The 72,089-nt window shown below is 40.4% G+C and overlaps 2 protein-coding genes, 1 long non-coding RNA gene and 1 pseudogene across 8 annotated transcripts; 1 reads left to right on the forward strand and 3 right to left on the reverse strand.

Annotated features, from left to right (window-relative positions):
• Positions 1 to 12,330: 12,330 nt before the first annotated feature.
• Positions 12,331 to 18,895, reverse strand: LOC137837339 (putative oxidoreductase At4g09670). Its single transcript, XM_068646320.1, has 2 exons — positions 18,331 to 18,895; positions 12,331 to 13,188 (listed from the first exon to the last, which is right to left on the reverse strand). The coding sequence occupies exons 1-2, from the start codon at positions 18,793 to 18,795 to the stop codon at positions 12,568 to 12,570; spliced, it is 1,086 nt and encodes a 361-aa protein (XP_068502421.1). The 5' UTR covers positions 18,796 to 18,895; the 3' UTR covers positions 12,331 to 12,567.
• Positions 18,896 to 43,853: 24,958 nt separating this feature from the next.
• Positions 43,854 to 51,643, forward strand: LOC137837341 (uncharacterized). Of its 6 annotated transcripts, none has more exons than XR_011085431.1 (6): positions 43,854 to 44,375; positions 45,462 to 45,620; positions 49,356 to 49,498; positions 49,908 to 50,059; positions 51,095 to 51,245; positions 51,325 to 51,643. It is a non-coding gene; the product is annotated as an uncharacterized LOC137837341 (long non-coding RNA). The 6 variants fall into 6 exon arrangements; XR_011085433.1 differs by having other exon boundaries at positions 43,904 to 44,375; positions 51,328 to 51,643; XR_011085430.1 differs by lacking the exon at positions 49,356 to 49,498.
• An 8,780-nt stretch (positions 51,644 to 60,423) lies between these two features.
• LOC150027962 (uncharacterized) lies at positions 60,424 to 63,174 on the reverse strand (annotated as a pseudogene).
• A 7,282-nt stretch (positions 63,175 to 70,456) lies between these two features.
• LOC137838323 (uncharacterized) lies at positions 70,457 to 71,717 on the reverse strand. The gene is made up of 2 exons (XM_068647571.1): positions 71,325 to 71,717; positions 70,457 to 71,173 (listed from the first exon to the last, which is right to left on the reverse strand). Exons 1-2 carry the CDS (start codon positions 71,715 to 71,717, stop codon positions 70,457 to 70,459), a joined length of 1,110 nt encoding a protein of 369 aa, XP_068503672.1.
• Positions 71,718 to 72,089: the final 372 nt, after the last annotated feature.

Here is a 72,089-nt window from a genome sequence, read left to right on the forward strand (position 1 = left end):
ATGCCAAAATACATAAGTGTCAAGCTGATTAGGAGGAATATAGGGATTGAGTTGCCTTTGAAATTTTCATTTTATTTTTTATTTTACTTTTTGAAAATCGCTCGCTTGAGCAAGATTCCCTGTAGGGAACACATTTGTTTCGTCGTAGAACTCGCTTGAGCGAGATTCCCTGCAGGAAACTCAAAATTTGTGTCGTAGAACTCGCTTGAGGGAGATGACTCCAGAGAGCACCCCTTTTTCGGTGTCCAACTCGCCCTGGCGAGATTGAGAATCCCTGCAAGAAAACATTGTTTTTGAAAGGTAAAATCAAAACAAAGATAAGAAATCAATATAAAACTTAAGTTTGTACTGGGTTGCCACCCAGTAAACTTGATGACTTTTTACGGCAAGTGTACCACGTTGTCATAAGTAATAATGTGTCCCTAAGAACGGATATCAAACCCACAAGAAACAATTGAATAATCAAGTAAAATATTCGCTACATATAAAACAGAGTAAGAAACGTGTGTTGAAAGTTGTTGTGATGGCAATGATTAATAAGAAAATAAGTTAAATAATTTGTTGCCTCAATTGGAAAAATAGGGATTGGGTTTCATCTTTCTCACTCTTTTGTATTTTTATTAGCATGGTAATATTGTACCCTTTTATTGATATTAATATCCGTATAAAAATCCTTTATATCGATTTCTCGCATATAAAATTATTAAAATGCTTCCTAAATATTGATTCCTTGCATATTTATAAAAACAACTTATTATTAAGATCAGACGTTGATAGCAATTAACGTTTCAAGTCTAATCCTAGAACTCAAATATGTTAAGTATTATTGATTAGGTCAGAACTCTAAAATTACTTTCCAAACAAATTTAAGATTCTAGATTAAGAATTAGAAGCAAAACAATAATATCAATAATCAATTAAGAACAAAATATTATATTCAGATATCACCTCAATACATAAGAGTTTGAACAGATTACTCCCAATCCCAAAGGGTTGAATTAACCACTAATGATGACTATTACACGCAAGGATAGCATGAAAAAAAGATCCAGGAGGTTTCTCCTTGACGACTAATGTTTTTCACACCTCATATTCCCCCAACTAGGTTACAAGTCACTCAATGGTATTTTTCTCTCAATCCTGCACACTAGGGTTGTTCCTCCAACCCATTATTTAACCTCATTAGATTGGGCTTGAGTGGACTCTCAGTGGGTCCAATGACCCTACTTTGTGTTTAGAATGGGAAGCTAAATTTGAGCATCTCTTTAATGTGTATAAGGTCACTGAGGACCAAAAGGTTAGGTTAGCTTCCCTAGTTTCTTTAGACTATGTCATCCAATGGGGGCAACAAACTCTAATGGATATTAAGCTAAAGAAGAGGCCATTTGTGGTCTCTTGGAGTGATTTAAAGTTATGCATGCGCGTACGACTTGTTCCTCCTCGTAGAAAGGAACACTTGTTGAAGCTCCAACAACTTCATCAAGGACCTAGGACGGTACAGGAATATTTTGTTGATTTAGAAACAACTTTGACTAAAATTAATATAGGCTGAAAGTAGCTTCACTCTTAAAAACTACGTACCTTACTAGGATTCTTGGCACCCTTTATATAGGTTGAAACTAGGGTTTACCTTTGCGTCGTTGCCCTTGACTAGGGTTCCTTGAAGAATGTCCTTGCGCCACTATTCAAAGAATCTTAGCGCATCTGGCACATGAACTTCCCTTAACTGGAGTGCAACGAATGACAGAGTGGTCGCTTGGGTACCAACTTGTGCACCTATTCTCTGGCGCCATCTGTTTCGTGGTTGCCCTAAGTATTCACGTGCCATGCATGCAGCTTCCTTGGAAACCCTAACTCTAATGGGCCTTAACGTCCCCTAGAATTATCCACACGTGTTGCACCTTCATACGTCATACACACCACGTGCATGGATCCCTCGTGACTTAGGCTTCCCACACATCTCTTGTCTTTAACTGTTATCTTGAAAAAACTCTAAGGCCCACCTTTCGTGGCCCTTTACAACGTCCTGACGATCGATGTCCAATCTTCTCCTTCCACTGGTGAGGTTCGATATCGATCTCCAACATCGGGCCTAGGATAACAATCTCAAAGACTAACCAAAACCCCTGGTAGGTGTGTCTGGGCCCACCTCACGTGGCCCTCTCCCATTACCAAGCATCAATGCGCGATATTTGAGGTCAGCTTTTGAGTCGATGACCGAGGACTGGTCGGGACACTTACCATCTTTCTTAAAGAATTTTAGGGATGATTTTCAAACACCTCCTAAAGATTTCCACCTTTTAAGAGGATTTTCATCACAAAGATTTGTCATTCCCAAACATTCTCTTAAAACTTGGTCTGTAAATAAAACCCCGTTTTATGCACTCCCAACACTTAAAGAACATAAGTTGAGTTCACATCCCAATCCTTGCATTATCTTATATGTGAACAAAATAACTATGTTATCTGCAGGTGTTCTAAATTCGAGGTCAAATTCTCTCAAACCTAAGGGGCATGATACAAACCAAGACAACAAGAAGATGACCAAGGATGCACACTATGAAAGGTCATCTCAACATTCAAGTGAAAACCTCAGCAGAGGGAGAAATGGACAAAGACCAGAGCATCTCAAGTTCTTTTTGCTGGTCTTCTTAAGAATAAAACAAGTTGTGAATAATTTGGGCGCACATTGGGGGTCCAAATAGCAAATATAGGCTAGAATAAGGTACCTTTAGCATAATAGCGGGTGTGGGTAGCATTTTAGCTTGTTCCTAGCCCTTTTGGAAGGCATTTTGACCTAGATTCTAGAAGGACAAGCCTAGCATGCGGGTTTGACTTAGTCAAACCCTAAGGCTACCCATTTTTCCCTTTTCTCATCCTACCCCTTTACCTTGTTCTCCAAGGTTCCTTCACCTATAAATAGGAGACCTATCTAGTGTATTTTTCAAGTTAAAATTAATAGAAAAAGAGTTACTCTGCACAATTTTTGTGAGGTGTTAGTGAGGTTTGAATTCCTCTTAGCATTTAGGTCTTATATTGTGAGTATTGAGAGCTCTCAAGTGGCGGCTATCATCACTTATCTTGGAGGCCAATCACACTCCAAGTGGCGTGCTCCACTTCTCAAATCCATCACATAAGCTTTCTCCTTCCTTCATCTACTCTTCCATTGTCATTTCATTTTTACTCTTTGTATCATGTTCTTGTTTTCATTCGGCAATTCTATTTGGTATCCTTTACTTGTTCTTTAATTCCGCACATTCTAGCATCATTTTCACCTTATAATTGTCTTTTCCTTTTTCTCTTGTGAAGTGAACCTTTACACTTACTTAACCACTTGGTTATGTTCGTGTCCAATGGGGATCTTCTTAAAGTTCTCACCATTTTTATTGCTTGAAATCCCAATCTAAGTAAAGTGCCACACCAAAAATGAACAATCCTAAAATCAACTCACATCAAGATATAGGATTAGGTTGGATAACGTGGAATTCAGAGCCCTATCGGATTCAGATAACTGGTTGCTGATTGAACCTTTAAAGGAGAAAAAAAAATCAAGGAAGCTATCTGGGATTGCGAAATTAGTAAGAGCCCTAGGCCAGACGGAATCTCTTTCAGTTTTATTAAGAAGCATTAGGTTCTACTAGAAAAGGATGTGTTCGGAGCAATTAATTACTTCCACAGAGAAGAGAAGATACTGAAGGGTTGTAATGCTTCATTCATAACGTTGATTCCAAAATCGAAGAACCGTCAATCTCTAGAAAAGTATAGGCCCATCTCACTTTTCGGATGCTTATACAAGACTTTAGCTAAAGTATTGTCTAATAGCTTTAAAATAGTTATTGAGAAGATCATCGCAATCGACTTTTTTTTTCTAATAGAGGGTTAGTTGACAGTGTCCTTGTTGTGAACGAGGTCATGGATGAATTGAAAAGAAGAAAGGGAAGTTGGGTGATTGTTAAGCTAGACTTCGAAAAAGCATATGACTCGGTAAATTGGGAATTCTTATTCTACATGTTGGGAAAATTAGGGTTTTGTGGAAAATGGATATAGTGGATCAGAGCTTGTCGTGAATCTGCTACTATCTATGTCCTGGTAAATGGTAGCCAACAAAAGAATTCAACCCTCTAGAGGCCTTCGACAAGGGGACCCAATGGCACCGATTTTGTTCCTGGTTGGGGCGCAAGGTTTATCCGGGTTAGTAAATCAAGCAACAAGGAAAAAAATTGTTTTCGGGAATAAAAGTTAGAAATAAGAATGTAGATGTGAATTTACTGCAGTTTGCCACTGACACTCTTTTCGTCTGTGAATCCAGTTTACGGAATATCATGACTATTAAGGCTATGCTAAGATGTTTCGAATTAAGTTTTGGCCTTAGAGTAAATTTCCACAAGAGTAAAATAGGTGTAATAGGAGTAGATAGGAACCTGGTGAATATGTACTCTGAAATACTCCATTGTAGCCTAATGGAATTACCTTTCTCCTACTTAGGCCTACCTGTTGGCGGTAATCCATCTAGGTGTTCCTTTTGGGAGCCTGTGCTATCTAAGATCAGAAAAAAAAACTTTTAGTGTGGAAAGGGAGGTACCTATCATTCACAAGAAGAGTTTGTCTTATAAAATCGGTTATTGATGTCATACATTTGTTCTTCTTATCTTTTTTCAAAGCCCCTATAGGAGTGCGCAAGGAAATCACAAAATTATAGAGAAAATTTTATGGGGATGGGATGCGGAGGGAAGGAAAATAGCTTGGTCTAGCTGGAGAACATCTATAAACCAAAAGAGGAGGGCAAACTTGGCAATAGGCGTATTGAACTGTTTAATAAGGCATTCTTCGCAAAATGGTTATGGAGAATGGAATCCACTGAGACTGGCCTTTGGAAGGATGTCTTAGAATCGAAGTATGGATTGTGGAGGGAGGTAAATTTTGCTACACATGCTAGGAATAAGTATAAATCTATATGGTGGACTGATTTATCCAAAGTAAGCCTCTCAGATCATGGTAGTAATTGGTTCAATTCAAATGGTGTTTGGCAAGTAGGATCTGGAGCCAAGTTTAAATTCTGGAAAGACGACTGGATAATCAATGGTCAGCTCAAAGAGAGATACCCTATAATTTACAATAACTCCTTGATTAAAGATGAACCTATTGTTAGATTTGGAAGATGGTCTACGGAGGGGTGGGAATAGGCTTTTCGCTGAAGAAGGGAGTGGTTTGAGTGGCAAAAACCTTTAGTAGATGAGTTTATGGCAAGTATTTCACAAGTTTCCCTACATCTAGATAAGGAGGATTTATGACTATGGAATGACCCACCATCATATACATCTTCAATAAAATTCGCTTACAAAAAGTTAGCTAATCATGGAATTGGGGTGTATCACCATTGTTGCATATCTTTGGAATTTAAAGGTTATGCCATCGGCTCAGTTTTATGTATGGAGGGATTTTTCGAATAGGATAGCAACTAAGTAGAACCTGTACAAAAGAGGTGTTATTTTGAGGGATACATTATGTACCCTATGCGGGAGGGAAGAGGAGTCAACTTCACACATTCTAATTTCATGTAAGGTATCTATTGTCATTTGGAATATGTGCAATAGGTGGCTTGGAATTAGTTGGGTGTATCATAATGAGTTAGTTAATCATTTTGAGCAATTCTTTTGCATTTGTTTTAACAAAGAAGGTAATAGATTACGGAAAAGTCTTTGGGTCTTAGTGATTTGGTGTATCTGGAAACATAGAAACATAACTATTTTTAATCCAGCAAAGATAGATGCAGAGGAAATTCTTACCATGGCACAAATTCAATTATGGGCATGGATGAAACACAAAGTAAGTAGAGTTAAGTTCTCTTTCTCTAACTGGATTTTATCTCCCATAACCTGCATCAATGGCAACAACATAACATGTTAGGGATACAAGTTTAACCTGCATTATATTTGATTGTTTACTCATTGTTTGTTGTTGATAGCCTTCAACTTAACCTTGTTGTATAAGATATTGTTGATAAAAATACTAGTTTTTATTTTCCTTTTTTGATGGTTTATGATTTTTGTGCTAACTGAAGAGGCGTGGAAGATTGAGAGTGTTCTTTTTACAGTTATGCTTGATTGTTACTAGAGATCTTGGGGATGATGGAATGTGGAATTACAAAATAAGAAACAATATTTTGATAACGAATAAGTGGTAGAATTGTAGGTAAGACTCTAAACTGTTTGGCCCTTTAAATCTATTAGAATAGTTTTGATGACCTTTGGAATTCTAGCTTAAGCAAAACAACATGGTTTAATTGTCTTTTAAAAACCATCTTTAGCAATTTGTGCAAGTTTGTGCATGCATATTTTTCTTGGAAATGGTACATTTTAACACAGATCTTTGCTAGAAGGATGGTAATGTCTTTATGTTGTAGGGGTATAGAGGTATTACATGTAGGGAGTAGACAAACAAGCGAAAGCAAATATCAAAGGAGGCTGATGAATGTTGGTTCATGGTGCCAAAAGGCTTGTTGATGCTGGAAATCTATACCTCCACAGCAAAACATTAAAACAATGTAGATTTGCAAGTATGCAGGAAAGAGATTTGTACTAGGGGTATCATTGAGCAGAGAATGTTTGTAATTAAGCAAAGATGCATACGATAATAGTGGTTTTAATTGGCTAGTCAATATTGAAGCCAATTTTATGGGTTTTGATAGCTTGAGCTCTTCAACTTGCGGTTTTTGTGGTGGCATTGGCGGAAGCATCCATGGATTGAGGTGGAATAAGGCTCTCCTAGGAGTTGTGTAAGCCTTAGAGGTGCATGAAGAGTGTGAAAGTGAGAGAGATTCGGCCAACTCTCTTTGAGGTGCAGTTTTGGAAGATTAAGACCTAAATCCTAAGAGATTTTAGGCAAGGGAGTAAGAATGACACATTTTGGCAGCATTTCATTACTCAAATTAATCTTACAATTTCAACACCCAAGCTCTCCTTATATAGGACTAGGAGGCTGGAAATGAAGAGCCAAACGAAAGGCAAATGTGCACAAAATGAAATGAAGTTGGCGCCTAAATGAGAGCACACATGTGGAGGTAGGTTCTAGAATCCTTCCATGTGTGGAAAGGCCTAGAACTTACGCTCCATGATGTCTATGTGTGAGCTGGACTTTAGTTTAATTAGGCCTAATTAAACTTAAGATTTAGCCTTCTAGGTGCCTCTTTGCATGTTTCAACACAATTACAAAAAGAAATTAAACTATGCTACTTTAAAAACTATTCTACACTAGAGTTTATGACATGTAAAAATGTGTCCTCTTGGCCCCTCTTTGACCATAACTCTAGTGGTTGCCTTATTTTGATATTTAGGTGGTCTTTCAAAGGATTGGTGTTGGGGCCTCTTCCATCATCCCCTCCCTCTTGAAAAGGATTTGTCCTCAAATCCATTGTTTCTTCTTCTTCATGGCTAGGGGGATGGATGTGGCTGGATGGTGTCCATCATCTCCTCCTTCTCGAGAAGATCTATCCTCAGATCTACAGATTTGATCTCGGATAGCAGCCTCTTGCTTCTTCAACTATGCTTGTCCTCCCGGATCAAACGTCCATCTAGGGGAATTATCAAATAAAGCAAATGAGTTAGTTGAAGCAGTTATATAAAAATCCATTTTATGAAGTTGCCATTTTTGTTTTTCTTTTGTTTTTGGCAACTTTTTACAATATTTCTCTTTTGGTCGTTGTATGTATTCTCTAATCCTCTTATGCATTTTAAAATTTTCAATTTTTGTTACTTTTTCCTTAGGCACAAATCCTTTAGGAAATGGTAACAACTCAAAAAGAGAAAGAGGATTAAGCCCACATACAATCTCAAATGTAGAAATATAAGAAGTTTTGTGAACTACTTTATTGTATGCATGCTCATCTCTAGAGTTGTGTTTGCCTTTTATGATTACTCTAGGCATAGTAGAAAGAGCTATGTTTTCAATTTTATTTTGAGCATTCTTTTGAGGATGATAAGAATTGGAAGAGTACAACTTAGTTCCAAGTTTTTCTAAAAGTATCCTCAAAAAATGGTTTTCAAATTTTGGAGCTCTTTTCAATACTATGCTTGGAGATAAACTAGGAAGTCCTATTACTTCTCTAGAGAAGAGCTTATCCATAAAAATGGAATCAATACCTTTTGTTGTCCAAGGAAGCTCTAATATAAAATCTAGGCTTATATCTTCCCATGGAACATTTGCAAAAGGTGAACGAGTATAGAGTTCATGAGACATTGCCTTAGTTGTAGTTTTAAAACAAGAAATACATCTAGGGTAATGTCTTTGAACATCGTTTCTCATGGGTGACCAAAAGAATTTTCCTTTTAAAAACTCTAGAGTTTTATCAACTCTAAATTGGCCCATGAGTTCTCCTTCATGAAGAATTTCTTTTTTATGTGTGAAGGTAGTCTCGTTGGTACGACCATTGAGCATGGAAAATTTAACACTTTGCAATGGTCGTCTCAATAAGACATGACAAGTTTCTTTAGGCACTGCATCACATAAAACTTTATCTTTGTAGGTGCCTATAGATAACTCGACCTTCACTTGTTGGTTATTTTCTATTTTCATATTTTCTTTACTCTCACTAGTTTCTTTTTCTTGGCTACTATTGTTATCTTTGTTCCTTAAGATCATAGATCTTTCATTGGAACAATGAGATGCTAATTGATCATTACCAAGGTATGTAAAACATGGAATTTTTTCTAGCTTGAGTGTGTGAGATATGCTTGGATAGGTTTTGGGAAAGTTCTAGAGATGTTTCTTTTATATGTTCTTCCCCTCTATGGAACTCATCCTTGTCATAAGATACATAGTATGAACTTTGTTTTCGACTTGATTGTTTTCTCAAAATTTGTTTTTCAACTTTAATGCTAAGTTGAATCAAGTCATTTAAATCTCTATAAGGTAAAAGTTCAACTTTGTTTCTTATCTCAAGTTTGAGACCACTTAAAAACCTAGATATGATGGTATGGTTTTCTTCATTAATCCATGCCCTCTTAATATATGACATCATCTTTTGCCAATATTCTTCTACACTCATATTTCTTTGATGAAGTCTTTGGAGCTTGTCCATCAACTTCCTATTATAAAGTGAGGGAATATGGCGACATCTCAAGGCTCCCCTAAGGTCATTCCAATATGTAATGGGAGTATCCTTGTGGAGATGTCTCTCTCTTTTTAGGGCATTCCACCAATATATAGCATCACCTTGAAAACTTAAGGTAGCTAAGGGTACTTTCTTTTCTTCACTCACATGGTTGCAAGCAAACAATTGCTCTACCTTCATCTCCCAATATAGATATGTTTCTACATCTTCTTTTTCATAGAAATGAGGTAGCTCTATCTTAACCTCCTTTAGGTTTTCGTGTCTCTCTTTTCTAGCTCTCCTAGGGGATGGTTGATGATATTTATTTATCCTAAGACTTTCTTCCCCAAAAGAATCATGAATTTGAGAGCACATATTTTTTTTTATTTTTGAGATTTTTCATCCTTTTCTTTAGTCAACTCATTGATTTTGGCTTCAGCTCCAATTGTCTACATGAAAATGATTGAAAGTCCTTAGATAAATGTTTTAAAAGAGATTTAATGGACTTCATATCACTTTCATTAGATTTAGAGGAGTGAGTTGACATGACTAAAGATTTGTGATTAAAAGTATTTTACTTCAAGAAAGAAGAGGAAAGTAGGGAAGGTAGCTTTCCAAGTAAGAGAGGTGAGTCACTAGGACTTCTTAAGTACTAAGTCTTGCCTTAACCAAAAACTATCCCTCAAAAACTTCACACAATTCTTTTTTTTAAGTAAATTACTTAGACTACAATAAGAAATGAAAAATCAAATTTTATGCAAGGAAAACAATGCAAAGCTATTTAACAAACAAAACAATTAAAATCAAAGCTTAAGCAAAAAATTAACGTAAGCAATTTTAATCAAAGCTAAACAAGGATTAACGTAAAACAAACTAGCTAACACAATTAAAAATTGCTAATCTACAAAACTTTAAACTAGACGTTTCCTAGGTGAGGCTTCTTAGACACTTTGAGCCTTTGAAGACACACTCACCGTCTAAACGTGATTAATCCACTAATTAAGCAAAGGTGAAATGTAATTACAACTCAAAGAAATACAAAGATTGAATTGCACAAATTTAATTTCAGCTTGCTAAACTATGCACTCCTTTGGCTTGTACTTGCTCTTCTTTGTTGTGCCCTTCAAAGTGTATGGTTTGTTTTTGGTATTTGTATTTGATGTTGCTCCTTGCCTTGAACCTCTTATGATTTAAGCAATTAATTTCTCCAAAACAGTACCTACTAAATAGAGGTAGACTCTCCTCAAGTCAATTTCCACTTAACAAGCACCAATTGAAATTTATCCACCAACAATATAGAGGTCAAGAAAAGAAAGCAAGAAACAATTAAATTTTAAAAACAACACTACAGCAATTGGATTTAATTATGTGACACAACTAAAAAGAGTTCAGAATGATATTGGACAAGCAAAATAAAAAAAAATAACACTACTGAAAATTTCAGGTTCAGAAAGCGTGACTTGAAAAATTTATGCTGAGCTGGCTATTTTGAATTTGCTTCTGAAAATTTAAACACAAACGATTCAGTCTCTTAGCAAACTTTTGGCGCTGGAATCACACCAAAGACATGCACCAATTAATTGTGATAATTTTTTTCAAAATCACTTTCCAATTACCGCCAATTTTAGCGCCAGAATGCACACTTTTTTTGTGTGATTTATCTTTTTTTTTCTATTTTTCCTTTTCAACTAATTCTTTTTTTCTTCTTTTTCTAACACATCAAACCACTGAAATCCAGAATCTCAGAATTTTTCTTCAACGTATTTAATTTTATAACACAAAACAGCCAGAACAGAATTTGTAAAAACAGAGAAATCCTAATTCTGGAATTAAAAACAGAAAGAGAAACTTCAAAAACAGAATGGAGTGAATGTTATAGGAATTTGTATGGATCTATCATTCAAATATGAACTTAAATTAAAAGGAAAAATGCACCAAAGGAACAAAACAAGTCAGAATTCAAATTAAACACTCAAATCAAAACAAGAAACAAATTAATCAAGAAAAGTACTACTAAGATTTGTTGACATTCTTGGAATTACATGACTAGACAAAACATATAGATTCAGAAAATAAAATGACTCAAGAACATCATACTGCACCGAACAAAGAATTCAAACAAGACTCAAGTAACCTAAAATCAAAACAGCAACACAATTCACCATAGATTCCTACACAAAAAATGAAAATAAGGTGATCAAGAACAATTTGAACAATTTGTACCGATTGAAATGCTTAGAACAACATCTAAATCAATTTAAAAATGTAAAAACAGCAAGACAACATGAACAAGAGATGAACAACATGAAAATAAGAACTCAAACAAAACAAAAATGAAAAGAGACACTTATCTCTTGAAGACCATGGCTCTAGATACCAAATGATAGCTTGAGCTCTTCAACTTGCGGTTTTTGTGGTGGCATTTGCGGATACATCCATGGATTGAGGTGGAATAAAGCTCTCCTAGGAGTTGTGTAAGCCTTAGAGGTGCATGAAGAGTGTGAAAGTGAGAGAGATTCGGCCAACTCTCTTTGAGGTGCAGTTTTGGAAGATTAAGACCTAAATCCTAAGAGATTTTAGGTAAGGGAGTAAGAATGACACATTTTAGCAGCATTTCATTACTCAAATTAATCTTACAATTTCAGCACCCAAGCTCTAGAATCCTTCCATGGCCTAGAACTTACGCTCCATGATGTCTATGTGTGGGCTGAACTTTAGTTTAATTTGGAAATCCTAATTAAACTTAAGATTTAGCCTTCTAGGTGCCTCTTTGCATGTTTCAACACAATTACAAAATTAAATTAAACTATGCTACTTTAAAAACTATTCTACACTAGAGTTTATGACATGTAAAAATGTGTCCTCTTGGCCCCTCTTTGACCATAACTCTAGTGGTTGCCTTATTTTGATATTTAGGTGGCCTTTCAAAGGATTGGTACTGGGGCCTCTTCCATCAGGTTTATTAGCATATTCTAATTTAAGGTGAGAGGTTTTCCAGTTTTATGTATATGAGTATGGCTTGATGTTTCCTTCTGCAATAATTATAGAAATTGTGTAATAAGAAGGGAATTATGTTAGTTCTTTTGGAATCTTTAAACCCATATTGTAGAACTATCTCTTGGAGATATAGGAATGAAAAATAGGTCTGCTTTGATAGTTTTTGTATAAGGGTTGAAACACCCTTAAAATGTTTCTTTAATTCATTTAATTATTTGCTGAAAAAAAAAGAGAAAATAAAAAAATGAAGAGAAAAATTGATTGTTACAATATATTTGAAAGAAATTATAAATTTGTAAGGGTCCCTGCATGCCTCTTTTAAGGAAACAAACACGGCATACATGAGGTAAAATTGTTTATAAAAGAGTATACAGACCCTGCATACCTCTTTTATATACATCTCAGCGATGAACTGCTCAAAATACATAACAGAAATTGTTTTTGTGATGCATTACAAGAACACAGACCTCGGTTCATACACCTCACTCCTGAATCCGAACAAGCTCAAAACCCCTATCAATTGAAGCCTTCACAGCATCCATTACCAGTTGAGTTTTCCTACTAATTGTTGGCCACTTCTTATCGGGTTTTGCATTGTTGAATTTGATATCTGCCACCAAACGGGCAAACTCATTTACCATAAGAGCCTCCTGAGGTATGTCAGTTTTTATTATGTTCTTGTTTGGCTGTGGAACCCACTTTGTAACACCTTCATCGAAACCTGATTCTGTAGCTGCATAAAATGATGCTTCCTTCTCTTCATAAGGGATAACGAAGTCATGTACATGTAGTGTTCCTTTTGTCCCAAAAGCACTTATATCCATTGTTAGGTTGGAAAAGAAGGAGCAATAGAAGGTTGCTACTTTTCCATCTTCCCAGCACAATGTAGCCCCACAAGACAATAGCACCCCAACTTGATTATGCTCAGGATTGCGTGAGGCGATTACAGTTTTTGGTAGTTCATAATTGGCAGCCCACAGTATTGCCCTAAGACAGTACCAACCTGCATCGCCAAGAGCACCAAGAGCATCAAGATCTGGCTTCACACGAATGTCGTTCTCAAGGAAATCGGCACCAGCAGTAAATGTAAAATTAGAGTGAATCTGGGAAAGTAAAAAAGAAACTATGGATGTCAATGCAGAATATGAATGCATACCACACCATTCCCCTCCCCAATACTCTAAATAACATGGCCAAGAGTCTAAGTCTCTAAGAAGTGTCTTATAACTTGTCTTTTCATTCAACAACTTCCATTTAAAGTCCAAACAATATGCATTAGAGTAAAAGTGTGGAAAACAGTATTATAAGGTCATTGGTCACATTATTTAGAGTCCCTTATTTCCCTTATTTACTTACAGGACTGAGATTAAAATCACCGTCACAGAATTTGCGAAGAAATCTATAGAAGTAAAATAAAAAACCCTTTAAAAATAGATGGTCAACAATGTAAGACAATTAGAGAGAACCAGAACAGCTAAGCAAATCAGATTTAGATGAAAAGGTAAAACAGAGAAGGTTTCAAATATGCAACCACAGCAAAAGTAAAAAACCTTATCCCAGTAAGCAAGAGACAGGTATGCAATTCAAAAATAAATTGATAGTCATTAATTGAGACATATTTCTATTGCTACGACGTTTGTACTTCTAAAAAATGTTATGGTTGCCAGAGATATAATCTGTTCATAGTTATGTGTGTATTGGCACTTAATTTTGAATCTGAAATATATTTAATACTCAAAGCCCTAGATACAGTACAGTAACAATACAGTTTATTTGTCAGTTCAACTGGAAAATAAAATTATTTCCTTGGGCCTCTTGTGTACTCTGGCAAGAGATATCAAGGCCCAAAAGGCTACCTAAAATCAACAAATATGGCTATGATACCCTTAATACTGAATAGGCAAGCAACTGCATTTTCAATATCAGACGAACAACAGCACAAAAATGAAGCAGCATTTAGAAGACAAAGAGAAAATGCAAAGCTCTACTTATGCCTTTGATTATGCTTCAAAATTTATGCAATCTTGATCACTCTCAGGTCTCTCAACATGCAAAAAAGTAAAAGTCAAAATGAGATTTAATCAATGAAAAACTATGCCAAAGCTTGCGATCATTGTGAAAGGAGGCCAAAAATCTAATCACTGTCAAAGGTTTAAAAAATTCAAATAATCAGATAATACAAGTATGAAAATTAAATACAAAATCAACTATTGCATCTGAAGCAAAAAATCTTCAACACCTTACATTCACGAGGAAAGTCATCTTCTATCTCATAGGCCTCTAGACTTTATTAATTTATAACTTGTGTCTATTTGTTTAAAGACTAACACTCAATGTTAAAAACTTGAGGTGAAAGCTTATGAATGCCTTCTACAACATCCATTTGCATGGAGATGGACAATGCATAAAACCGTATTATCTGGCCTTAAATTCCACTTATATGTATATCTTTAATTAAGGGTGTTTATCCATTGGATTTTTTAATTCAATTTACACTGGATTAAATTTATATTAAATCCACTTTGTTAATTAGATTAAATTTGATGTGTGATTGACTTGATTGATCTGATGTGTGTATCGATTGGACACAGACCCAACTTGACACAGTTCGTCTTGATCCCACCTGAACCCTACTCGACCCATACCCAGTTGGACTCAACTCGATCTTGGCCCGACTTAACCTAATCTCGATCGAATTCAACCGACCTGGTCCCAACACAACTTGATTTAATGTAGAGCCAAACCAACTCAGCTCGACATAGGAATAGGTCGACTCAACTTGACCTGACATGGATCAACTCAACTTAGTTAAAATGGCCCCAGGGCTTGATGTCTCAACCAAAAATAGGTCCAACTCGACTTGGCCTAACCTGGCCCAATCCATCTTGGTCCCACCTAGGCCCACCTAGACATAGATTTGACCCGACTCGGCTCGACCTACACTAAGCCCGACTAGACTCGATCTTACCTAGGCCTTGCCCAACTCGATTGAAGATGGCCCAACCCAATGTAGGCTCGATGTCACGAGCCAAGAAGGGCCCAACTAGAATTCATCATACTCGACTCGACCTGGGTCCAAGTCAAAACGATTCAACCACATGGGTCGGGGCCGACTCAACTCGACCAACTTGTCTTGACCTTGGCATCTAGCCGACTTAGCTCGATCTAGGCAGCTTGGGCTGCGTCAACTCGACTTGGGCCCAGGCCGATTTGGCTCGACACGTGCTCAAGCTTACTCAACTCAACATAGACCCCCACTGACAAAGCTTGACCTAGGCCTGGGATGACTCACCTTGACTTGTGCCCATGCACACTTAGCTTGACTTGGGCTCGGGCCCACTCAACTTGACCTGGGTTAGGTTGACTCAGCTAGACCTGGGTTGGGTGAACTCTACTTAACCAAGGTTGGGCCAACTCAATTCGACCTAGGCCTAGGTCAACTCGACTCGAATTAGGCCAAGGCCCAATTAGCTTTATCTAGGCCCAGACTGACTTTACTCGACTTGGGCCCAACCAACTTGAATCGACCTGGGTTTGGACTGATTCAACTTATTTGGAGCCTAGGCTAAGTCAACTCAACCTGGGTCTAAGATGGACTTGAGCCCGGGCTTACTCTAACTAGATTAGACCTAGGCCGACTCAACAAAATCTGGGTTTTGGCCAACTTAACTCGATGTGTGTCCAAGCTGAATCAACTTGACCTAGGCATGGTTCGACTGGACTCGACCTAGGCCTAGGTTAAGTCAACTTGACTTGGGTCCAAGTTGAATCAACTCGGCCTTCTCCTGGGCCGACTTGACTCGATCTGTCTCCGAACCTACTTTACTTGACCTATGCTCGACCCGGTGCTACATTACTTGGTCCTGACTCAACTTACCATTTTATAAGTTGAAACGATACCTTGATTTTGGATTTTTAAAATCCAAAATATTATCAAATCCAAATCTAATTAAATGGATTGGATTAAAAATCCAAAAATATGGATTTGGATTACATAAATTCATTTAAATAGACTTAAAGTAATATGGATTTGGATAATTATGGATTGGATTTGACAATTTGGATCTTTTGCCCATCCTTATCTTTAATCTTTCTAAGTACTTCAAGCACCTAAGACTATCGATATTCCAAGTGTCACCATATATTGCCTTAATTTATTCTTTTTCTTGATCTGGCATAACATTTTTATGATTTTCCTACGATTTATACTTCAATGAAAGAGTCTTATAGTACTCTTATCAGACTCGAGAGTCTACTAAGACTCAAGAGTTTACTCATACTCGTGGAAGGTCTATAAACATGACTCGTAACAAGTCTCTTCATATAAAAATTTAATAAAAATATATTCATATACAATTTCATATCATTTTACAATTTTTTTTTACCGTGTTGAAACATCAAATCAATAAAGAATAATATAATCTCAATCCCAATCTTATTTCAGCAATTTTAAATTAAAAAAAATCCCAAATCTGCTTAAAAATAACTCCCAACCCTAAACCCAATCAGGTTAAAAATCCCCAAACCCAATCTAAAAATAACCCAACCCAACCAACTTAAAAACCCCCTACCCAACCTAAAAATAACTCCCAACCCTAAACCCAATCAAGTTAAAAATCACCACACCCAACCTAAAAATAACCCAACCCAATCAAGTTAAAAATCTCCAACCCAACTTAAAAATAACTCCCAACCCAAAATCTAACATTTCCCCAATTAACCCACGAAACCCACAGCCAAAATGAAGAGGCGACGGCACGACGATGCACGACAATAGCGAGGCGCAGTGCGGTGAGGCACAACGATAGCGAGGCACAGTGACAATCAAGCGTGACGATGACATCTCAGTCCTTTTGGGTTTTTTTTTTCATAACTCGTTCACAAGGCCTCGAACTTGCAAATTTGCACCAAGTTCAGCGAGTCTGTCCGAGTTTACACAGAGTTTGTCAAAATACAAGTTCACTCACGGGTTTACTCGCGAAGCACCAGTTGACTCAAACTCAAACGGGTTTATGGGTGAACCCACGAGTTTGATAACCTCGCCCTTACTTTAAATAATGTCTTACTCAAATTAATGAGTTTTATAATACTTACTTCAAATAATGACTTACTCTAATTAATGAGTTTTATAATACTCTTACTTCAAATAATGTCTTACTCTATCTATTGCTTATCCATGGTTATCAAACTCGCAAGTCAACTCGTTGACTCGTCCGAGTTTACGTGTCCACTTGGCCTTACTGAGTTAACTCGGTAATAGACTCGTTTTTTGGGTAAATTCGGTAGACTCGACGCAGACTCGGTGAAATCGGGGTGGACTCGCAACTCTGGTCCGAGTTGGCGAGTCCAACTGGAACCCCAAAACGGTGTCGTTTTGAATGGGGAAATTAAATGAAACCAACTGACCTTAGGGTTTCGCGTTTCATTGTCGGTTGCGTTTGCGTCTTCTGTGGACTGCGTCTTCTTCCGTGGAGTGCGGAATTTAGGGTGATGTTTACATTTATAAGTTTAATATTTGAATTTTTTAATTTTTTTATTAAATTATAATTTTTTTATTAAAATATGCTTATGGATAGAGTAAGACATTATTTAAAGTAAGATTATAATAAGACTCTATTATTGAACTAAACTAAAAAATGATTTTAAAAAAATAGCCAAGAATAAAAAGTAATTTTCTATCTTGAAAAACATTAACAAAAAGATAAGACCATGGTTGTCAAACTCACAAGTCAACGGAACTCCCACGACTCGTGGGAGTTCCGTAGACTCGACTCGTAGGATTGAGTCATAGACTCGTCTACTTTCAACCCGCAACCACTACAACCCATCCCCATCTAAGAGTCTACTTTCAACTCGCAACCACTGCAACCTGTCACCAGCTGTAACCCGTGACCACCTGCAACCCGCAACCACCGCACGATCCACCTGTAACCCACGACCACCTCGAACACCGCAACCATAGCACGAACCACCTGCAACTCGCGCACTCCACCACAGAAGAAGACGCAAACCCTAAACCCTAAATTATTTCATATTTTAAAAAAAAAAACATATCATGCCATAGGTGATATCAATGAATGTTTAATCGGTGTTTAATAAAATAATAACATTTTTATGGTTATAGTTCATCTAACCCAAAATATTTCATATTTTAAAATAAAAATTGTTGTGTCATTGGTGTTTGATAAAAAAAGCTGAAGAATAAAGCCAAGAAAAGCAATATTGAATTCAAAACAGGTTCATACCGATCTGAGCTGGCCAAAACGGTTTACATCGGAGAGAAACTCCTTCATCTTCGAGGTGCGGGGGTGGTGCATCCACATGGTACCGTCCATGAGCTGCACCCCATTGGATTCGCACGCCGCAATTATCTCATCAAATTCGGCAACATTAAGAGCAACTGGCTTCTCAAGCAGCACGTGCTTCTTCTTGCTGGCGGCGAGCACGGCCCAGCGCACGTGCAGGCTGGTGGGGAGTGGCAGGTAGACTACGTCGACCTCGGGGTCGTCGAGGACGGCCTCATAGGAGCCGTACACCTTGGCGCCGGCAGGAAATCCGTTAGCGGCGGCGAAGGCGCGGGCCTTGTCGAGGGAGCGGCTCCCGACGGCGTGCAGGACGGCATTAGGCGCGAGCGCGACGGCGCGGGAGACCTTGCGCGCAATTTGGGCGCAGCCGATGAAGCCGAAACGGATTTTGGTGGTTTCCGCCATTTGGAGAGTTGGAGTGTGGAACAAACGGAGGAAGACGAAAGGGTTTTGGAGCGAGGCAGTGGTGTCTCTGACTGTACTGACTTATTTAGTGGATAAGGGTTGTCTGCCGTTTAAAAAAAGACAAATGTTTATTTAATAATAAATATTAATATTTTAATTATTTATAAAAAGGCAATTGTTTCCTGCACCCAATCAATTTTGACTGACACCCGACAAAATTTTAAAATCTCATTTTGCCCTTGTCTTCTTTATTAAGAAAAATGGTGAAAACTGAATATTGGCCTCCAGATGCACAAGTATGAAAGGGATTGTTGTTCATTCCAGATATAGAAATCTGTGTAAAAAATTAAGATTTTCAATTTAATATTTCGAACATATATATCCGTAAGACAAAGATGAATTCCAAACGTAAATGACCGTAAGTGGAAAATGGATTCTGGATAAATTTATCCAAATATAAGCAGTGCAGTGCAAACAAGCTTACTTCCGAACATAGGCATCCACAGTAAAAAAATCACACTTCCGGATACCACAAATATGGAACCAACAAAATGATGTCCGGATAACCATATTCGTAGGTCATTAAGCAATTCCGACTAAAAATATCCGGAACGCCTAGGTAAAGAGAAAACTAATCATAATGTGTGTCGTCTTCTCCGGTGACTTTGTTTTTCCGGTGGCTTCGTTGTTTGTCGCCGTCTAACTCCCTCACACATGATGCCGCTTCAATCACCACAACAATAGACGTCGCTCCTCCTCAGTGAAGGTGAAGCGTCACTGCCTCGGTGAACGGAGAATGCTACCACAGGGAGAACGCGCATAGAGAAGAATGAAAACGACGGTGGGTGGTTGTTGTGTAGGTGTTGGGTGCCTGGATTGGGTGTCTGGATTGGGTGCACATCCTTAACCTAATTTTCATTTCATTAAGGATATTTTAGTCTTTTCATAAGGATGATTGGGTGCCGGCCAAAATTGATTGGGTGTAGGGAGAATATGCCTTATAAAAATTTATAATTTGTTAATTATAAAAACATTTAACTTTTTATGTTCTTTATATTTTCATTAAAAAAAATTCTTTTTTATATTTTTTTATAAATATTAATATTTATTGTATTTTGACGTTTATTGTTAAAATATGGTATGTTTTAAGAAATTACACCCTACCCAGTGTTACTACGAGCCTATGCAGTTCCAGATTTAACTGTGCATGCAGTTAACCAATGCATAAGTGTTTCAAAATTTGAAAAACAACATATGCATCTTTAACCATCCATGTCATAGTTACTTCTCCCTTAACCCTCACAAATCAACAATAAAAAATTAGAAAAATGTTACTTTCACTATTATACTTAAACACATGCATTTATAATTTTTAAAACTTCTTCAATTTATTATTTAACCTATATTCCAATAAAAGATTTTTTTTTACTTTATAATTTAATTAACTAATTACTATACCAAAGCAAGTGTTTTTATAATGTATGAAAAATATATATGTTTTTAGTATATGCTTTAATATTATACATACATCAGGTCACGTTGAAATATACGAAATTATTTATTAAATATTATGATTTTTAATATTAATTTATTTAAATATAACAAAATAAGAAAAAATAAGCTAAATTTGTTAACACTTAATGAATGTTTAATTGATTAATTAACTTACATGTAATGTAATCTAAGGTATACCCTGAAATTTTACTCAAATGTAAGATATGTATATGAAATTAATTTAATTAACCCCCAAATATTATTAATATGCATACTCTCAAAATTTATATTGATTTCTAAAGAAAATTAAATATTAGGTTCACTTTCATATACAACCATAGTGACCTATAATATAATTGTTCCCGCTGGTTGACCTAACTATCTTTGTGCGTATCTGATAACTTCGCATCCAAGAACCCTCTGCTCCCACGTCCCTTTTCTCCGATGGAAACACTTGAAAACAAAGAGACAAAGGGCGCCCTCGCGGCCGTTTGCACTCCGACGATCAAGTCAGTCTTTTGGGCAATGAACACCAAACTCTAACTCTGAGAGCATTGTGTGTGTGTTCTCTCTCACTCTGTGTTGCTTCTCTCAGAAATGCGTAATGTGTACTAGTGAAGCGTAACGTGTTCTAAAACGTACCTGGTTATGTCTGTTGTCACCCTTATATACCTTTCCGTGTGTTTGTCCTTCTGTTTGATTGTGACTTAAGCATCCTATAGGCGCGTCTTAGCAACACTAACACCCAGACTTAGGGTCATCTAGTGTGTAAGACTACCCTGCCGAAGTGCTACTGGGGCGAGATGACTGCTTGGATGCCAACTCATGCACCCAATCTCTGAGTCATCCGCCCTGGGAGTTCCCTGCCTTACTCATGTTCCATGCATGCAAATCACCCCTAGGACGTGACCCTCACGAGTCGTCTCTTTCCCAGTGGCTCTTTAACGGTGGTGCGTACTACCGCGCCCCTACAGCCCATGCACGGGTCCCTCGTGATCTGGGCCTCTCCTTACTGACAACTGGGGTGTGGCTTTGAAAACCACCTTTCTTTTTCCATTTTTACTGTTGAGATGCCAATGCCCGAGGACTCCACGCCTTGCTTTGGTGTCGCCCCCTCCTCGGCTCTCTTACTCGCGAGCCTAACGAGTCTCCTTCCTGTCCTACTGTACTTTCCAGTGGACCTCTCCTTCGGGGTCCCACCGCGTTGACTTTGGTCAACGCCCGAGTCCGAGGACCGGTCGGTACACAAGCCCCCCAGTCTCGAGCTGTCAACTTGTTCAGCGAAGAGACTATGGTCTCACCCTACCGACAAACGTGGCTTCCTGTGACAGGACGTGCACAGTGCACTGAAGTGACGCCTTCTTGTTCATGTTGTAATCAACACACACGTGTCTTAATCACGTGGCTGGGACTTAACGTCGCTTGCACTTCTCAAGTTTTCATTAAGTCTTTCAAAAACCTGCGTTTCATGCACTGTTCCATCACTTGAAACTTCTCTTGCACTCTTCATCTTCTTCCTCGAGCTCTTTGGTTTCTTCTTTCGCAAAAACCAAAACTTTCGCTCATCAAACATCAAAGGTATGCTTTTTCTCCATTGATTGCTCTTTATTTCTAATTTCACGCATTGATAACTGCCTGGGACTATTTATATTTCCACGTTTCGAGTCTTCTTCTGCATCTTCTTCATTCTTCTGTTTTCTGGGTTTTTCGACGAGAGTAGGGTTTATTGGGTTTTTTTAGTTTCACACCATAGTTTCCCCTTGTTGAACCTTTGCTTTCTTCTTTTCCTTGTTTTTCTTAGCTTTCTTCATCATGGCACGAACAAAAGTCACTGCCAACCCTCATCCTCCTAGCGTCAACTATAAGCCCTTGTACCCCTGGGCTTCCGATGACCTCCTCGTTGAAACCTCCTCCTTCACCTCTCTCGCTGACTGGAGGGCACACCTGGACAGCGAACCTGATTTCAAGGGTAGAGCGTTCGGGAGAGAGTGTGATGCTTACATCTCGGTTCGTCCCTGTGTAGAGGGCAAACCCGTTTGCGTGGACAACCGCTCCAACAATGGTGAACCATTCTTTTTCTTCTATCAAACCGTCTTCAAGCGCATTAGGCAGCGCCTCCCTTTCAATAGCTTTGAAAGGGAACTATTAACTGAGATAAACGTCGCCCCTGCCCAACTACATCCCAATAGTTGGGCCTTCATCAGGGCCTTCTCCATTCTCTGTAACTACTTGGTCATGCCCCCTCCGTAGACGTTTTCCTTCATTTCTTTGAAGCCAAAAATCCTGGGAAAAACCTCTGGGTTAGCTTCAGCGGGGTGACAGGGAGAGTGATCCTTACCCTATTCCAGCAGTCATACAAAGGGTTTAAAGGAAAATTCTTCAGGGTGTGTTGCTCCGAGCACGACCGCACCGCCCTTGATGGATTCCCGTTATATTGGGTGGGGAAGCTAAAGCTCAAGAAGGCCAAGACCTTGGATGAGCTCTCTTCAGCTGATCGCGGGCTACGCCAAGTTTTGGCCAGCATGGGGGTGATCTTCAACACCACAGAGCTCATTAAGAACGAATACAGCCCAACTGGGCTTGCTGGTTATATTGGTATAGGAATCCTTTCTTAATCTTCCTTATGCATCACTCTGTTTATTGTTCTTTTGTATTTATTAGCTTACACTTGTACTGGTTTTCTGGTTCTCCCTGCTTTCTTAGTTCTTATCTCTTCTTTCTTTGGTGCAAGCATGATGCTAAACGCAGAGAAGCGGGCCAGTTGGTTGAGGTTCTATCTATCCATGATGACCCTCTGCGAACACCTGAAATAGAGAGACAAATGGGCGTCCTCGCGGCCGTTTGCACTCCGACGCTCAAGTCAGTTATGGTAGAAAACACCGTGACACTTCTCGTCGCAGAACACCAACAACTCAGTGCTCAAAGAAGTGCGTAACTGAATTCTCTCTTTCTTTGGTCTCTTGTGTGTAAAGTGTGAAAACGTACCTTAGTCTGTTTGTAGCAAAGCCTTATATACCTTTGTCTGTGTTTCTGCCACGTGTCTACCTCTGACTTAAGCTTATCTATGGGTGCAGCCTCACGACACTGTAGCCCAAACTTAGGGAAATCCCAATATGTAAGACCATTCTCCCAGAGTGCATCCCGCGCGAGGGTGACTACTTGGGTGTCAACTCATGCGCCCATCCTCTGAGTCATCCGCCTTAGGGGCTCTTTGCCTTCCTCACGTACCATGCATGCGAATCGCCTCCTGGGACGTGACCCTCTCATGGGTCGTCTCTGCCCCGGGGGCTTTCTAACGGTGGTGCGTACTTGCCGCGTCTCTACACTCTATGCACGGGTCCCTTGTGAGTGGGGCTTCTCCTTTCTGGTGCTGGAGGTGTGGCTTGAAAACCACCTTTCCTCACCTTCTATTACTGTTTGGGGACCGAGGCCCGAGGCCTCCACGTCCCTACCGTGCCGCCTCCTACTGTGTCGCCTCCTCCACGGTCGCTCCTACCCGTGGGTATCGTGGGGGGACACCCTTCTAGCACAGGCACATTCCTGGTACCAAACCCAGTCAACGCCAAAGGCCGGTCAACGCCCGAGGTCGGTCAACGCTCGAGGCCGGTCAACTCCCTTGCTTACTTCATAGCGCCCCTAATGGGTCCCACTATGTTGACTTTGGTCAACGCCCGAGGACGGGTCGGTACACAAGCCCCCCAGTCTTGAGTTGACAACTGCTCAGCGAAAAGACTAAGGCCCCGCCCTACCGTCCAACGTGACATTCTATGACAAGACACTATGTGCTATGAAGTGACACTTTCTACTCATGCGGTAATCCATAAACACGTGGCCAATCGCACGACCATGACTTAATGCCTCTTGCACTTCTTAAGTTTACGTTAAACCTTTTGAAAATGCGCGCTTTAGACACTGTTCCATCATTTACGCGAACGATTGCACTCTTCATCTTCTTTCCCAAGCTTTCTCTGATCCCTCTTTGCAAAACTGAGACTTTCGTTGCTCAAACATCAAAGGTATGATTTTTATGCATTGATGGCTCTTTACTCTTGATTTCATGCGTTGATATTACTGCCTTTGACTGTTTAGATTCTCGCATTTACGTTTTTCTTCGCGTTTCTTCGTTCACCTGTTTTATGAAATTTCTCGCGTGGGTAGGGTTTTTCTGCGTTTTCTCCCTAGTTTCACATCATAGCCTTGTTTGCTAAACCTTTGTTCTTCTTATTCCCAACTTCCTTTGTTGTACCATGGCGAGAAAAACCACCGCTAATCCTCCTTCTCCCAACGTCAACTACAAACCCCTCTATCCCTGGGCCTCCGACGAGCTCCTCGCGGAAACCTCCACCCTGACCTCCTTTCTGACTGGAGAGCCCATCTGGACAGCGAGCCTAGCTGTAAGGGTAGAGCATTCGGGAGAAGGCACGATGCCTACATCTTTGTTTGCCCCTACACAATGGGCGAACCTGTCTGTGTTGATAACCGTTCAAACGGTGGGGAACCGTTCTTCTTCTTTTATCAAATAGTGTTCAAACGCGTTGGACAACGCCTCCCTTTCACCAGTTTCGAGAGGGAACTTCTTACCGAGATTAACGTGGCCCCGGCCCAGCTGCACCCTAACAGTTGGACCTTCATCAGGGCCTTCAGCATCCTCTGCAATCATTTCGGCCACTCCCCCTCCATGGACGTCTTCTTGCATTTCTTCGAAGCTAAGAGCCCCGAGAAGAACCTCTGGGTCAGCTTCAGTGGGATAGCTGGAAGGATCATCTTGACCCTCTTTCAACAATCCTACAAAGGATTTAGGGGAAAGTTCTTCAGGGTATGCAGTTCTGAAGTCGACCCCACAGCCTTAGACGGCTTCCCCCTGTACTGGGTAGGAGAGCTGGAGCTGAAAAAGGCCAAGACCTTGAACGAGTTATCCTCAGCTGACCGCGAGGTGTGCCAGGTCCTGGCAAGCTTGGGGGTGGTCTTCAACACCGTTGAGCTGATCAAGCACGAATATGAGTCTGCTACACTCACCAGCTGCATTGGTATGGGAATAATCCCTTCCCTACCTTCTTCAAGCACTAACTCTGTTCATACTTCCTCTTGCTTGTTTTGTGATTCATTCTTATGCTGATTGTCTTGACTTTTATGGCATGCTTAACTCACAATACTTTCTCTTTGGTACAAACATGGTGTTGGATGCTGAGAAGCGGACAAGACTCCAGTCTTGTCCATTCGTGGCAATACCTCTGCTGGTGGAGCTGGTACCTCCACACACTCGGCCCCTGCCGCCCCCTACCACTTCTCCAATCTCTCTCCGCTCAAGCCACACCAACACCTGCCTCACCACTACCAAACCCACAACCTGCATCTCCACAAACCACACAGAACCCCCTTCCTTCTCACAACACCCCACTCCCTACTTCTCAAATCCCGATCGCGGCTATCCCCTTAGTCATGGTCAAGACTTCTCCTTTACTAGCCCCCCTAGAGAAAAACAAAGGGGTGGTAATAGTTCCTTCAGATGAAGAGGAAGACTCTGCAGAGGGCCCTGTCTTCAAGAGAAGAAGGACCACTATGGTGGCTGCATCCCACTCTTCTTCTGACAAAAATGTTGAATCTCTGAGGGACCACCCCCCAGCGCCTCCACGCCCCCAAACTACCTTGCTCTCGAGGAGGGAGCTGAAACTGCTCCAGAGCCCACCCTTGCTGATGTGAATGTAACTACAAGAACACATGATTCTTGACATTCTTAGGAACAACTTGAGCTGGATTTGAAAGGCACTTCTCTTTAGAATTGGATCAATGTTCTAATTCAAGAACTCACCAAAACTTAGCACCAACCAAGACTCATATGGAAGTCCATGTATTGTCAAATTGAATCAAAACACAAAGAAAGAAGAACAAGAATTAAAGCTGGACAGAATTTAAAAGCTAGCTACTGAACCAAATAGAATTAAAGGAAACAATGTTGGAAACACAAAATTAAACGGTAGAAAAGAAGTAAAACTCTAGGAATCAAACTACCGAATGGAAAAATGAAGAAAAAGGAAGAAGAACACTTATAGGAAGATGCTTGCTGGATTTTGAGAATTGGAAGAAGCCATTCACGCCACTTGGAACCTTGAACCAAGATAAGTGATGGAGTGCCACCACTTGAAGCTCACCATAGCTCACAAGATAAGGCAAAGAAGAGGAAGACTCAAAACTCACAAATTCTCTCCAAATTTGAGTATAGTCTCTCTACTATATAATTCCAATCTGAATTGTGAAGGACCTAAGCCCTCCTTTTATAGGAGTAAGGGCTGGTCATTTACATAGCTTATTCCCTAAGCTACCCAAAAAAACTCCTAAGATCACACCCCCCTTACTAAGCTCACTCCCCAAGCTTCTAGAATTTGCTAAACTAAAGCCTAAAGATGCTTTTACAAAAAAAGGTGTCTCATGTTTCCCTCTAAGCACCTTTCTAAACATTATTCTATATTATTTACAATTTAAAAGAAACTATAAAGAGAGATATTTAATATGAAGCCTATTATTTGAGAGTTTGTAGACTTCTTTATCTTTAGGCTTGATCTTCTCTTTGACTTCATTTAATTTGTGAGAAGACTAGAAGGAAGAACTTCAAATGTGTAGGTGAAAATCCTCTTCCTTCATTAATAAAATCCTCTCCTAGTGGATATCCATCATACTCCCCGAGTTGGAGAGAATTCGTCCACGAATTCAGTACTCCTGCATAAAACAAAGTCAGTTTGCTTTTATATAAGAGAAGACAAGAAGAAATGGGCAAACATGACTTATCACTTTGAAATGTTGGGAGTTCAGAAAAAGATGGTCTATACACAGACCATGTTGGAAAAGATTGTTTAGGAATGATATTATTTGGTAAAATAGGAGATATGAAAAAATCATCCTTAACATTCTTTATCCAATATGGTGTGGAAGTAGGAACCTTAGGTAATGAAAATGACAAAGAAGAAGAAGACCTTGTAGGTGTAGCACGAGTCAACAAAAGTGATTTAGTTGAGAAGGTATTAAGACTCGGTTTATCATGTACTTCAATTTCCTTTTCATTTTCTTTTTGAGTTTCTTTGGGATTGGTCCTATATGCTAGACGATGTGGTAAAGAAACCCTGGGCATTAAGTCTATTTGGTGTTCAATCCCTCTTAGAGGTGGTAAGCCTTTAGGAGGATCTTGAATCACATCTTCATAGTCCTTTACCAAATTGTCCAAACATGTGGGACTATCCTTAGCCGACTCACAGTCAATAGTCCTAGGAATAGCTAAAAAAATAGGCTTTTGAGTAACTATTACCCTTTTAACTTGTTGTGTGGACATGAGAAGGCTTCTCTTGGAACTTTTTATATCATTTTCTTTCTCTCTTTTTTCTCTCATTTTAACTTGGTCCTCATTTACTTCCTTTGGAGAGAGAGACTTAAGAGTGACTTTGTGCCCATGGAAGTGAAAAGAAATTTTGTTGGTAAAGCCATCATGAAAAACTTTTCTATCAAATTGCCATGGCCTACCTAAAAGTATATGAGTAGCTTCCATTGGAACAACATCACACAAGACCTCATCTTTATATTTGCCAATGGAAAATGTAATGAGGACTTGTTTGTTCACTACTATCTCACCCACCTCACTCAACCATTGTAACTTGTAGGGCTTGGCATGAGAGATGGTAGGCAATCCAAGTTTGTCTACCACTCTTGTGCTTGCCACATTCGCACAACTCCCCCCATCCACAATCAAAGAGCATACTCTATCACTAATAAGACACCTTGAATGAAATATATTTTCTCTTTGAGTTTCATCAAAAGGTTTTAACACTTGTCCAAGCATGCGTCTTATTACTAATAGGTCACCCTCATGTGGGCTTTCACTTTCACTCTCACTTGGGGATCTAGAAGGTGAGGAATGTCTAGAAGATTCGGACCCATGCTCACTACTATCTACCCCATCATGCATATACATAGCTCGTTTAGAAGGGCAATTAGAAGCAATATGTCCATAGCTTAAACATTTAAAACACTTCTTACTAGACGTTTTAGGTGGTGATTTAGGCCTAGAATTGGAAGTGGAAGGCTTAGACTCTCTAGGTTTGAAAGTAGAGTCCTTAGAAGGGATATTTGAAAAAGAGTTATTTTTATTTTTCCAAGAAGAGTGGTAGTAGTTATCCTTAGAAGAATTTTTGAAAGCATTTTTCCTTGCAAGTTGATTTTCAATTTTGCTAGCAAGGTGCACCACATTTTCCAAAGAAGAATATTCTTGTAACTCTACCACGTCTTGAATGTCCCTTCGAAGGCCACTCACAAACCTAGCTATCTTAGCTTCATCACTCTCATCCATATTAACCCGAATTAAAAGCGTGTCTAGTTGTTTAAAGTAATCATCCACACTTAGCGCGCCTTGATGAAACCGTTGGAGTTTCAACATAAGGTCTTTCCTAAAGTGTGGGGGTACGAATCTAGCGCGTAAACATGCTTTCAAATCGTTCCAAGAGACCACGGGCGGCCTCTTGTGTAGGTCAATGTCCATGAGGTATTGATGCCACCATTGCATGGCATAGTCCAAAAATTCTAAAGAAGCTAACTTAACCCTATGCTCATCCCTAACCCCATTTACATCAAAAATTTGGTCCACCTTAGCCTCCCATCCTAAGTATACATTGGGATCACTTTCACCACTAAAACTAGGAAGTTTTACATTAGGAGAACAAGGGCCAGCCACATGTTGGCGCCTCTCTTCATGGTGATGATGTCTTGGCCTTGGATTATCTTCATAATAGCCATGGGAGTGTCTTGAAGAATGCCGACTAGGAGGAGGAGTTCTTCTCTCACGGTTGTGATGCATTTCTTCTCGGTTTAACTCCAAACTTTGGAGCCGTGCTTCCATCTTCCTAATCACCTCAAGATAGTGAGCATTGGATTGCTTGGCATTCTTTAAGTCTTCATAAAGGGCTGCCTTTTGTGGTGAACACGGTTTGGAGGACTCTCCACTAGAGAAATGAGCCATGAGCAGAAAATACACAAAAACAGAAAACAAAATAGTGAAAGAAACTTGTTAAACAATTAAAAACAGTGAGATATAGGTTGCTGGAAAATGCCCAAGAAAGCACTCAAACCACTCTAAGAAAATATTATGTCCTCAAGCAAGCCTTGCTTGTGAAATGGAGTAGCTTCAAGTGAAATATGTCACAGCAAACCAACTTACTTAAGAACAAGTCTCCACACAACTTTTAAGAAGAACAAAAAGACAAGCAAGAAAAAAGTGTAAACAATAAAAGCTAAACCAAAAAACAGAGAGTAATGTATGACAAACTAGAAAGAATATGAATGAAAGACAATTAAGAAAATAAGGAACTCAATGAATAAAGAAGGCACACAAAAAGAGTCCTAAAGAAAAGTGCTAGAGTAGATTAAAGAAAACAGAAAACAGCTACTGCAATTTTTTTTTTTTAAAACAAACTGTGCTATGTTTACAGATTTAAATGTACCGATTGAAAGCGAACTGGAATGTGAAAAATTAACCACAGAGACTTCAATGTCTTAACCCAAAAATGGCACTAGAATGAGGTCAAAACAGTAAGCCAATTGAGAGAAATAAATTTTTCAAAATTGCTGCCCAATTACCGTATTCTTTTCGGCAGTATGGTACACTTTTCGTATTTTATTTATCATTTTTTGTGTACTTGGAATTTTTGAATGATTCTTTTTTCTATGCTTTTGTAACACTTTGAAGTATGTAAATCCAAATTTTCACAAATTTCCTATGAGCCAATTAATTGCAGTAAATTGAAAACAGTAGCACGTTTGTAAGAAAACAGAGGAGCCTATTTAGGAATGAAAAACAGTATGATGAACTAGCAAAGACATAATGGAAATTGTGTAAAGGAACTTGTATAGAATGAAAATACAAGCATGAACTCAAATCTAAAAATGAAAATGCACAAAGGATCAAGCAATAAACTCAAAAAACAGAAAGTAAACCAAAGCAAGAAACAATTAAAGCAATAAAAGTACTACTAGAAGTAATGACAATTATGGAATAACATGACTAAGACAAAACTTGACATGATTACAAAATTAAAAGACATATAACAAGATATAACCACAAGTGAAAGGAAGCTTAAGGTCAGCTCTAGGAAGGAGAATGTCATTCCAAAAGAGCAGCCATACTCATATGAACAATGAGTGCTAGAATCCTTTTCACAAACACATGGTGTAACAAAAGAAAACAGCAAGAAAACTCAAAATAAATCCTAATACAGAATGGTAAACAACTTGAATTAAAGAGCTCTTGAAATGTAAAGTGCAATACAAATCAAAATTTAAGCAACAACAAGCCTAGACTCTAGATACCACATGATGTGAATGTAACTACAAGAACACATGATTCTTGACATTCTTAGGAACAACTTGAGCTGGATTTGAAAGGCACTTCACATTAGAATTGGATCAATGTTCTAATTCAAGAACTCACCAAAACTTAGCACCAACCAAGACTCATATGGAAGTCCATGTATTGTCAAATTGAATCAAAACACAAGGAAAGAAGAACAAGAATTAAAGTTGGACAGAATTTAAAAGCTAGCTACTGAACCAAATAGAATTAAAGGAAACAATGTTGGAAACACAAAATTAAACGGTAGAAAAGAAGTAAAACTCTAGGAATCAAACTACCGAATGGAAAAATGAAGAAAAAGGAAGAAGAACACTTATAGGAAGATGCTTGCTGGATTTTGAGAATTGGAAGAAGCCATTCACGCCACTTGGAACCTTGAACCAAGATAAGTGATGGAGTGCCACCACTTGAAGCTCACCATAGCTCACAAGATAAGGCAAAGAAGAGGAAGACTCAAAACTCACAAATTCTCTCCAAATTTGAGTATAGTCTCTCTACTATATAATTCCAATCTGAATTGTGAAGGACCTAAGCCCTCCTTTTATAGGAGTAAGGGCTGGTCATTTACATAGCTTATTCCCTAAGCTACCCAAAAAAACTCCTAAGATCACACCCCCCTTACTAAGCTCACTCCCCAAGCTTCTAGAATTTGCTAAACTAAAGCCTAAAGATGCTTTTACAAAAAAAGGTGTCTCATGTTTCCCTCTAAGCACCTTTCTAAACATTATTCTATATTATTTACAATTTAAAAGAAACTATAAAGAGAGATATTTAATATGAAGCCTATTATTTGAGAGTTTGTAGACTTCTTTATCTTTAGGCTTGATCTTCTCTTTGACTTCATTTAATTTGTGAGAAGACTAGAAGGAAGAACTTCAAATGTGTAGGTGAAAATCCTCTTCCTTCATTAATAAAATCCTCTCCTAGTGGATATCCATCATACTCCCCGAGTTGGAGAGAATTCGTCCACGAATTCAGTACTCCTGCATAAAACAAAGTCAGTTTGCTTTTATATAAGAGAAGACAAGAAGAAATGGGCAAACATGACTTATCACTTTGAAATGTTGGGAGTTCAGAAAAAGATGGTCTATACACAGACCATGTTGGAAAAGATTGTTTAGGAATGATATTATTTGGTAAAATAGGAGATATGAAAAAATCATCCTTAACATTCTTTATCCAATATGGTGTGGAAGTAGGAACCTTAGGTAATGAAAATGACAAAGAAGAAGAAGACCTTGTAGGTGTAGCACGAGTCAACAAAAGTGATTTAGTTGAGAAGGTATTAAGACTCGGTTTATCATGTACTTCAATTTCCTTTTCATTTTCTTTTTGAGTTTCTTTGGGATTGGTCCTATATGCTAGACGATGTGGTAAAGAAACCCTGGGCATTAAGTCTATTTGGTGTTCAATCCCTCTTAGAGGTGGTAAGCCTTTAGGAGGATCTTGAATCACATCTTCATAGTCCTTTACCAAATTGTCCAAACATGTGGGACTATCCTTAGCCGACTCACAGTCAATAGTCCTAGGAATAGCTAAAAAAATAGGCTTTTGAGTAACTATTACCCTTTTAACTTGTTGTGTGGACATGAGAAGGCTTCTCTTGGAACTTTTTATATCATTTTCTTTCTCTCTTTTTTCTCTCATTTTAACTTGGTCCTCATTTACTTCCTTTGGAGAGAGAGACTTAAGAGTGACTTTGTGCCCATGGAAGTGAAAAGAAATTTTGTTGGTAAAGCCATCATGAAAAACTTTTCTATCAAATTGCCATGGCCTACCTAAAAGTATATGAGTAGCTTCCATTGGAACAACATCACACAAGACCTCATCTTTATATTTGCCAATGGAAAATGTAATGAGGACTTGTTTGTTCACTACTATCTCACCCACCTCACTCAACCATTGTAACTTGTAGGGCTTGGCATGAGAGATGGTAGGCAATCCAAGTTTGTCTACCACTCTTGTGCTTGCCACATTCGCACAACTCCCCCCATCCACAATCAAAGAGCATACTCTATCACTAATAAGACACCTTGAATGAAATATATTTTCTCTTTGAGTTTCATCAAAAGGTTTTAACACTTGTCCAAGCATGCGTCTTATTACTAATAGGTCACCCTCATGTGGGCTTTCACTTTCACTCTCACTTGGGGATCTAGAAGGTGAGGAATGTCTAGAAGATTCGGACCCATGCTCACTACTATCTACCCCATCATGCATATACATAGCTCGTTTAGAAGGGCAATTAGAAGCAATATGTCCATAGCTTAAACATTTAAAACACTTCTTACTAGACGTTTTAGGTGGTGATTTAGGCCTAGAATTGGAAGTGGAAGGCTTAGACTCTCTAGGTTTGAAAGTAGAGTCCTTAGAAGGGATATTTGAAAAAGAGTTATTTTTATTTTTCCAAGAAGAGTGGTAGTAGTTATCCTTAGAAGAATTTTTGAAAGCATTTTTCCTTGCAAGTTGATTTTCAATTTTGCTAGCAAGGTGCACCACATTTTCCAAAGAAGAATATTCTTGTAACTCTACCACGTCTTGAATGTCCCTTCGAAGGCCACTCACAAACCTAGCTATCTTAGCTTCATCACTCTCATCCATATTAACCCGAATTAAAAGCGTGTCTAGTTGTTTAAAGTAATCATCCACACTTAGCGCGCCTTGATGAAACCGTTGGAGTTTCAACATAAGGTCTTTCCTAAAGTGTGGGGGTACGAATCTAGCGCGTAAACATGCTTTCAAATCGTTCCAAGAGACCACGGGCGGCCTCTTGTGTAGGTCAATGTCCATGAGGTATTGATGCCACCATTGCATGGCATAGTCCAAAAATTCTAAAGAAGCTAACTTAACCCTATGCTCATCCCTAACCCCATTTACATCAAAAATTTGGTCCACCTTAGCCTCCCATCCTAAGTATACATTGGGATCACTTTCACCACTAAAACTAGGAAGTTTTACATTAGGAGAACAAGGGCCAGCCACATGTTGGCGCCTCTCTTCATGGTGATGATGTCTTGGCCTTGGATTATCTTCATAATAGCCATGGGAGTGTCTTGAAGAATGCCGACTAGGAGGAGGAGTTCTTCTCTCACGGTTGTGATGCATTTCTTCTCGGTTTAACTCCAAACTTTGGAGCCGTGCTTCCATCTTCCTAATCACCTCAAGATAGTGAGCATTGGATTGCTTGGCATTCTTTAAGTCTTCATAAAGGGCTGCCTTTTGTGGTGAACACGGTTTGGAGGACTCTCCACTAGAGAAATGAGCCATGAGCAGAAAATACACAAAAACAGAAAACAAAATAGTGAAAGAAACTTGTTAAACAATTAAAAACAGTGAGATATAGGTTGCTGGAAAATGCCCAAGAAAGCACTCAAACCACTCTAAGAAAATATTATGTCCTCAAGCAAGCCTTGCTTGTGAAATGGAGTAGCTTCAAGTGAAATATGTCACAGCAAACCAACTTACTTAAGAACAAGTCTCCACACAACTTTTAAGAAGAACAAAAAGACAAGCAAGAAAAAAGTGTAAACAATAAAAGCTAAACCAAAAAACAGAGAGTAATGTATGACAAACTAGAAAGAATATGAATGAAAGACAATTAAGAAAATAAGGAACTCAATGAATAAAGAAGGCACACAAAAAGAGTCCTAAAGAAAAGTGCTAGAGTAGATTAAAGAAAACAGAAAACAGCTACTGCAATTTTTTTTTTTTAAAACAAACTGTGCTATGTTTACAGATTTAAATGTACCGATTGAAAGCGAACTGGAATGTGAAAAATTAACCACAGAGACTTCAATGTCTTAACCCAAAAATGGCACTAGAATGAGGTCAAAACAGTAAGCCAATTGAGAGAAATAAATTTTTCAAAATTGCTGCCCAATTACCGTATTCTTTTCGGCAGTATGGTACACTTTTCGTATTTTATTTATCATTTTTTGTGTACTTGGAATTTTTGAATGATTCTTTTTTCTATGCTTTTGTAACACTTTGAAGTATGTAAATCCAAATTTTCACAAATTTCCTATGAGCCAATTAATTGCAGTAAATTGAAAACAGTAGCACGTTTGTAAGAAAACAGAGGAGCCTATTTAGGAATGAAAAACAGTATGATGAACTAGCAAAGACATAATGGAAATTGTGTAAAGGAACTTGTATAGAATGAAAATACAAGCATGAACTCAAATCTAAAAATGAAAATGCACAAAGGATCAAGCAATAAACTCAAAAAACAGAAAGTAAACCAAAGCAAGAAACAATTAAAGCAATAAAAGTACTACTAGAAGTAATGACAATTATGGAATAACATGACTAAGACAAAACTTGACATGATTACAAAATTAAAAGACATATAACAAGATATAACCACAAGTGAAAGGAAGCTTAAGGTCAGCTCTAGGAAGGAGAATGTCATTCCAAAAGAGCAGCCATACTCATATGAACAATGAGTGCTAGAATCCTTTTCACAAACACATGGTGTAACAAAAGAAAACAGCAAGAAAACTCAAAATAAATCCTAATACAGAATGGTAAACAACTTGAATTAAAGAGCTCTTGAAATGTAAAGTGCAATACAAATCAAAATTTAAGCAACAACAAGCCTAGACTCTAGATACCACATGATGTGAATGTAACTACAAGAACACATGATTCTTGACATTCTTAGGAACAACTTGAGCTGGATTTGAAAGGCACTTCACATTAGAATTGGATCAATGTTCTAATTCAAGAACTCACCAAAACTTAGCACCAACCAAGACTCATATGGAAGTCCATGTATTGTCAAATTGAATCAAAACACAAGGAAAGAAGAACAAGAATTAAAGCTGGACAGAATTTAAAAGCTAGCTACTGAACCAAATAGAATTAAAGGAAACAATGCTGGAAACACAAAATTAAACGGTAGAAAAGAAGTAAAACTCTAGGAATCAAACTACCGAATGGAAAAATGAAGAAAAAGGAAGAAGAACACTTATAGGAAGATGCTTGCTGGATTTTGAGAATTGGAAGAAGCCATTCACGCCACTTGGAACCTTGAACCAAGATAAGTGATGGAGTGCCACCACTTGAAGCTCACCATAGCTCACAAGATAAGGCAAAGAAGAGGAAGACTCAAAACTCACAAATTCTCTCCAAATTTGAGTATAGTCTCTCTACTATATAATTCCAATCTGAATTGTGAAGGACCTAAGCCCTCCTTTTATAGGAGTAAGGGCTGGTCATTTACATAGCTTATTCCCTAAGCTACCCAAAAAAACTCCTAAGATCACACCCCCCTTACTAAGCTCACTCCCCAAGCTTCTAGAATTTGCTAAACTAAAGCCTAAAGATGCTTTTACAAAAAAAGGTGTCTCATGTTTCCCTCTAAGCACCTTTCTAAACATTATTCTATATTATTTACAATTTAAAAGAAACTATAAAGAGAGATATTTAATATGAAGCCTATTATTTGAGAGTTTGTAGACTTCTTTATCTTTAGGCTTGATCTTCTCTTTGACTTCATTTAATTTGTGAGAAGACTAGAAGGAAGAACATCAAATGTGTAGGTGAAAATCCTCTTCCTTTATTAATAAAATCCTCTCCTAGTGGATATCCATCACCTGCTCTTGCTCCCGAGCTTCCCCGGGCTGTTCAACACATTAGGAGGGGTTACCAACAAGAGACCCCGGGGAGCTCGTGGATGAGGCTCTGTTGGAGGGTATAACCCTTAGCCTCGGGGGGTTCTTTGCTCGCGCCAACTCATTCCTGCATCAAATCTGAGGCAAAGGCCAAGGAGTACCAAGCTCTTGCTGATGAGTTGGTAGTGGTGAAGGGGCAACTGGCTAACCAAACTCACCGCTTCTTCATCCAAGAGGCTGCTCTAAAGGAGGCATTGGGTGTGGTGTGAAGAGCTAAGGAGGCCACCAACAAGAGGCTCCATGAAGTGGGTCAGAAGTACGCAACACTTCTGAACAAAGTGGTGCCCCTTCATGCGGAGATAGTTGAACTGAAAGATGCTATCGCAGCTACTCAAGTTAAGATGACCAACCTCAAGGAACGCTTTGTTACCCAGGAAATGCGCTTGGGTCAAGTTGAGGCTGATCTTGTTGTGAAGAACGAAGCCTTTGAGAAAATCAAGGTTGAACTTACTGAACAGATCAAGCTCCTCAAGGAGAGCCAAGAGGAACTTGCAGGAAAGGCTGAGGCGCTGGCAAATATAGAGAAGGAGATGGTTGCCCAGACTGAACACTCCAAGAAGGTCGAACAAGAGCTCCTTGACGACGTCGCGGATGCCTATGCTGCAGGGTTCGAGGATGCTTTGTCTCAGGTTGTTTGTGAACACCCTGAGATGGACACCTCGAACTATGCCACTGCCAACCACGTCGTTGAAGAACGAATCGTGCCAAGGGTCCTCCCCCAGAACATTTAGCTTCTTCTTCTTTCTGCAAGTTGTAACTCTGATATTTGTTTATACACTCTGGCAGCAAGTCTGCATTTTTTTATCTCAACTGTTATTTCTGCTTTTGTGCTTTACTTATTGTTTTTGATAACAATGCCTCTGTTATCAACTTTGCGCGCTATTCTGTGTAATTCTTCTTTCTCGAATGATAGATAGCACGTGTTTTCACTTTCTAATATTTACCATTAAAACAAAACGTGCATAGACCTTCGATCGTCCTCGACCCCTTCTCTCTTCCCGAATCGTGGGAACTTCTTCACTTGGTATTTACTTGTTCTCCATGGTCTTGAGGCGCCTAGCCTCAAGAGCGTTACTGGCCTCAACATCGCTCAAAGGCGAAAGAGGACTTATCTTGGCCGAAAACTACTATTCATGCTTGGTGCCCACGCTCGAGGAGGCGCCCCTCGCCGCTCTCTCCTGAGGTGTCTAAACACCAGGTCAACATGTGTGCTTGGTGCCCACGCCCAAAGAGAGGCTTGCTGCACAACAATGTTGTTTTGTCCTTGGTGTGTCTAAATGCCAAAGCAACCAGTTCACCATCGATCAGTCCTTATAACTTGCGCTTGGATGCCCACGCCTGAGGAGAGGCTTGCTACAAAGTAGTGTTGTTTCGTCCTCAGTGAGTCTAAACATCAAGGCAATCAGTGCACTTGGTGCCCACACTCGGAGGAGGCGCCCCCCGCTGCTCTCTCCTACGAGGTGTCTAAACACCAAGATGACCAGGCGCTTGGTGCTCACGCCTAAGGAGAAGGTGTCCCGAGGGATAGCGCTACTCCTATTTGCGGTGTACCCGCACCAAGACGCCCGACTCTCTACTGATTTTGAACTTTCTTCTGCCCTTGATGCCCACGCTTGAGGGAGGCGCCCTCGCAGCTCCCCTCGAGGTGTCTAAACATCAAGGTCGTGGGTTCGTTTTTTACTAAACCACGTTATCACTACTTAGTGTCTGCTTACATCGTAATGAAAAACTTCAGACTATGTATGCTCAAACTGGTTTTTAATTGGGTGACCTCATTAAAAAACCCACCATAGGGAAAAAAAGTGTCACTTTGAACTGTATACAACATAAAGTTTTTAACTAAAATAGAACTTCAGGTTTGCTGCGTTCCAAGTGCGCAGGATGGCGTCTCCCTCCAGAGTCTCAAGCTTGTATGATCCGTTCCCCCGAGCCTCAGTTACCCTGAAGGGACAGGTCCACTTGGGGGATAGCTTGTTCTCCAACTCATACGGATGAGCCTTCCGCATGACCAAGTCAGCCACCTGGAACTGTCGGGGCTTCACCTTGGAGCTGTACTGGTGCTCCACTCTTCTTTTTATCGCCTCAACTTTTATCCTCGCCTCTTCTCTGGTTTTGTCCAACAAATCCAGATTCACCCTCCTCTCTTAGTTGGACTCTTTGGCCACAAAACTTTGGGAACGTGGCGAGCTCTCATGGATCTCCACCGGGATCATCACATCCAATCCGTATACCAAGCTAAACGGCGTCTCCATGGTGGAAGATTGGGGCGTGGTGTGGTAAGCCCACACTATCCTGGGCACCTCTTCCGCACAAGTCCCCTTGGCTTTCTCGAGCCTTCTCTTCAACCCTCTTAGCAAGACTTTGTTAGCGGACTCCACCTGTTCGTTTGTCTGCGGGTGCACGACAGATGCGAACACCTGCTTTATGCCAACCTCTGCACACAGCTTGCCCAGCTGCAGGCTGTCGAACTGTGTCCCTCGCAGACGAGGCGCCTTGGTACGCCAAAACGACATACTATATTCTTCCATACGAAATACTGAACTCTGTGAGCCGTGATCTGTGCCACTGGCTCGGCTTCAATCCACTTTGTGAAGTATTCGATGGCTACTATCAAATACTTTATCTGCCTTATCACCAATGGGAAGGGTCCCAGGATGTCGATTCCCCAGGTATGGAAAGGCCACGGACTGTAGATGGACCTCAACTCTTCTGGCGGTGCCTTATGCCAGTCGGCATGCTGTTGGCAGTGGTTACAACGCTGGGCGTGCCTTACACAATCTTCTCTTACCGTCGGCCAGTAGAACCCTTCATGCACGACCTTCGATGATAAAGATCTTCCCCCAACATGGCTCCCACAGATCCCCTCGTGGAGCTCAGTCATTATTCTCATACATTCGTCTCCGATTACGCATGTCAAGATCGGGTATGTGAACCCGTGTCTGAACAATGCTCCATCCACGAGGGTGTACCTCGCAGAGTTTCTTTTTATCTTCTTGCTCTCCTCGGGCTCTGCTAGGAGTATCCCATCAGCGAGGTAGCGCCTATAGGGCGTCATCCACGTGTCGCCTTCTTCCAGGACGCACACCTGCATGGGGTCCTTCCCTCCTGGCGAGATCGGGTAAACGCTTACGCTGGGGGTTCTCGCTGTGTCTTGAGTCAACGACCGATGACTCCTCACCCTTCCTTTAGACGCGCTGATCTGGAGAACGTTCACCCTGTTATCTGCCACAAACGTTCATGGCATTTTGAGGATCTCTTGTATGACCGTCCTCTGCCTTCCTCCTTGCCCGAGCTGGCCAACTTGGCGAGAAGGTCAGCACTGGCATTTTGCTCCCTTGGGACGTGCACCAACTCAAATGCCACGAACGCCCCCTTCAGCACTTGAACATAACTTAAGTACGCAGCCATCTGTGGATCTTTGGCTTGGTACTCCACGGTTACCAACCCCATGACCAACTGCGAGTCACTCTTCGCCAACAGACTCCGCGCGTCCATCTCTTTGGCCAAGAGCATTCCAGCTATCACGGCCTCATACTCTGCCTGGTTATTACTTGCCTTGAAGGCGAACCTCAGGGCTTGTTCGATCAACAACCCGTTTGGCCCCTCCAGGACTACGCCAACTCCACTTCCCTGCTGATTCGAGGATCCTTCAACCGAGAGCACCCACTGGGAGCCAATTTCCCTCTCCTGATGCGCGCTTCCTGGCGAGAGCTCCGCCACGAAGTCCGGGTTGACTTGTCCCTTTATGACCCCCTAGACTCGTACCAGATGTCAAACTCAGACAACTTCCATCACCCAACGGACCATCCTTCTTGCCACGTCTGGCTTTTGCAACACTTTCTGAATAGGAAGGTCCGTCATTACCACCACCGTGAAGCTTTGGAAGTAATGACAGAGCCTCCTGGTCGAGAACACCACGACCAGAGCTGCCTTCTCCAAAGTCTGATACCTCGCTTCTGGCCCTTGCAGGACCTTTCTTACAAAGTATATCGGCTTCTACGTCTGGTCCTGCTTCTGAACTAGCACCGAACTGATCGCCCACTCGGTTACCGCGAAATACAATTGGAGGGGCACGCCTTTCTGGGGTTTACACAGCACGGGATGATGAGAATCAAATAAAGGAGGCTTTTATTAATGGAGGAAAAGGACATCCACCCTCACATTTGAAGTTCTTCCTTCTAGTCTTCTCAAAATTAAAAGAAGACATAAAATAAAGATGAGGCCCAAGCCCAAAGCCCAAGCCCAAGCCCAAGAAGGCCAAAGCCCAAAGAGCCCAAGTCCATCCCATGAGGGGCAAGGCCAAGCTTTGAAATACTCTTGTATAGTTTTAGGAGGTGTGGTTATTAAATAAAGGTGTGTGAAAATGTAAAATAAAGTCACATTGTCCATGTGACTTAGGAGAGTGGTGTAGGTGTAGTTTTTGGGAGGTGTCATAGTAGAAAAAGGTCACACCTCCCATGTGACTTGTTTTTGGTGGGAATTTCAAATGAGTTTATTTGAAATTTCCCACTTATTTTTCAGCACCTTAGGCTATAAATAGAGGTGCTTCCTTTGTAAAATTCAGATTTGAATTTATCTAAAGAAACTATACTCAAAATTGGAGTGAGCATTTGGAGAGCTTTTGAGCTTCTACTCTAGTCTTATCTTGAAGGACCATGGTTTCCTCAAGTGGCGGCTTCCACACTCATCTAGGAGCATCCATACTTCTAGTGGCGTGATCATCCAACCTATCTTCCATCTTCATGAGCATTCTCTTCTCCTTCCTTTCTTCTCTTTCAATTACTCTTGTTGTCTTGTGTTCTTGAGCAAGTTTTGGTTCGGCTATTCCATTTTTCCAGCACATGTATTCCATTGTTCTTGAGGAATGTTGCCTCGCACTCCTCGGTCCATACGAACCGGCTGTTTCTCTTTAAGCACTGGAAATAAGGGTGACCCTTGTCTCCTCCAGCGGATACGAATCTGGACAGGGTCGCCATCCGCCCTGTCAACTATTGCACCTCTTTCACCAAGGCAGGGCTCCTCATCGCAAGGATCGCCACACACTTGTTAGGGTTCGCCTCTATTCCCCGCTCGGTGAGCAGAAAACCCAAGAACTTACCCACCTCAACCCCAAACACACATTTTTCAGGGTTTAACTTCAGGCGGTATTTGGCTATAGTGGCAAACAGCTCCTCCAAATCAGCTATGTGTCGTCCCCTCTCCTGGGAGGTCACCACCATATCGTCCACGTAGGCCTGCACGTTCCTACCCAACATGGGTGCAAGGACCTTATCCATCAACCTTTGATAGGTGGCGCCTGCGTTCTTCAACCCAAACAACATCACCTTGTAGCAGTAACAACACGTCTCGGTCATGAACGCCGTTTTACACTCGTCGCGAGGGTGCATCTTAATCTGGTTGTACCCAGAGAACGCGTCCAGGAAGCTAAACATTTTGCAGCCCGAGGCGCTGTCCACCAACGCGTCGATGCTTGGCAACGGGTACGAGTCCTTTAGGCACGCCTTGTTTATTTCAGTGAAGTCCACACACATCCTCCACTTCCCATTCGCCTTTTTTACTAAAACCACGTTGGCCAGCCACTCAGGGTATTGGATCTCTCTGATGTGGCCAGCGCTCAACAGCTTTTTTGTCTCCTCCTGCACGACCAGGTGCCTCTCCTCATTGAACTTTCTTCTTCTTTGGCGCACGGGTCGGACCTTGGGCTCCATGGTGAGATGATGGCACAGAAAGTCCGGGTCGATGCCTGGCATATCCGAGGCGGTCCACGCGAAGGTGTCCAGGTGACGTGAGATCACTTCCGCCACCTGGTCCTGCTCCTCTCGATCCAACGATTGGCTCAGCTTAAACGTCTTACCACCAATTTGCCTCTCCACCACATTCTCGACCGGCTCGGGTCGCCTCTCCCGAGCATTCTCTGCACGAGACACACCTGTGTGGTCCTCCTCCATGGGTATTGCCTCTACAGGCGCCTCCTCCATGGATCACCTTCGTGCGTAGCTACGAACTACGCTTCTGGGACTCCTTCGTTCTCGTTCCAGCTTCACCTTCTACCCTCTGTGAACACCTGAAACAGAGAGACAAATGGGAGCCCTCGCGGCCGTTTGCACTCTGACGCTCAAGTCAGTTATGGCAGAAAACACCGTGACACTTCTCGTCGCACAACACCAACAACTCAGTGTTCAAAGAAGTGCGTAACTGAATTCTCTCTTTCTCTGGTCTTTTTTGTGTAAAGCGTGAAAACGTACTTAGTCTGTTTGTAGCAAAACTATATATACCTTTGCTCGTGTTTCTGCCACGTGTCTACCTCTTACTTAAGCCTATCTGTGGGTGCAGCCTCACAACACTATAGCCCAAACTTAGGGAAATCCTAGTGTGTAAGACTATTCTCCCGGAGTGCATCTTGCGCGGGGTGACTACTTGGGTGCCAACTCATGCGCCCATCCTTTGAGTCATCCGCCCTAGGTGCTCTTTGCCTTCCTCATGTACCATGCATGCGGATCGCCTCCTGGGACGTGACCCTCTCATGGGTCGTGTCTGTCTCGGGGCCTTTCCAACGGTGGTGTGTACTTGCCGCGTCTCTACACTCTATGCACGGGTCCCTTGTGAGTGGGGCTTCTCCTTTTTGGTGCTGGAGGTGTGGCTTGAAAACCACCTTTCCTCACCTTCTATTATTGTTTGGGGACCGAGGCCCGAGGCCTCCACGCCCCTATCGTGCCGCCTCCTCCACGGTCGCTCTTACCCGTGGGTATCGTGGGGGGACACCCTTTTGGCACAGGCACATTCCTGGTACCAAACCCGGTCAACGCCTGAGGCCAGTCAACGCTTGAGGCCGGTCAACTCCCTTGCTTACTTCATTAGCGCCCCTGATGGGTCTCACTATGTTGATTTTGATCAACGCCCGAGGACGAGTCGGTACAACTACGATAAACACAAGGACCACAAAAGAGACACATTGCTTATTCTTGTATCTTCGTTGCTTTTCCTAGTACTCCTACATATAGGTTAAATAAAAAGACTATTTTGTTATTGAAAAAATACATTCTAAACTTTACCATCTAAAAATATATTTTCTCTTCTAGAATCCAAAAACATATTTTTCAAATTTTACAATCCAAAATATTTTTTAAGAAAATACATTTCAAATTATAAAATCTAAAATATATTATGAATCTATAAATATCTTTCAAGTTTTATAACTTAAAAATACATTATGAATTCTAAATTCTATAATTGAGAATGTATTTTTTATAAAAGAAACTCATTTTAAGTTATAAAATTTGAAAAATATTTTCAAACTAAAAATTCTTTCGAAATTTTACAATCTAAATTTTAAAATAAAATATTTCAATAAAATAAAGGTTAATTTTAGTACGTAAAAAAGAATGAGTTGTATAAAGAGTCGAGGTTAAGTGGAAATAAATAATAATAATAATAATAAAAAAAAAAATAAAAAAAAAAATAAAAAAAAAATAAAAATATATATATATATATATTTTGAGGTCACCGTATTCCCAAAATACCACATTACAACACCAACACATTCATTGAGACTGCCAAACATCTAAACGAAATCTTCATGTAAAAATTTCTTCCACTCTACACTCCAACAACAACAACGAAGTGCTCGAAGTCTGAAACTGTGAATACAAACAAACAATCAAAACGAGAGAAAACATGCTACTCCATCCCGTGCTTTCTCTTTCTCCCTTTCCCCCTCTCGTTTCGAATCGTTCGCTCTGATTTCGTCCTCGTCGGAGGCAATTCGCTCCCCGTCGCGCCTCCAGTGCGCTGCCGTGGCCTCCGGCGGCGAGGAGTTAACCATGAAGTCGGGGTACCTGTTCGAGCCGAGCGCGACAGAGGCGGATTTGCTGGCGGAGTACTGGATTCCGTAAATCGCGGCCATTTATTGGCCGAAGCCTCTGCATGTGGCTCGCCAGTTGGTCCAGATGGGGCTCGCGTTCGGGAATAGGTTTGGTCTTTGCTACATCGACTCTCTCTTGGACCGCTCCGAGTCAATGCTTCAGGTTTCGTAACGCTCTTTTCATTTTGCTTGTGAATTCACGTTCGGAGGAGCTGGTTTCGTGTTATTGGAGTAATGAATTTTGAACATTTTGTAGGAAATGGTGTGTTGTTATAGTTATAAAGTAAGACTTTGTAGGAAATGGTTTGTATTGCTGGAATTGAGCATTTTTAAAACTTATGAAGGAAATGATCGTTGTTAGGATGCAGAGTATTTTTTGAAACCTATAGAATAAGACTATGGATAAACTTTTCATAGGCAGTTATAGAGTAGAAAAAAAACTTAAAATGAATGGAACTTCTCTCGTAATAAGTTATAGTAGAGCTTTTATAAATGTTGAGTGCATAAGTTGATTTTAGTTTATGGTAAAAGTTCATTTCATTGTATCTTCTTATTTTCTTGTAAGTGTTTATAAAGAAGTTTATTCAAATAAGGCCTAAGTGAAGATTCTTGAGATTTTTTAGATTATTTGTTCTTTTGTTTTGGTTAGAGCTGAAGAACTAAGGAAAATATTGGTAGAGCTTGGGCCGGTATGTAATGCTGGTTATTATTTTAGTAGGGCTGAACTTTTTTTCTTTAACTTCTGCATTTTTGTCTTTTTGAACTTTGCCATTTCTGGATTGAGTAATGGCGTAATGGCAAAGGTCATTGATGTTATTGACCTATTCATTCTTCCAGATTGATAAATTTTGTGACAGTAGTTGTGAATTTGTTGCGTATCTGTTTTGATTTTTTTTTTCTCATGAATTTTATGTTGTAATGTGCCAAAACCGTGCTGCTCATTAAGTATTTTAGGAAGTTTTTTATTTTATCCTTTCTATAATTTTATTCTTCATTACAGGTGTATCTTGCTATTAAAATTAGGATTATGTATTTAAAAACAATCCCATAATTACATGGATTTGTTTCCTTAGAATTAGCTCTCTGTATTTTCCTAAAATAAGCAGCAGGCTCATGTGTTCATAGGTCCAATGACCTCATTATTGAAAAACAGAAGAAATATATTATTCTTTATAAGTTTGAGATGGTATCGGAGCTCATGATCTATCTTCGAGTGTATCTAACGATGTCTATCAACCCTAAAACGCAGCTTCAATTGTTGCGCCCCCTTAACATATTGCAGCCTTCATTGCTGCGCTCACTGTGGCAACCTTTGTTGCTGCATAAGCTACCTATATGGCTGAGATCATTAATTCTGGAATGGAAACTTCCCAAACTGCTGGAGAATTGCAGAATGTTCAGCCCATAGGTACGTGCTCTCTAACTTATTTTGGTAAGTTTCTATTTTCTTTTGGTCTTAATGCTTCAGATACACCTTTTTCTCACTATTGGATACTAGATTTCGGAGCCACTAACCATATGACCCCACTACCCAAATACTTCTCCACATATTCTCCTTGTCCTAGCTATAAGAAAATTTCCACAGCAGATGGAAGTCTCCTAACAATAGTCGGACAAGGAGTGGTTCAAATAAGCCTATCAATAACCTTAAAAAGTGTCATTCATGTCCCTAAATTATCTACTAATCTGATTTGTGTACAAAAACTCACAAAAAATCTTTCATGTAATGTTTTTCATAGTAATTCTTGTAATTTACAAGACAAGAATCGGTGGAGAACAATTGGACATGCGCTAAATAATGGAATGACACTACATGGAGGACCCTAAGTAGCCTATCAATAGCCACTCCCTCATGTCTGAATCCACCATGACTAGTGAAGAGAAAAGTCAACTATACCATTTTTGGTTGGGAGATCCTTCATTTCAAGTTGTAAAATTTATTTTTCCCTCCTTGATTAAGAATTTAAATGTTGGAAGTCTCCACCGTGAGTTGTGTGAGTTTGCTAAATATTAAGAAGTGGACTTTAATCCTAATTCAACCTTATAGAACCGGCTTATAAGGTGAGGTTTGCACCCACTTATAAACTATGAAATGTTCTGATCTCTAATTGATGTGGGATCTCCAACACACCCCTTACGCCAAGGTTACCAACTCGTGCATTGGACTATATATTATGGGTGATCCGATAACGATCCGATAGCAAGTGGTCTGATAAGCCCAATACACACTCGCTAGGAGACTCTAAATGACTCAGATACCGTATTAAAAAGTGAACTTTAAGCTTAACTCAACCTTATAAAACTGACTTATAAGGTGAGGTTTGCACCCACTTATAAACTATGAAATGTCCTAATCTCTGGTTGATGTAAGATCTCCAACACTAAACATAAGTCCGTCAATTTTCCCATTAGCAATAAGAGGAGTCTTATCATGTTCATATTGATGTATGGTGTCCCGATAATTTCCCTAATATCTCAAGTGCTAATGGTTTATAACCTTTATAAATGATTGTACCCGGGTGACTTGGGTTTTCCTAGTGAAACACAAATTTCATGTTAATTCTACTTTTATTTAGTTTGTCACTATTATTAAGAATCAATTTGGAGTCAAGAGAATTAGGCCCGATAAAGTCAAAGACTACTTTAATCTCAAGTTCAACTCTATTTACCAAAAAAAGGGGATAATTTAGAAGTATTCATGTGTTAACACACCTTAACAAAATGAGATTGCTGAAAGGGTGGACACTTATTAGAACAAACTAGAGCTCTACTTTTTCAATATCATGTTCCTAAGAAATTTTGGGGCGAAACCCTTCTTACTTCCACTTATCTTATCAATAGATTGTCCTCTAGAATCTTAGGATCAAAGAGTCACATGGAAGTTCTATCCTCATTCTATCCATACATAGACCCTACAAATAAACTCCAATCTAAAATATTTGGGTATGTATCGTTTGTGCTTGTTCATAGTAATTGAAGGGGAAAATTGACTCCTAGGCTGTTAAATGTGTTATTTTAGGTTACTCAACCACACAAAAGGGTAAAAAATGCTATCATGTACTATCCAACAAATTTTGTACCAAGGGATGTCACTTTCAAGCTACTTCAGCAACTTCATCTTTAGGGGGAGAATATAAAAGAGGAAGATGAGCCTCTCAAGCTTTTAAATATGACATTTGAACCTGCACCTAAACCTCTTAGACCTACAAAAATTGTACCTGAACCTCATGAACCTACACTTGAATTTGCACCTGAACCTACACCTAAATCTACACCTAGACCTGTATCTAGTGAGGGTGGAAAATTTGGGAAAAAATGGTTTATTCAAGGAGAGAAAAGGTCATTCCAAAAATTTAATCGACCACCATTACATGAGGTAACTATTTCTAATCCTATAAATTCTGATAATTCTAATGAGTTTGTATATGAAAATTCAGAAGCATATGTGGACCAAAACCTAGATCTTCCCACTTCCCTTTAGAAAGGGAACCAGAACATGCACCCAACAAAACTATAGCCACTTTACCCTTTATCAAATTTCCCGTTCTTTGAAAAATTCTCCTATGCACACAACTTTTCTCACAAACCTAAACTCTATAACCACACCTTCCTTTGTATTTGAAGCATTATCTGACAGGAAATGGAAACAAGCCATGGATGTGGAAATGGAAAAAAAACCAGTGGGGTGTAAGTGGGTATATACAAAGAAATGTCAGACTGATGGGACAATTGAATGTTATAAGACAAGGTTACTGGGCAAAGGATTCACTCAAACCTATGGAGTGGATTAGACATTTGCTCCATTTGTTAAGATGAACATGGTCAGAGTAATACTGTCATTAGTAGCAAATCATAATTAGGATCTACAGTAATTCGATGTGAAGAATGCATTTTTACATGGAGATCTTGATGAATAAATATACATGCAGTTGCCCCTAAGTATGAAGGACATGTTGCTACCGAAAGAAAGGCTTTGTATGTGTTAAAACAATCCCTAAGAGCATGGTTTAGTAGATTCACCAAGGTTATGACAAGTATGGGTTACAAAAAAAGTCAAGGGGATCACAAAAGTCATCAAACATTCAGTTGGTCTGACTAAACGGTCTAGTTGTCACTTGTGAGATCGTCTAACTAGACGGTCTGCTAGAAGCGTTTCTAGACAGTATGAAGAAAGTGTCCACCTTTGCGAGTGAGCTGAATACACAAAGATTGCAAGCTTCAAGGAGAAAGTGTGAAGCTTTACAATAGCATTAGAAAAACGGAGCATTAGGGTTTTCTTTATTTTCTTCTTTGTAATTATTTAATTTTGCCTTCTGATGGAAGAAGGCCAATCTCAGGACCAAGTTCAGGCCCAACAACTAGGTCAATGGCAAGGAAGATTTAAGAAGATTGAGACGTTGCTACTGATGACAGAGAAACTTTCATATACATGTTAAAAAATGCCATAAACCTAGTGTAGAGTAAAATTTATTTTTGTCAAAAGTAGAATAGGAATTTTACTTGTAATTTTTCTTAAATGTAATTAGGGTTGAATTTAGGCATCTAAAAACAACCTAGGTTGAATTAGGGTTTTTAGAAACTCCTAATAAAACCTTGGTCGATCCTTTAGACCTAATTTGAGTCACATTATGCATACCATGTCACGCCTCCCTTGTGAGCTCAAATAGGCGCCTATTTTCAAACATTTTTCCATTTGAATTTCCCACCACATTTAGTTAAATTGTGGCTAAATTTAGTTAAATATATAGAGAAATTTGGCTGGAATGCTTTATTATTATCAATTTTTTCAACAAAACAATTAGAAATTGATCCATTATGATATAGCTGATGATGCAGAGGAAGGTTGTATTCTAAACCTAGATTCACAGGAGAGTAGAGGTGAAATGTATTTTCTTTCATGATAATTGTGTTTGATGGTGATTCAATATAGATTATGTAAATTATACTATTTCTCAAATTCCATGTAAATACCATTCTCAAAATGATGGTGATTCAATATAGATTATGTAACTAAAGAATTCCAATTGAAGAATTAATGAAACTGAATGCTATATTGAAAATATGATTGACTTTGACTGAAATAATAGATGCATTAGTAACTGCTGTGATGGAATTTGAAGTAACTACGAGCATACGGTTGAAGGATTCTGCAGGTGTAGTTCATCTAAAGAAATTATCAAGTGTTGGCATCATGCATGTCCATCTATTGCCATCATTTCAATTTTCTGTCGTCGATGATCAAAAAGGAGAACTCTCAAGATATCAATATTTTTTCTCCTCTTTTTGGTATAGTTTTTTTTTAATGCAACTGCTACTGAAATATCAGTTAGTCTTCCTAGAATCTCCAAGTATAATTTAGTAAGAGTATAATATGATTAATCTATCTCTCTTGACCTTTAAAGTAATATCATAATTTATCAGACTTGTATGTAGGAAGTATAATATGAAAGTATAATAATTGATTTACAACTTATTCTAGTTGAAGAATTCTAGTGCAGGTAAGAATTTCTACCATTGTTACAAAGACTCTGAAAAGTTCTTTTTTTCTTTTATCAGCCAAATTTGTATAAACATATGATGAAGTACTAAGGGTACTCCCTGCATACATTGTAGTAGCACTTGTGTACTCAAATATTCTATTACGTGAGAGCCATCTTTTGCGTTTTGTTTGACTTTTGGATTCTCTTCACTGTAGACCACTTCAATCTGCTAAGTTCACCACATCCTACTCTAAGTTAGTGGGCCCTGCAACCCTGCACAAGGCTATACAAATCCTAGTTTCTACATTAAACATCTCTTCAGACCAAATATGCACATTACCAACAATGAGGCAAAAGACTATGAAAAGTAAGTTTCACACATCTCTGCTTTTCATTTATTTGAAAATGAGAGAGAAGCAAGATAGGAGAAAGTAAATATAGACTATTATCTTATATCATTAATATTAATATACTTTATATCATTGTGATTTTTTTTATTATCATTGTTTATTCTTGGATGTTCTTTCATGTAATTTGTCATGTGACCATTTGTTCCTTCTGATACATGATGTAGTATATAAGATAGTTTTTACATATCTTTGTTTCATAGTTTAGTTAAAAAATTTAATTACTTGAAAATAAAAACTTTAGATTTAAAAGTTATTTTATTATTTTAAACTGAAAAATTACTTTTATATTCAACTCATACTTTAATGATCAAAAAGTCTAGTTTCATTCGATCATGTATTGGATCAATTTTTTATTCAAATTAAGTACACAAATAAAATTAATTTAATTTAATATATACCTAAATTCATTTAGATTGTTGGCTGAATGGATTGAGCCAAAATCAACCTACTTCAAAATGCCTAAAGAATTGATCTGGAGTGCCTCATTGAAATAACATCATATGATATTGTTCACCTATGGAATGTAGTTTTTTCCAAAATTAGTTGACTATAGCCAAGGCATAGATATAAATACAAAAAAAAAAAACATGTCATGGCAGTAAGGTTGTTCTTCTATTGCTTGACCCTCCAGGAAATTATCATATAGATATTCTTCTAGAACTATGTAACAAAGACCAAATTTTTCAGATGGTACATGCAGAAGTCCTTCAGTTAATAATTTAACTTTTCTAGCAGTTGTTATACCACATCAATGTGTCTGAACCAAAAGAACACACTCAATTTGTGATCATCATTGTGTACGAGTTCTTGGTTTGAATTATAAGAGTTTGAACTATGCCTTTCAACATTTGAATATAGAAAGAAACAAGGAAAGGAAACCCAAGGGTGAACCAGTTAATTGTTAATTATGCATGATGATATCAAAGAGTTAATTAGAAAAGAAAAGATGTGTGATGTGTTTAACAATGTTGCATGTATGTGTACTTTTGAAGGTTGGAAACAGTGGAGGATACAAGAAGGTTGTAGTAGAAGCAAAACTGAAGGTTGCCATAAACGAGTTTGGAAGGATTGGAAGGAACTTCTTGAGATGCTGGCACGGTCGTAAAGAGTCCCCTCTTGATGTGATTCCCATCAATGACACTGGTGTGAACTTCTTAAGCATTTTGTTTTGTTCAAGTTGAATGCTTTCATATGGTGATGTTGTTTTCTTTCTAATTGGCAGCAGTACTGGGAAGATAGAGTGTTAAAAGCCAAGGCACTGGGCTTGAACACAATTCAGACACATGTTCCTTGAAATCTGCATGAGCCAGCTCCTGGAAAGTTTGTTTTCGAGGGTTTCTTAAATATTGAAGCATTCCTCAACCTGTCACAAACTTGGTCTCCTTGTCATGATTCGTCCTGGACCATACATATGTTCAGGTTGGATATTGTTAAAAATGACTTTATGTAAATTATTCATTAAAATCTAAAATGTAATTTATATAAATACACAAAGTTTAACTATCGTAAAATGTAATTCTAATATAATTTATTTTATTTAACTTGTTTATTTATCATAAATTTTAATTATTTTATATTAGGTATTAATATAACATGAGTTCAAGGTATTAATAAAGCATGAGTTCAAGGTATTATTAATATATATAAACTGCTTGTGCTGCTTGCAACGCAGGAAGTGCGGATCCAAGTGCATTCTTGCGCCTTTTTTCCTAAGGCTTCTTCTTTCTGCACCCCCACAATTTTCTAAATCCCAAAACTGACCTTAATCTTTTATTTGAAAAAGGACACCGTGGTTACTGGAAATAGGGATCTGGAAGTATGCTACGGATTCAGCAATCCGGAATTGAATTTTTTTTTTCTGGATGAGGGGGTGTTCCGGAATCAATTTTTGCATAAATTATTGATTTCTGGATTGTTGAATCCAGAAGCCTAATTCTATTACAGATTCATGGATCCGGAATGCTTTTTTTTTTTTTAAATTACGAATTTTTGAATCCAGAATGCCTATTTCTGTTACGGATTGGTGGATCCGGAAAGCTTTTTTTGAATGATGGATTTTTAAATGTGAAATGCATATTTTGAATTACGGATTGGTGGATCCAAAATTTTACCAGAAGTGTCAATCCGAATTTTTCCGGATTCCATAATCCATAATGCAAAAAATAAATACAGTTCAAGTGCATTTTAGGGTTTTTAAAAAATAATAGGGACAATTTAGTCTTTGCATAACATTGTGGGGATGCAGGAAGAAAAATGTAGGGGTGCAGGAAGAAACTGCCTTTTCCTAAATCACGAACATGATCAAGTCTCTTGATCCTGGTCGCAGAAACATAGCCATGACCAGAGTCTGATGTGAAAGTGAGGAGTCACATAATATAATAATTTACTTTTTTTATAAAAAGAATCAAACATAAATTTTTATTTTATTATTCTAACACTGGTCAATAAATAGATCTTAATGAATAAGATGAATGATTTAGTAAGTAATACGTATTTCTTATATTAATATAATTATTTGATATTAACACAAAATTATATTTATATAGTATTATGAAACCTTGGAAAGTAAATAAAAAAGTTGAAGGGTAGTAATGTATTAATGTTAGGTGGTAGAAGAAAAACAAAGGGTTTAAGAAAATCTTTGGACTATTCTGGTTCAACATTTTTATTATTTATCACCTACTTTTTTATATATACACCTTCTAAAAGTAATGGGAGTTTTCATCTCGTCGAAAAATAATGGAGGTTTTCAAATTGTTGGGAATAATAGGGGTTTCAAAACTGTCGGGAATAGTAGGGGTTTCAAAATCATCCGGAATAGCGAGGGTTTCAAAACCGTCGGGAATAGCGGGGGTTTCAAAACCGCTGGGAATAGCGATGTGGATCTTTCAAGGGAAAAATAAATCGTGGGTAACACACTTAATGGGGGTTAAAACTACCGGTAACACTAAATATAACCCTCTTTAAAATTTCTTTTTTTTTTGTAGTGATTCAAGTGGTAAAAGATTAAAAACCTTATGAGTAGATGCATGGACATGAATAAGGTACTGAATAAATTAGTGGACACATGTTTCATTAATGAGATTTGATTGTCTTTGGGTGATGCATGTTTGGTCAATTCAATTATATATTTATTGATCTTTATCTATATTATCATCTTTTTGGTATTATACAGTCTAGCATTGCATTAGACGATCTCCATTGAAATCATATCTTAATTTGAATGTTAAACAACAAGTGTCATAGGGTCGATTGTGGATAAGAGATCAACTACAGGATACTGCACCTTTCTTGTTGGAAACCTAGTAACTTGGAGGAGTAAAAAACAGAATGTAGTATCTAGATCAAGTGCTGAAGCAGAGTTTTGAGTAATGGCCCAAGGAATATGTTCTATGGTTGAAGATTATATTGGAAGACCTTAAGATAAAGTGGGATGAACCTGTGAGGTTATATTGTGATAATAAATCTATGATTAATATAGCTCACAACCCGGTGCAGTGCATACTGCGGTAGACAAACATTTTATCAAGGAAAAACTAGACAGTGGCTTGATTAGCGCCTCATATGTGTCCACTCAAAATCAACTTGCAGACATACTCACCAACCAAAGGGTTGAATTGCATTACCTTTGAAAGAATTATATCTAAGCTGGAAATGGAGAACATACTCACTAGCTTGAGGGGAGTGTCAAAATGATGAAGACTACATGCAATGTAACATCATTAAGGAGGCTTTTTTCTTTCATTGGGTATATTTTCAGTTCCTTTAGGACACGCATAAGGGGAATGTGAAAATAAAAAATAATTAGTGAAAGTTAATTAAACATATAGAAAGTCGTCTTTCTAACTTTTTGCACTTCAAACCTTCTCCATCTTGAATCAAATGTCTTGTTCTCGAACTAGGTTGGGGACTGGGAGAACTATTGTCTTCAGGTGTCGCTCGGTCGGTCGTGTCTCACGTTCCTCCTTGTCTTCCTCGTCGAACGGCTCCTCCGACTGGTGGGGTACCTGCATATGGCACTCCAACGCTCAAGTCAGTGGGGTATCGTATTCGGCTGATTAGAATACTGTAGATAATGACGTACCTTCTTCCTTGTAATGCGTGATATTTATATTACCTTGATGGACCCTTGCTGTTGGGCCGGATTAGGGGGTTGTTTAGCGATTAGGGTTGGATTAGGTCATTTCCTAACCATGGGTTGACCTTTGCTAATTGGGTCAACCTTTGACTTGAGCACCTTGTGTCGGTCGGCCACATATAACATGTGGTCGACCTCGTACCTTAAAGTAGGGTCTTAACGCACGGGGTGGCCGGTCCATGGACCGGTCGGTCATCCCGGTACAGTTGCCTCCCAGGCTCGAGAGATGGTACAGCTGAAGAGTCTGAAGAATGGGCCTCGGGCGGATTGTGTAATGATGGGTGAAGTGATGTTTGGGGGCGCCTGAGCGATTGACGTGACGCGCATTAATGAGGGGTTTTTCTGGGCGCCAAGTGATGTGAACCGTTGGATCAAGCGAATCCAACGGTTGAGGTTCTTGCGACGTTTGGGATTTCGAGGTCCTCCCGGGCTATAAATAGGGGCTGGGAATAGTAGTGTTTCACGCGTTATCTTTGTTTGAGCTCCGACACCTCGAATCAATCCGACCGATCTCTGTTGCCTTCCTCGTTCGTCTCAAGGTTAGTCATGTCTGCTCTTTCCGAGTCTCCCCCTGCTTGTTCATCGTCCTCTTCGTCTTCTTCTTCCTCTTCTTCTTCTTCTTCCGGCCAAGCCTTTGTTGGCGTTTGGCCCTTGTTCTTTGGGGGACCGTGTGTACAGGGAGCGGTCATCTACCGAGCCTCCCTTTTTCTTTATGTATAGTTGTCTTTTTGCGGACCTGCATGTGTCCCTTCCCTTTGATGCCTTCACGGCCGGGGTCCTGAAGGAGCTAAATGTGGCTCCGACCCAATTTCACGGTTTCGCATCGTTTGCCGGACGTTTGGGTTGCGTCCTCTCCCTTCTTGTTTTCTCCATTTTTATTCTTCATACCCGGCCAAGCTTGCTAGTTGGCAATCGCTGGTCATCCGGGCGGGTAGTGTGTTGTTCAAGCCCTTCACGACCTCTTACAAGAACTTTAAAGAGAAGTTCTTTAAAGTGTACGTGGAGCCGGCGGGGACACGCTATTTTTTTGATGAGGTCGGTCAACATCGTTTCCCGTTGTTTTGGTCGAAGAGTCCAGCAAAGATAACGGATTGGCCGAGGCCGGCATAAACGAGTGAGCATGAGGGTCTTATTTTTTCTTTGTTCGATGTCCTTCCGAGGAAGCTCCCCGCTCGGCCGCTCATGTCGCTGTATAATGCGACCGACCGTGAGGAGGCTTTTGAGGGTATGCCTTTCAATCACTTAGTCAAATTATTTGTTGCATTTTGTTCTGACCGATCTTTTCTTGTTTTGCTTGCAGAAATCGCAAAGAAGGAAATACCTCAAGCTATCGGCATGTTGCATTCGTTCAAGAACAAGTTGAACGAGAAGAGGGGGGCCACCGGCGCCAAGCCCCGTGCGGAGGAGGGTGCCCGGGCGGGGCCCTCGAAGAAACGAGGCCGCGAGAGTGACAACATCGCTCGTACCGTGCGAGCGGCGGGACAGATGCCAACCCCTCCACCAGCTCGGTCAGCTAGACCGACTTCCCCACCCACCGATGATTTCAACCGTCCTATTCCGACGGGGGTGGCGGTGCCCTTGGCCTCCTCGGGCGAATCAACGCTTGCGTTGGTGGAGGGTGACCGGTCCTTCTCACGGGCCGTGAGCTTCAAGTTGCCCCCCAACATCGAGGGGGAGATCAGGTCGGTCCCCGACGACGACCTTCTTGACGGCGGCATCGAGATGATATGTCGGGGTCTAGTCTTAGCCCGCCGGGGGGCCGACGCTCGGAGGAGCCGAGTCGAGGACATATCGCGCCTCAAGCACGATCTTCAGGAGGCCGGGCACAACCTGAAGTAGGTCGTGGAGGCCAACACAACTTACGAAAAGAAGTTGTGTGCGCAAGCGGCCGAGTTGGAGCTGTGCCAGAACAGGTTGGCCGAGCTGGAGAAGGCCAATGCCGACAAAGCCGCGGAGGTTATTCTCCTTCGCAAGGCATTAGAGGCAGCCGACCGTCGGGCCACCCTGATGGGGGAGGAAGCTGCGGCCGAGCGTGAGGCAAAGAGGGCGGCCGAGGCTGAAGTTTTGAAGACCATGGAGGACACCATGGTACTTATTGGTTAGAGCTTCGACCTTGCCGTCCGCCAGGCTGAAGTGCTCTACGGCGGTCCACCTCCTTCTGGTCAATTTGACCAAGACATGGAGGTTGTGGATGGCCGTCTGGTTCCTGCGACGGCTGACCCTCCTGCTGACGAGGCTGAAGCTGATCCCTCTAATGAGGTTTTGAATATTGTAGATTAGGCAGTCAGCTTCTAATTTTGAACCCTTGGGGCCGGGGTGTGGCCCCCACCTCTTTTTATTTAATATAAGTGTTTTTTTTTTCTTCAATTGTTTCTGCATTTTCTGGACGAACGAGCCTTTACGAGCCGAGTGGGTTGGAATAATTAATCTTAACCCGTGGTAAAACTAACTGAGTAAAAAGAACTAAGCAATCGGTCGGTAGATGAAATCAACTGGGTGACTCGTGATAATTAAAATCAACCAAGTGATTGTAACGGAGTTCGATCAATCGGTCGCTCTTTAGCAAATTCGATTTAGACGAATTTTGTTGGTTTGTGTGAACCGGGGTTCTTGCCGAACGTTGTGTGTGCATCGGGAGGGTATGCCGGTTAAGGCTACATCCTGGCCGGGATAGGTACGGGTTTTGGGAGGGTATGCCAGTTAAGGCTACATCCTGGCCGAACCGTGTGTGTTACGGGAGGGTATGCCGGTTAAGGCTACATCCTGGCCGAACCGTGTGTGTCATTCGTTGTATACACCATGTACGAAACGCCTCGTTAAAACCTCTCCGACCGATGGATCGGTCGGGCGAGGAAAGAGTGCGTGTCTTTTATTCATGCTTAGCTGAAATAAAACTTTAGGTGCGTGGCATTCCACGTCCTAGGTACAATTTTTCCCGATAGGTGTTCCAAGTGATAAGCCCCCCATTCTCCTACTTCTCGGATTCGAAACGGTCCTTCCCAATTTGATGAGAACTTGTCGTCCGACTTCCTAGCGTTTTTGCGCATTCTCCAGACGAGGTCGCCTTGTTGAAAGCTTCTGGGCTGGACCTTTGAGTTGTACCTCCTTGACGCTCGGAGCTTGCATGCCGCTTCCCGTATCTTGCTTTTATCTCGAAGCTCGTTCAAGAGGTCGAGGCCGACCGCCAGACTTTCCTTGTTGAGGGATACGTCAAAGAGTTGGTGTCGGATGGATGGCTCCCCGACTTCTACCGATATCATGGCCTCGGTGCCGTACGTGAGGCTGTAGGGGGTTTCTTGTGTGGTGGACTGTGGGGTGCAGCGGTATGCCCACAAGACCTTGGGCAGCTCCTCCGTCCATCTTCCCTTGGCAGTGCCGAGCCTCTTTCTTAGTTCGTTCAATAAAACCTTGTTGGCCGCTTCGGCTTGTCCGTTCGTATGTGGATGCTCAACGGAGCTTGTGAGGGATTTGATGCCGAGGTCGTTGTAGAAAGTCAGGAGGCCTTGGTCGATGAATTGTCGGCCGTTATCGGAGACTATCGAGTGTGGTATGCCGAATCGGCACACTATGTTTTTCCACACGAAATTTTGGACGTTTCGGGCGGTGATTGTGGCTAGTGGTTCGTCCTCTATCCACTTGGTGAAGTAGTCTACCGCGACCAGCAGATGCTTCGTTTGGCCTTTGTCCGGTGAGAATGGGCCGATGATGTCCATCCCCCACATGGCGAACGACCAGGGTGATGTCATGCTGTGCAGTTCTTCTGGTTTTCGGTGGTGGAGGGGGCCAAACTCTTGGCATTTTTGGCATTTCTTGACGTAATTAGCGCTATCTCCATGAACGGTCGGCCAGTAGTACCCCGCGCGGATTATCTTGGCCGCCATTGTTCGGGCTCCGGAGTGGCTCCCGCACGCTCCCTCGTGGATTTCTTGTAACACGTATTGTGATTGTTCTTTGGTGAGGCACTTTAGGAGTGGGGTTGAGTACCCCCTACGGTATAAGTCTTGGCCGATCATGGTGTATCGTGCGCATTGTCGTCTGATGTTCTTTTCTTCCCCCGGTTGGCATGTTCCGTGTTCCAAGTACTGGGTGATCGGGGTCATCCATGTGTTGGTCTCGGTGACTGTCATGCATTCGGCGTCACCTACGCTCGGCTGTGCCAGTCGCACTTGGACGACCGATCGGTGGTGGCTTTGTTTTTTCGAGGATGCCAGGCGTGAGAGTGCATCGGCGCGTTCGTTTTCCTGCCGTGGTATGTGCTCGACCGTCACCGTGTCGAACTTTGTTATGACGTTGCGGGCGATGTGGTAATACCGTTGGAGGAGGGGCTCCTTGACTTCAAATTCTCCTTTGATTTGGCCGACGACCAGTTGGGAGTCGCTCTTGCATGTCACCTCCCGCGCGCCTAGGTCATTTGCTAGGTGGAGACCGACCAGTATGGCCTCGTATTCTGTTTGGTTGTTCGTTGCTTTGAAGGAGAACTGGAGAGCTTGCTCAATTAGTAAGTCCCCCGACCCTTCGAGGACGACCCCGGCACCACAAGCCGTTTTGTTGGATGAGCCGTCCACGTAGAGGACCCACTTGGCCGGGGTTTCTGGGAGCTCAGCGGCGAAATCTGCTAAGCATTGGGATTTAATGGCACCTCTCGGTTCGTACTTGATGTCGAACTCTAAAAGCTCGACCGACCACCCTATCATCCGTCCTGCAAGGTCGGGTTTAGATAAAATTTTGTATATAGGGTAGTTGGTCCTTACCCTGATTTCGTGGTTCTGGGAGTATCGGCGCATTCTCCTCGCGGTCAGCACCAAGGCTAGTGCCACTTTCTCTATCATTTGGTACCTGGTCTCGGCTGCGTGGAGCGTCCGGTTGACGAAGTATACCGGGTGTTCTTCGTGGTTCACTTTTGGACAAGGGCGGCGCTGACCGCTTCCTCTGATACGGCCAAGTAGACCACGATGGGTAGGTCGGACGAGGCTTTTTGATGACGGCCGGTGATGACAGGAATTCCTTGAGCTGGCCGAAGATTTGTTCGCATTCCTCGTTCCAACTAAATTTCGAAGTTTTGCGGAGCATTGTGGCTATCGGCCTGATCCTTTCGGCGAGGCGGGGGACGAATCTGGAAAGTGCTGTCAGTCGGCCGAGTAGCTGTTGGATTTCTTTCAGGTTTTTCGGGCTTCTCATTTCCATTATGGCCTTGCATTTGTCAGGGTTCGCTTCGATCCCTCTGTGGGTCAGCATAAAGCCGAGGAACTTGTCGCCTTCTACGCCGAACGCACACTTCTCAGGGTTAAGGCGCATGTTGACCCTTCTCAGGGTGTCGAAAACTTCTTGTAGGTCTTTTATATGTTGGCCGCACGAGTTGGATTTCACCACGATGTCGTCCACGTACACCTCCACGCTTCTGCCGATCATCCCTTTGAAGATCTTGTCCATGAGCCTCTAGTAGGTAGCCCCGACGTTTTTTAGGCCGAACGACATTACCTTATAGAAGTAGTTAGCGTCGTCTGTCGTAAAAGCCGTTTTGCCCCTATCGCTATGATGCATGCTGATCTGGTTGTAGCCGGAGTAGGCGTCTAAGAAGCTCAATATTTTGTGACCGGCCGCTCCGTCTACGAGCCGGTCGATGTTGGAAAGGGGATATGAGTCTTTGGGGCACGCCTTGTTGAGATCTTTATAGTCTACACACATCCGCCATTTGCCGCTTGACTTTTTGACCATCACAACGTTGGCCAGCCAAGTGGAGTATCGTGCCTCGGCTATAAAGCCGGCTTTTAGGAGCTTATCGGCCTCACTTCTGGCGGCCAGCCGCTTGTCCTCTCCGTAATTTCTTTTCTTTTGTGCCACCGGGCGTGCTTCTTTATACACCGAAAGGCGATGGGTGATGATGTCCGGATGGACGCCCGGTACGTCGGCAGTCGTCCAGGCAAAGAGGTCTACGTTCCTCTTGAGAGTTCGGTGAACGAAATCCGCATCGGCGACGGCCATTGCCGTGCCGATGCTCGTGTATCGGTCCTCCCCGTCGAGTTCGGCTTGGCGTAGCTCGTCCTTGGCTTCGAGTCTTGGTTCGATTTCCCTGGGATCCAGATCTGCCATGGTGATGCCCTTCTTTGGTTGGGGTGAGTGCCGGTGGGGGCTTCTCCCGCTGCCGACAATCTTTCGCTTGGGTGAACGGCTGCCGCTGGGCCTCTATTGTGTAGGTTCAACTCGCAGGCTTTCGGCATAGCATTCTCGGGCGACCTTTTGATCTACATGGATCGTCAGGATATCGCCTGAGAGGGAAAGGAATTTCATTGCTAGGTGGGGGGTGGAGACGATCGCTCCGAGCTTGTTGAGGGACGACCTTCCGAGGAGGATGTTGTAGGATGTGTTGGCGTTTATGACCAGGTATCTGATTTTGAGGGTTTTCCTAGCCCCTTCCAGGCCGAACGTTGTGTATAGCTCTATGTAACCCTTCGTTCCTACGCGTTCCCCCGAGAAGCCGACCACGTGGTCGTTGTAGGGCATCATTTCCTCCTCCGGGATTCTCATGGCTTTGAAGGTCTTCCAGTATAATATGTCGACCGAGCTTCCTTGGTCCACAAGGGTCTTCTTGATCGTAAAGTTGTCGATATCGACCGATATCACCATGGGGTCGTCCTGAGTCGGGTCTATCCCCTTGAAATCTTCATCTGTGAACGTGATTGGTGGCATCCTCGGCCGGGCGGAGACGAGGTTTACCTGGTGGATGGCGCGTAGATGCTTCTTGCGTGCGCTGTTGGAATTGCCTCCGCCACCGAACCCTCCGGCTATGGTGTTAATTACCTCTCGGCCCCTGCGGGTGTCGGCTTGTGGGGGGTCGTCCCTTCGTCCCCGTCGGTCTCCGCGTCTGTCGCCCTCTCGTGGGCCTGGGGGTGTTCGGTCTCTTCTCCTAGGCGTTTGCTCCTTGCACGGGGAGCGACGCGTTTCCCGGGTCCCACGCACAAAGCGTCTGAGATGCCCAGCCTGAATTAGCTCTTCTATCTTATCTTTCAGGGCTTGGCATTCTTCGGTGAAATGGCCGGTATTCTTGTGATACCGGCACCTCTTGCTGTGGTCGGCATTCTCTGGGCTCAAGGCCCTTCAGGGCGGTGGTATCAGCTCGGCGCTCAGAGCCTCTTGCAAAATCTTGCTCCTATCCGCGTTCAGAGGCGTGTAGCGGGAGAAGCGAGGTCCTCGGTTGTCCCTTTTTTGGTCCCGACCAGTTCGGGACCTTCCTTGTCGTTCCCTGTCCTCCTTCTTTTCCCCGCTTGCCTCGGTCCGGGCGTTGTTTCTGAATTCACGAAGTTCCTCCAACTGCATAAATTTCGCCGCTCGACGTCTAAGGTCGTCGAGGTTGGTAGCAGGCTGCATACACAGGCTATCGACAAATGGGCAGACTGCATATAGGTTAAATAAAAAGACTATTTTGTTATTGAAAAAATACATTCTAAACTTTACCATCTAAAAATATATTTTTTCTTCTAGAATCCAAAAACATATTTTTCAAATTTTACAATCCAAAATATTTTTTAAGAAAATACATTTCAAATTATAAAATCTAAAATATATTATGAATCTATAAATATCTTTCAAGTTTTATAACTTAAAAATACATTATGAATTCTAAATTCTATAATTGAGAATGTATTTTTTATAAAAGAAACTCATTTTAAGTTATAAAATTTGAAAAATATTTTCAAACTAAAAATTCTTTCGAAATTTTACAATCTAAATTTTAAAATAAAATATTTCAATAAAATAAAGGTTAATTTTAGTATGTAAAAAAGAATGAGTTGTATAAAGAGTCGAGGTTAAGTGGAAATAAAAAATAATAATAATAATAAAATAAAATAAAATAAAAAAAATAAAAAAAATAAAAAAAAATAAAAATAAAAATAAAATATATATATATATATATATATATATATATATATATATATATATTTTGAGGTCACCGTATTCCCAAAATACCACATTACAACACCAACACATTCATTGAGACTGCCAAACATCTAAACGAAATCTTCATGAAAAATTTTCTTCCACTCTACACTCCAACAACAACAACGAAGTGCTCAAAGTCTGAAACTGTGAATACAAACAAACAATCAAAACGAGAGAAAACATGCTACTCCATCCCGTGCTTTCTCTCGAGAGGCTGCATACACAGGCTATCGGCAAATGGGCCGGGTCTGAGGGCGGTCAGCATGTGGTGCATCGCCACCTCGGGGCTGAGGTTGTGAATGCTCATAGCGGTTTTGCTGAACCGGTCGATGAACGTTCTGAGGGACTCTCCCTCTCTTGGCGAATGCCGACCAGTGCTATGGATGTTAGATGGTGGGGGCGGCTTGTTGCGAACTGGACATCGAATTTTGCTATCAGGGTTTCGAAACAATCTATAGAGTGTGCTGGGAGCTTGGTGAACCAGCTCAGAGCGCTTCCCTTTAGAGAGGTTGGGAAGACTCGGCAAAAGACTGCGTCGTCCGAGGTATACAGGCTCATATGGGTCGTGTATGCATCCACGTGCTCATCTGGGTCGGTCGTTCCATCGTACCGATCCCTGTTGAAACCTTTCCATTTGTCCGGCAGGGGGGTGTCCATCATGCGGTTAGTGAAGGGATGGCGTCGGTCCGGACCCGTCGGAGCGGTAGTGTTGATTGTTTTGCTGGGATGGGACTCTCCATCCATTTCCAGGGTGAAATCGTTTTTCGTGTCTTTCTCGGCCTGGAGGCGGGCACCGGTGGCGTGGGACTTGTCGGTCTGATTGGTCATAGCGAGGGACGGCACCCCCTCGACCAGCTTCTTCATTCGCTTGTTCTCTTCTTGGAGGCTTTTGATTTCCTCCTCGTTCTTCTTAGCGGCTTCCTCGTGCGCCTTCCTCATCTCTGCTAGCTCCTTCTGAAGGGCCATCATCATTGCTGTTTGGTCTGCTTCGGTCATGCTCGCTATGCTGTGGGTTGATACCATCTAGTGCTGTGGTTTCTGCTGGCTCTCCTCGGCCCCACGGTGGGCGCCAATTGTTCTCGAACTAGGTTGGGGACTGGGAGAACTATTGTCTTCAGGTGTCGCTCGGTCGGTCGTGTCTCACGTTCCTCCTTGTCTTCCTCGTCGAACGGCTCCTCCGACTGGTGGGGTACCTGCAGATGGCACTCCAACGCTCAAGTCAGTGGGGTATCGTATTCGGCTGATTAGAATACTGTAGATAATGACGTACCTTCTTCCTTGGAATGCGTGATATTTATATTACCTTGATGGGTCCTTGTTGTTGGGCCGGATTAGGGGGTTGTTTAGCGATTAGGGTTGGATTAGGTCATTTCCTAACCATGGGTTGACCTTTGCTAATTGGGTCAACCTTTCCTTTGAGTTGAGCACCTTGTGTCGGTCGGCCACATATAACACGTGGTCGACCTCGTACCTTAAAGTAGAGTCTTAATGCACGGGGTGGCCGGTCCATGGACCGGTCGGTCATCCCGGTACATGTCCTAAACACAAATACCTGGAAATATTACATATGATGATCTGATCTTGTATTAGATGTTGTTGATTTCGATTTACAGGTTTTTGATTTGAACAGGTGTGATGTTCCGTCAATTATTTGAATATTGTATTCCAAATTGGTTTGCAATTAAGATTTAGAATTCAAATGCAGTTTCTATATGTTATGTTGAATGTAACTTTATGCTCATTTTTTGTTAAGTTCACGCACTTTAATTTTCAGTAATTGTAATTAAGATATGCAATTTGAAAGAAATTTTCCTTGTAGGATTTGATACGATCATCATATCTAGATGAACTCTCATTGCTACATGATCGAATGATTCCATTTTCCTCTGAAGTTGCTTTTAGTATGATAGAACAACAACTTGGTTTATCTTTGGTAGAACTTTTCTCAGATTTCATCTGAGCCTGTAGCTGCGTCTTCCCTTGGGCAGGTTCATTTATTTGGCCATTTTATCCAAAAACATTTTGCTAATGATTGCAGAGATTCTGAGAGAACATTATGTATTTCTTAATTTTAGATTTTATCCCCTTAAACTTGGAATTTCTGACTCTGAAGCAAAGGTTTATCAAGCTAGGTTTCGCAAAAGGACAGGTTGTTGCTGTTAAAGTGCCAAGACTAGGAGTTCAAGGAGCAATTTCCCTTCACATATTAATCCTGCTCTTTATGGCAGGATTGATCCACAGAGGTGGAAAATTTAATACAGATCTTCAGGTGAAGTTGTAGTATATGACTAAGTTTAATTTATGGAACAAGAATTTTGATTATATTAACACCAAAATGGTTATGATTGTTACCGATATCTCGTAACATAGAGACCAATTGATATGAAGTTTTTTTTTTTTTTATGAAGTTTTGGGGTGAATGAGGCCCGGTACATATTGCCTATTGTATCCTTCAATCTTGTATCTATCTACGTGTTATATTTTGTAAGTTCTATTTTGCATTGGTTTATGTTCTTGCAAAGAGGACTGAAGATACTGAATTAAGCTGAATTAGACACAAACTTCACGGGTTGATTTTTTGAATTGGGTTTTCGGGTTCTCCTCTCAAGCGTTGCTCTCTAGGTTGGGCTTTCGGCTTCTCCTCTCACAGATGGGTGTGTACCTACAAGGCACTCCGATGCCAAAGTCAGAAGTAGTTTTTATGGTCATAAGATAAAATTCACTTTTACTTACCTCTTGTGTTGATCCTCTATTTATAAGGTTTTTTTATTGGACTTATAGTTTATTTGGGTCTTTCTTTCTACACCACTTTATTATTTTAAATACACCCATTAATTTGGACTTTTATTGATTTGGGCCTTGCTATAGTAATTATACATATATATATATATATATATATATATATATATATATATATATATATATATATTTTATCCTATATATAGTTCTTCGCCTAACTTCTTGGTATATTCTTTCGGTTATACATCTCAGTCCTAACAATACAGTTTATTAATAATGAATTGTTATATATGCAAACACTTGTTGATGAGTGGGCATCAAGTCTTTTCCAGGTAGGCATTGTTTTCTTGTATTTTCACATTAATGATGTTCTAGATAGAGTATGTGTGATTGCATATGATAGAGAACTAAGAAGATCATGAATGAGGGCGAGAAAGTGTAAAGAGGAACTTGATGACTTCAATGTTGTACCCAAAAGAATAATATTAAAGAAAAACTACATTACTTTAGTGTAAAAATCGAAAACTGAGTAATTTTTGTAACTAAAATTGAAAATAGAAAATGAAAACATAAAGCATCTCTCAAACCAAATGGCCCTTAGTATATTTGAATCTTTTATCTCTAAATAGTGACTGTAATTGAATTTAAAATCCAAGTCAGCACTGTTCCAAAGTCAAAGTCAAATAATTTTACGTCTTTCTTTCTTCCAATTTGTTTGCTTAAAATTGTTTGTTGAAAGAGATGCTAAAATTCTCTTTGGACTACCAATAAGAAAATGAAGAATTGTTTTATTGATAATAATCACATCAATTGCATTCTCATCCCCTCTAGTTATAACAATCAAACCCTTTAAAATAACAAAATGAAAATATGATGAAATGAATAGGAAGATTCTAAAGATATTTTCTCTGAATTATTACGAAGATATTTAGGATATTATTATCCTAATAATTTTTATGTATAATACTTTTAATATCTAAATTTTTATATTTTAATAAAATGAAAAAGTTTTGATTCTAAATCGAATAGAAAAGAGAAAAAGTTCTTTTGGTTTACCTACACCTTATCAATGACTTGAAATTCAACTTCTACACTAGAAAGAAATACTTTATCATGCTTTTTCCTTCTCCAGGTTACAAGAAACACATTATTTAGAGGAGCTATCATGAAGAATTAGGAGGAAGACTAGGAACATGACTTAAGACCTAGGGTCCGGGCAAGATTCTCCAACCATGACCTCAACACCTACTATACCTCAAAGGATCACTAGGAGCAGAGTACAAAATTTGGGTGTTGAGCATCAGTTAGTCTCACTATTTATAATTTCAATAGAGTAAGTCCATATAGCATAAATAGGAGGTGTAATTATTAAATTATGATCACTTTAGGGGTCCAAATAGCAAAGATAGGCTAGAATAAGCTGTCATTAGCATAATAGGGGTTGTCGGTAGCATTTTAGCTTGTTCTTAGTCCTTTTGGAAAACATTTTGACCTAGTTTCTAGAAGGCCAAGCCTAGAATGCGGGTTTGACTTAGTCAAACCCTAAGCTGCCCATATTTTCCCTTTTCCCATCCTACCCCTTTAGCTTGTTCTCCAAGGCTCCTTCACCTATAATAGGAGGCCTACCTAGTGTATTTTTCAAGTTGAAAATAATAGAAAAAGAGTTACTCTGCACAAATATTGTATGAGCTTGAGTGAGTGTTATCTCCTCTTTCTTGGTCTTATCTTGATGAGAATGAAGCTCTCAAGTGGCGGCCTCCCATTTATCTTGGTGGTTACCACCCACCAAGTGACGTGAACATCATTCTCATTTTTCATAAGTTTCCTTCTTCCATTCTCCTTCATTTTCGCCTTCCATTTTTTTATGTTCATTGTCTTTGTGTCCTTCATTGTATTGCTCTCGGTTTTTTGTCTTTATCAATTGAGTTTTGCATCCATGTTCATCATATCTTGTCTTTTGATTTTTGTCATAGTGAAATGAACCTTCACATCTACTTAACCACTTGGTTAAGTTAATGTCCAGTGAGGATTTTTCCAAGGTTTTCACTCTTAAATTCCTAAAATCTCAATCTAAGTAAAGTGTCACACCATAAAATGAATAATCCTAAAATCAACTCACATCAAACTAGATCTTTTGTCGATAACAAAACTTGCATAGTTTATATATGATATAATTACCTTATTCGTCCTTACATTTTGGGACAATATTCTATTCAGGATAATGGTTTTTAAAAAATCAATTTGATCTCTATGTTTTTAAAAATGTATCCAAAATAGTCATTTATGTTAAGATCCGGACTCTCCATGATGCGGTGATGAAGGGGGAGAGCTCACTGGAACTAGGGCTGGTGGGGAGCTCATTGGCGCCACAGCCGGAGGAGATGCTGCTGGAGGCTTGGTCGATGGAGCAGGAACTACAACGCTGGGAGATGTCGTCGACAACGATGCGAGGGTTACGACGTTAGGGAACGCCGCCACTTGCCACCTCACATCTCTCAATCCCACCTCTCTCTGTCACATAAATAGCTCTCTTTGTCATATAAGTAGCACTTGACGCCGTAAGGTGCGACTTAACGGAAATGACCATTTTGGATATATTTTAAAAACCATAGGGACCAAATTGATTTTTTTAAAAACTACTATACTAAATTGAATATTGCTCCAAAATGTAAGGATGAATAAGGTAATTATACCTTTACATATTTTTAAGGTCAAAGTGTCTTCTCTCCAAAACATACATTAGCTCTTTTTTTCTTTTTTTGGGCTTGGCTTTTAATACCAAAGAATTTTGTCCATTGCTTGGATTATGTCTTTTCCTTGATAATGCATAAACGTGCTTACCACACAAATTATATAAATTGATTCCAATTCTTCTAAAAACTAGTAAAATAATTTCTTCTGTCAAATTCATTATGACAACGTTATTTAAATGTCACGTAACATTTGTTGTTCATCTCATTCTCGTCAACAAGTTAACTTTGATTTATGATGTAATTGATTGTTTATACCATCATATATATTATTACTATTTATCCTAATTTTATTATTACTATTATTATTTAATAATTTTTTATTATTGATAGTTTTACTATAATTTTATTGTTATTAATTTATTTTATTTTTATTATAATAATTATTATATAAATTTAATTTTTTTATTATTGTTCTTTTAAATTGTATTAATTTTTATTTTTATTATTATTTTAATATTTATTTATATAGTTTTTTTATCGGCAATAAAAAATAAATAAATAGGAATCACTTCAGGGGTGGTTCAACCCTTGTACACGTACCTGCCTAAAACCTCCAGAACTTACTAAACATACCAAACTCAAGTGATTATTAACCTCATGCATATTAGAGGTTCTAAGCACCAGTCAGAAAAGGAAAACAAAACTGACATAAAATTAATAGAAACCCACAACTAGACCTTTACTTGTACCAAAGAAAAAATTTCAAATGCATCCCCACTCCTCTTTTAAAAATTATGTTATTCCTGTGATTCCATATTTCACTAACCACCCTGACCCAAATTGTGTTCCAGACAATATTAACCGTTTCTGAAGCACGGCTCATCCTAAATTGATCAAAGTTACTCTTTAGCTCAATTTGGGACACGACCAGAACCCCAAGCCATCTATGACATAAACCCCAAACTCGCCTAGCAAAGTTGCAGTCGAAGAACAAATGACAACAGGATTCTTCCTCCATCCCACACAAACCACACATCGAGCTATCCACCAATACCCCTCTTCTCCTCAGATTTACCCTGGTAGCGAGCTTGTTTTCCAACAACCTCCAAGCCATAAGCGCTGTAGAGGGAACTGCCTTTCACTTCCACAGATTATAAAAAATTGGCGAATTAGTCGTCTCTTTATCCTTTCTAACAAGATTGTAGGCAGAATTAACTGAAAAAGTTTGGAAAACCCCCTCCTTCCAAATCCAACCATCCACCTCTCCCGAAACAACTCGAGCCTCAAGCAAAAGCTGACTCAACTGATCCGCCATCGACTTCTCCCACTCAAAAAAAGGTCTTCTCCAAGATAACTACCAAACCCAAACTCCGTTCGACCAAGAACCAAGCTCTGACGACTTAGCATCTTTGGTAGAACTAATAGTAAACAATCTTGGGAAGGAATTCTTCAACGACTCGCCATTCAACCAACTGTCCTTCCAGAAATATATATCCTTCCTTCACCAGTTTTCCACTTGAAACCATCTGCGAAATTTCTTCCCCAACCCTCCGAAAACCACACCTCTTTCAAATCATTCCACCAGAGAGAGCACCACCTACCTTTTCCTTCCTCTCCCAAACTTCTCCATCCTCCGTATTTAGAAAGAATAATCTTCTTCCAAAGGCCGCTCTCGACCGAACCCTACCTCCAAATCCACTTCCCCAATAAAGCCAAGTTGAACAATTTTACATCGATAATCCCCAGCTCCCCAAACTTGCGAGGCTTATAGACCAGACTCCAGGAAGCCCAAACAATGTTCCTTCCTTTTGCACCCACCCCAGAGGAAGCTTCTTTGCATCTGAATCAGCTTTCCAGCCCCCAAAGGCAATTTGAATAAAGACATATAGAATAACGAAATAGAAGATAGCACAGACTTAATCAAACAAATCCTCTCAGCCACCGTCAAACATCTTCCCTTCCATCTGTTTAATCTAGCCTGTACTTTCTCAATCACCCCATTCCAAAAGTCGCCTCTTTTATGACTCCCCGCCGACTAGCATACCCAAGTAGATAATAGGAACTGCCATCGTCTCGCAGTTAAGAATAGTTGTGAACTGCTGAAGCACTACCTGGTCCATTCCCATCCCACCAATCCTACTCTTCCCGAAATTGACCCTTAACCCGGAAGAAAGCTCGAAACATTGCAAAATCGCCTTAATGTTAAAAACGCTTTTGGCATTTGCTTCGCAGAAAAACAATGTATCGTCTGCGTATTGTAACATATTTACCTTTACTTTATCCTTTCCAACCTCCAAATTGTTGATCAACTTCTTTTCTTCTACTACCCTTGCCACCCCAGCTAACCCTTCTGCCACAATGAGGAATAGAAAAGGAGCAAGCGGATCTCCCTGGCGAAGACCTTTTCTAGGGAAGAACTCCCTAGTTGGGCTCCCATTTACAAGGACAAAAACCGAAGCTGACTCTAAACAACCCTTAATCCATTGAATCCATCGGTCACAAAATCCCAACCTCCTTAGCATATAATATAGAAAATCCCAATTCACCGAGTCGTAAGCCTTCTCATAGTTGACTTTGAAGACCACACAACTCTTCCTTTTTCTCTTGTACTCTTCCATAACCTCATTCGCAACTAGCACACTGTCCATTAAACCTCTTCCTTAAAGAAAAGCCGACTGTCTAGCGTCTATAATTTTTCCAATCACCTTTTTCAAGCGCAAGGAAAGCGCTGTAGAGATGATCTTGTACAAGCAGCCTACTAATGAAATAGGTCTAAACTCCCCTAGCTGTTGAGGATTTTCTACTTTTGGTATCAAACAAAGAAATGACGCATTCGAACCTCTTGGTTAGCTGCCATAACCAGCAAAATCCTTTACTGCCGACACCACGTCCTTCTTTAAGATGTCCCAACAAGATTTTATAAAACCAAATTTAAAACCATCTGGGTCGGGACTCTTTGAACTATCACACCCCCAAATCGTTGCTTTCACCTCTTCTTCCGAAAAATCACCGATTAACATCTCATTGTCGGCTTCTGAAATGGAATTAAAATCAACCTTATCCAGTCTGACCTGGCAGACATCATTCCTAGCAAACCTTTCTTCAAATAACTCACGTACCTTATTCTTCACCTCTTCCTTATTGTCACTCCATTTTTTATTGACAAAAATCCCGTGCAATTGATTCCTTGCCCTCCTCCATTTTACCGAAGAGTGGAAGAACTTTGTATTTAGATCCCCCTGCTTAATCCAGCTTTGTCTTGCTCTCTGAAATAAAATCGCCTCTTGTTTAGACTTGGAAACTGAAAGCTTGGCAAAGAGAGACTTTCTTTCTTCCCTTTCCGACTCATCTAACCCGTCTTCGTCGTCGCGCAAGTCTAAATCGTCTAACCTCTGTTGAATTTCCTTACTAGTCTGATTCGCATCACCAAAGACTTCCTTGTTCCACACTTTTAAATCTGCTTTTAATTTTTTCAACTTTTCTTTAAACACAAAGATTCCTCTTCCTACCACCTTGTACGAAGCCCAACTCGATCTCACGAACTCTTTAAATCTGCTATCTCTCTGCCACACATCCAAACACCTAAACGGTTTCGGACCCCAATTCACTGAGACTTCCTTCATAATAACTGCACAATGATCCGAGATCGGTCTGCTTAAAACAAATTGTTGGCAACAAAGGCCAAAAATCCAACCATTCTTTAGAAACTAATACCCTGTCTATTATGCTTTTCACCAAACCGTTAGGTTTGAACCATGTAAACTTCCTGCCCACCAATGGGATGTCCGCCAATTCTGAACTTTCAATAAAATCATTAAAACCCTTTATTTCTCTAGAGTAGTCAGAATTCAACATCACGCTCTTCCTTTCCTCCTGCCTTCTTATGGAATTAAAATCCCCAATGATACATCCCGCCTTTGAGAGTTGTCCCTGTCTGAAACCACCAACCTCGTTCCACATCTCTTTCTTTTCCCTTAGTGAGCCAGTACAATAGATATTCACAATGGTTACGTGTGCACCATTTCCTCTCTTCCAAAACCCCTCTAACACAGTATAGTTTCTCCCATTTACAAAACTGGATAATTGGAACGACTTATTACTCCACATCGTAAGCACACCCCCTGCGTTTTTTATTGCTTTGTTTTCCACCCATTCTACTTCGTTGGTTCCCCAAAGAAGACACACCTTCTCCCTACTAAATTCCGAGCCCTTTGTCTCTTGTAAACACACCATATCCACTTGTTCCCTGCTGATCAGATCCTTACATAATTCCTTTTTAATGCACCTCCCACCCCTATGATATTCAGACTACTTATCTTCATTGACGACCTTTCTCCTTTCCTTCCACATCTTTCTCGTAGTTACTCCACCCTGATTAGACAGCGAACAAATACTATTTAAAACTATTTCTTCTCGACCTGGGAATGAAAACCCTGCTTCTTTCCCTACTCCCCAAACACTGGAAGCTACGTTCTTATC

This window comes from Phaseolus vulgaris, chromosome 4, assembly GCF_051622355.1.
Source record: "Phaseolus vulgaris cultivar YP4 chromosome 4, ASM5162235v1, whole genome shotgun sequence".
Taxonomy (NCBI): domain Eukaryota; kingdom Viridiplantae; phylum Streptophyta; class Magnoliopsida; order Fabales; family Fabaceae; genus Phaseolus; species Phaseolus vulgaris.

What these genes read in the sequence shown, in the direction of transcription:
- LOC137837339 (XM_068646320.1), bottom strand. Translation starts at nt 18,795, where the DNA reads ATGGCGGAAACCACCAAAATCCGTTTCGGCTTCATCGGCTGCGCCCAA. An exon ending in GTTTTGGCCAGCTCAGATCG is followed by an intron (nt 13,189 to 18,330) that starts GTATGAACCTGT and finishes TTACTTTCCCAG; the next exon opens with ATTCACTCTAATTTTACATT.
- LOC137838323 (XM_068647571.1), bottom strand. Translation starts at nt 71,717, where the DNA reads ATGTGGAGTAATAAGTCGTTCCAATTATCCAGTTTTGTAAATGGGAGA. An exon ending in TGAAAAGCATAATAGACAGG is followed by an intron (nt 71,174 to 71,324) that starts GTATTAGTTTCT and finishes GATGTGTGGCAG; the next exon opens with AGAGATAGCAGATTTAAAGA.